General features: G+C 47.3%; 2 protein-coding genes across 2 annotated transcripts; both read left to right on the top strand.

Moving 5' to 3' along the window:
* Window positions 1-3,723: 3,723 nt before the first annotated feature.
* LOC311100445 (fatty acid desaturase 6-like) lies at window positions 3,724-11,300 on the top strand (the record flags this gene model as incomplete). Its single annotated transcript, XM_084141367.1, has 6 exons — window positions 3,724-4,066; window positions 5,685-5,851; window positions 5,935-6,115; window positions 9,413-9,600; window positions 10,555-10,734; window positions 11,151-11,300. The coding sequence occupies 6 exons, from the start codon at window positions 3,724-3,726 to the stop codon at window positions 11,298-11,300; spliced, it is 1,209 nt and encodes a 402-aa protein (XP_083997493.1).
* An 8,655-nt stretch (window positions 11,301-19,955) lies between these two features.
* LOC311101076 (tripartite motif-containing protein 16-like) lies at window positions 19,956-43,047 on the top strand. Its single transcript, XM_084142123.1, has 7 exons — window positions 19,956-20,878; window positions 35,074-35,169; window positions 36,080-36,160; window positions 36,371-36,523; window positions 37,413-37,584; window positions 41,650-41,745; window positions 41,981-43,047. The coding sequence occupies exons 1-7, from the start codon at window positions 20,084-20,086 to the stop codon at window positions 42,619-42,621; spliced, it is 2,034 nt and encodes a 677-aa protein (XP_083998249.1). The 5' UTR covers window positions 19,956-20,083; the 3' UTR covers window positions 42,622-43,047.
* Window positions 43,048-52,591: the final 9,544 nt, after the last annotated feature.

The raw sequence follows: 52,591 nt of genomic DNA, 5'->3' as shown, positions 1-52,591 counted from the left end.
AGAACACAGCATCTAGGAGGAGGAGAGAGAGAGAACACAGCATCTAGGAGGAGGAGAGAGAGAGAGAACACAGCATCTAGGAGGAGGAGAGAGAGAGAGAACACAGCATCTAGGAGGAGGAGGAGGAGCGAGAGAGAGAACACAGCATCTAGGAGGAGGAGAGAGAGAGAACACAGCATCTAGGAGGAGGAGAGAGAGAGAACACAGCATCTAGGAGGAGGAGAGAGAGAGAGAACACAGCATCTAGGAGGAGGAGAGAGAGAGAACACAGCATCTAGGAGGAGGAGAGAGAGAGAACACAGCATCTAGGAGGAGGAGAGAGAGAGAGAACACAGCATCTAGGAGGAGGAGAGAGAGAGAACACAGCATCTAGGAGGAGGAGAGAGAGAGAACACAGCATCTAGAGGGAGGAGGAGAGAGAGAGAGAACACAGCATCTAGGAGGAGGGAGAGAGAGAGAACACAGCATCTAGGAGGAGGAGAGAGAGAGAACACAGCATCTAGGAGGAGGAGAGAGAGAGAACACAGCATCTAGGAGGAGGAGAGAGAGAGAACACAGCATCTAGGAGGAGGGAGAGAGAGAGAACACAGCATCTAGGAGGAGGAGAGAGAGAGAACACAGCATCTAGGAGGAGGAGAGAGAGAGAACACAGCATCTAGGAGGAGGAGAGAGAGAGAGAACACAGCATCTAGGAGGAGGAGAGAGAGAGAACACAGCATCTAGGAGGAGGAGAGAGAGAGAACACAGCATCTAGGAGGAGGAGAGAGAGAGAACACAGCATCTAGGAGGAGGAGAGAGAGAGAACACAGCATCTAGGAGGAGGAGAGAGAGAGAACACAGCATCTAGGAGGAGGAGAGAGAGAGAACACAGCATCTAGGAGGAGGAGAGAGAGAGAACACAGCATCTAGGAGGAGGAGAGAGAGAGAGAACACAGCATCTAGGAGGAGGAGAGAGAGAGAACACAGCATCTAGGAGGAGGAGAGAGAGAGAACACAGCATCTAGGAGGAGGAGAGAGAGAGAACACAGCATCTAGGAGGAGGAGAGAGAGAGAACACAGCATCTAGGAGGAGGAGAGAGAGAGAACACAGCATCTAGGAGGAGGAGAGAGAGAGAGAACACAGCATCTAGGAGGAGGAGAGAGAGAGAACACAGCATCTAGGAGGAGGAGAGAGAGAGAACACAGCATCTAGGAGGAGGAGAGAGAGAGAACACAGCATCTAGGAGGAGGAGAGAGAGAGAACACAGCATCTAGGAGGAGGAGAGAGAGAGAGAACACAGCATCTAGGAGGAGGAGAGAGAGAGAACACAGCATCTAGGAGGAGGAGAGAGAGAGAACACAGCATCTAGGAGGAGGAGAGAGAGAGAGAACACAGCATCTAGGAGGAGGAGAGAGAGAGAACACAGCATCTAGGAGGAGGAGAGAGAGAGAACACAGCATCTAGGAGGAGGAGAGAGAGAGAGAACACAGCATCTAGGAGGAGGAGAGAGAGAGAACACAGCATCTAGGAGGAGGAGAGAGAGAGAACACAGCATCTAGGAGGAGGAGAGAGAGAGAACACAGCATCTAGGAGGAGGAGAGAGAGAGAGAACACAGCATCTAGGAGGAGGAGAGAGAGAGAACACAGCATCTAGGAGGAGGAGAGAGAGAGAACACAGCATCTAGGAGGAGGAGAGAGAGAGAACACAGCATCTAGGAGGAGGAGAGAGAGAGAACACAGCATCTAGGAGGAGGAGAGAGAGAGAACACAGCATCTAGGAGGAGGAGAGAGAGAGAACACAGCATCTAGGAGGAGGAGAGAGAGAGAACACAGCATCTAGGAGGAGGAGAGAGAGAGAGAACACAGCATCTAGGAGGAGGAGAGAGAGAGAACACAGCATCTAGGAGGAGGAGGAGAGAGAGAACACAGCATCTAGGAGGAGAGAGAGAGAGAGAACACAGCATCTAGGAGGAGGAGAGAGAGAGAACACAGCATCTAGGAGGAGGAGGAGAGAGAACACAGCATCTAGGAGGAGGAGGAGAGAGAGAACACAGCATCTAGGAGGAGGAGAGAGAGAACACAGCATCTAGGAGGAGGAGAGAGAGAGAACACAGCATCTAGGAGGAGGAGAGAGAGAGAGAACACATCATCTAGGAGGAGGAGAGAGAGAGAACACAGCATCTAGGAGGAGGAGAGAGAGAGAACACAGTATCTAGGAGGAGGAGAGAGAGAACACAACATCTAGGAGGAGGAGAGAGAGAGAACACAGCATCTAGGAGGAGGAGAGAGAGAGAACACAGTATCTAGGAGGAGGAGAGAGAGAGAACACAGCATCTAGGAGGAGGAGGAGAGAGAACACAGCATCTAGGAGGAGGAGAGAGAGAGAACACAGCATCTAGGAGGAGGAGAGAGAGAGAACACAGCATCTAGGAGGAGGAGAGAGAGAGAACACAGCATCTAGGAGGAGGAGAGAGAGAGAACACAGCATCTAGGAGGAGGAGAGAGAGAGAACACAGCATCTAGGAGGAGGAGAGAGAGAGAACACAGCATCTAGGAGGAGGAGAGAGAGAGAACACAGCATCTAGGAGGAGGAGAGAGAGAGAACACAGCATCTAGGAGGAGGAGAGAGAGAGAACACAGCATCTAGGAGGAGGAGAGAGAGAGAACACAGCATCTAGGAGGAGGAGAGAGAGAGAACACAGCATCTAGGAGGAGGAGAGAGAGAGAGAACACAGCATCTAGGAGGAGGAGAGGGAGAGAACACAGCATCTAGGAGGAGGAGAGAGAGAGAACACAGCATCTAGGAGGAGGAGAGAGAGAGAACACAGCATCTAGGAGGAGGAGAGAGAGAGAGAACACAGCATCTAGGAGGAGGAGAGGGAGAGAACACAGCATCTAGGAGGAGGAGAGAGAGAGAACACAGCATCTAGGAGGAGGAGAGAGAGAGAACACAGCATCTAGGAGGAGGAGAGAGAGAGAACACAGCATCTAGGAGGAGGAGAGAGTGAGAGAACACAGCATCTAGGAGGAGGAGAGAGAGAGAGAACACAGCATCTAGGAGGAGGAGAGAGAGAGAACACAGCATCTAGGAGGAGGAGAGAGAGAGAACACAGTATCTAGGAGGAGGAGAGAGAGAGAACACAGCATCTAGGAGGAGGAGAGAGAGAGAGAACACAGCATCTAGGAGGAGGAGAGAGAGAGAGAACACAGCATCTAGGAGGAGGAGAGAGAGAGAACACAGCATCTAGGAGGAGGAGAGAGAGAGAACACAGCATCTAGGAGGAGGAGAGAGAGAGAGAACACAGCATCTAGGAGGAGGAGAGAGAGAGAACACAGCATCTAGGAGGAGGAGAGAGAGAGAACACAGCATCTAGGAGGAGGAGAGGGAGAGAGAGAGAGAGAGAACAGCGTGTTGGAGAAGAGGAGGGGAGGAGAAGGAGAGAGGAGAAGGGGAGTGCACACCACTGCTTGTAGGAGGAGAAAAGGAAGGTGAGAACTGTTGGAGTGGTTCTAAAGGGGTTGAACTTCTCAGAAGGGGCCTCCTGCCAAGTAAAACGTTGCACCCTGCCATGCTTACTTCAGTCCGGACCCTTTGTGTTCAGGGTACAATGTGCAGGCTGCTACTCTCCTCAGAGTCTGGCTGATGTCTATGAGTCCGTCCATACAGCCGCTGCACACACCGAGCACTGTCGCTTTTACTGTAGTTTGTTGTCGGTCAGGAGGGAGGCACAAAGGGAGCTGAAATGCAGAATGTACCGGAGGAGTGGAGGGAAGAACAGAGCGTTGGAGGAGGAGGAGAGAATTATGTTAAACCCTGGGAGGGGAGAGAGGCCTTATTCCTAACAAACACTGGTAACTCCAAACAGGACATGGACAAGCGGAAAGAGACCGGGGTTAATGAGAGGGGGAAGGAGAATGGAGAGATGATGAATGGAGGGGGGAAGGGGACGGAGGGGACGGGTAAAGAATCGCTGATGATGGAGCTGACCCGTCTGGTTCAGAAGACAGTGAAGGAGAGTAGCTGGTGGGAGAGGAGAGGCATCGACATCACTATCCTGGCCCTCGCCTTTCTCCTGCTACCACCAGGTAATCTATACACCTGTCTCACACACTCCATACACCCGTCTCACACACTTCATACACCCGTCTCACACACTTCATACACCTGTCTCACACACTTCATACACCTGTCTCACTCACTTCATACACCCGTCTCACTCACTTCATACACCCGTCTCACACACTTCATACACCTGTCTCACACACTTCATACACCTGTCTCACACACTTCATACACCTGTCTCACACGCTGCATACACCTGTCTCACACACTTCATACACCCGTCTCACACACTTCATACACCCGTCTCACACACTTCATACACCCGTCTCACACACTGCATACACCCGTCTCACTCACTTCATACACCTGTCTCACACGCTTCATACACCTGTCTCACACACTTCATACACCTGTCTCACACGCTGCATACACCTGTCTCACACACTTCATACACCTGTCTCACACACTTCATACACCTGTCTCACACACTTCATACACCTGTCTCACACACTTCATACACCTGTCTCACACACTTTATAGCCTTTGTTATTATACAGTATATTTATATAGTGTAGGTTTACCACATTTAGTTCCTCCTACCCCCAGGTAAGACATCTACCTGCACACTGCAATACATACACCTGTCTCACAGACTTTATAGTGGTCCTCTCTGCCTCAGTTGGTAGAGCATGGCGCTTGCAATGCCTGGATCGTGGGTTTGATTGCCGCTGGATCCACCCATACGTAAAAATGTATGCACACGTGACTGTAAGTCGCTTTGGATAAAAGTATCTGCTAAATGGCTTATTATATTATATCATTTTTTAAAGGTAAATATAAAGCAACGTTTTACCACGTTCAGTTCACCATACCCCCAGGTAAGACACCTGTCTTACAACGGCAAAACTGCTTGAAATGATGTATTTTCAAACAATTTTGCTCACTGGGTTTTAACCTGGTTTTAACCAGATTGAACGATGGGTTCATTAGTGAGAGTAACATTTAGTCTGTTCCAACCAGGCTAACACGTTATAGTCCTTATAAAGGTACAAATAGGTTTGTATTTACCACATCCTGTGTGACATGCAGATTTGTTGTAAATACACAGGAAGAAGGGAAGTGAGAAATCCACTGTACTAAAACATGGAGGATTATGGCTGTAACTTAATCCCAGATTTCAGTCACCTGGCCAAACAAGGTTCTCCACGGGGGAAGGGTCAGGACCAGAAACTCATAGCACGTGCTTGATAGCAGAATAGAATGTTCGGGGAAGCTGTTCTAGAATGTGTTTCAGATGGCAGGAGTAGAGTGGAGTGGAACTGTGTTGCAAAATTGTCTATTGAGATCTGTCAAACTATCTTATGCTTATTTATGTAGCCTGGTCCCAGATCTGTTTGGCATGACAATGACCATAGCAGTTGGCAAGACATCCAAAAAATGATCTGGGACCAGGCTAATGCTAATGGCTAGATGTTTACCCGTTCTACATTCCATAATGTGGAATATTTGCATCTAGAACAAACTGTGTAAACTTTCCACCCTTTGTTTGACCCCATTTTCTCCCCTCTCCTTCCCCATATCCCTCTCTCCTCATCTCTTTCTCTCCTCAACTACATCTCCCCTTCTCCATTTCTCCTCCAGCCTTTCTGCTGCTGGGCTCGTCCCAGGTCCTGGTGTTTGTCCTGGGCATGGTGCTTATGGGGGTGTCCCATGCTGTCATCACCATCAAGGGAACCCACCTGGCCAGCCACGGATCGCTGAGCGAGTCCCCTGCCTGGGCCGAGGTCTGGGCTGTGTTCTTCATAGAGGTAAGAGAGAGTGAGAGTGAGAGGGGTTGGGGGGGCATAACTGATGTAATTTCAGCTAGTAATTCAGCTGTCTGTCTGTCCAGGTGTGTGGGTCGTTCACAGCGAGGGCAGGTGTAACAGGCCACATTAAGATGCATCATGCCCACACCAACGTGATCGGCCTGGGTGACTCCAGCACATGGAAGATACCCTGTCTACCCCGGAGCGTCTACCTGTTCATTGCACCCCTGGCTGTACCCATCATCACTCCTCTGGTGGCACTAGGTGAGGCACAGACAGGGTCTGTGTGTGTGTGTGTGTGTGTGTGTGTGTGTGTGTGTGTGTGTGTGTGTGTGTGTGTGTGTGTGTGTGTGTGTGTGTGTGTGTGTGTGTGTGTGTGTGTGTGTGTGTGTGTGTGTGTGTGTGTGTGTGTGTGTGTGTGTGTGTGTGTGTGTGTGTGTGTGTGTGTGTGTGTTTCCAGGTGTAGCGTCTACCTGTGCACTATGTAAGATACATAATGCTTTGTCGCTGTTAGGTTGCTGTTGTGTTGAAACAGGAACATGTTGATACCTGTGTTAAGCTAATCCTGTTTGAAAGGCTGACAGAATAACATGTAATTGTTTAGGCCCCTTATTATTTACATTGATATCTTCACTCCAGGCTGTGATGGTGGAACTGTCTCTCTCTGGTCCCTGTCCCTGTCTCTCTCTGGTCCCTGTCTCTGTCTCTATCTGGTCCCTGTCCCTGTCTCTCTCTGGTCCCTGTCCCTGTCTCTCTCTGGTCCCTGTCTCTGTCTCTCTCTGGTCCCTGTCCCTGTCTCTCTCTGGTCCCTGTCCCTGTCTCTCTCTGGTCCCTGTCCCTGTCTCTCTCTGGTCCCTGTCTCTGTCCCTGTCTCTCTCTGGTCCCTGTCCCTGTCCCTGTCTCTCTCTGGTCCCTGTCCCTGTCCCTGTCTCTCTCTGGTCCCTGTCTCTGTCCCTGTCTCTCTCTGGTCCCTGTCTCTGTCTCTCTCTGGTCCCTGTCCCTGTCTCTCTCTGGTCCCTGTCTCTGTCTCTCTCTGGTCCCTGTCCCTGTCTCTCTCTGGTCCCTGTCTCTGTCTCTCTCTGGTCCCTGTCCCTGTCTCTCTCTGGTCCCTGTCCCTGTCTCTCTCTGGTCCCTGTCTCTGTCTCTCTCTGGTCCCTGTCCCTGTCTCTCTCTGGTCCCTGTCCCTGTCTCTCTCTGGTCCCTGTCTCTGTCCCTGTCTCTCTCTGGTCCCTGTCTCTGTCTCTCTCTGGTCCCTGTCCCTGTCTCTCTCTGGTCCCTGTCTCTGTCCCTGTCTCTCTCTGGTCCCTGTCCCTGTCTCTCTCTGGTCCCTGTCTCTGTCCCTGTCTCTCTCTGGTCCCTGTCCCTGTCTCTCTCTGGTCCCTGTCCCTGTCTCTCTCTGGTCCCTCTCCCTGTCCCTGTCCCTGTCTCTCTCTGGTCCCTGGTCCCTGTCCCTGTCTCTATCTGGTCCCTGTCCCTGTCTCTCTCTGGTCCCTGTCTCTGTCTCTGGTCCCTGTCCCTGTCTCTATCTGGTCCCTGTTCCTGTCTCTCTCTGGTCCCTGTCTCTGTCTCTGGTCCCTGTCCCTGTCTCTATCTGGTCCCTGTCCCTGTCTCTCTCTGGTCCCTGTCCCTGTCTCTCTCTGGTCCCTGTCTCTTTCCCTGTCTCTCTCTGGTCCCTGTCCCTGTCTCTCTCTGGTCCCTGGTCCTTGTCCCTGTCTCTATCTGGTCCCTGTCCCTGTCTCTCTCTGGTCCCTGTCCCTGTCTCTCTCTGGTCCCTGTCCCTGTCCCTGTCTCTCTCTGGTCCCTGGTCCCTGTCCCTGTCTCTATCTGGTCCCTGTCCCTGTCTCTCTCTGGTCCCTGTCTCTGTCTCTGGTCCCTGTCTCTCTCTGGTCCCTGTCCCTGTCTCTCTCTGGTCCCTGTCCCTGTCTCTCTCTGGTCCCTGTCCCTGTCTCTCTGGTCCCTGTCCCTGTCTCTGTCCCTGTCTCTCTCTGGTATCTGTCCCTGTCTCTCTCTGGTCCCTGTCCCTGTCTCTCTCTGGTCCCTGTCCCTGTCTCTCTCTGGTCCCTGTCTCTGTCCCTGTCTCTCTCTGGTCCCTGTCCCTGTCTCTCTCTGGTCCCTGTCTCTGTGTCTCTGCCCCTGTCCCTGCCTCTACCTGTCTCTGTCCCCTGACGCTGTCCCTGTCTCTGTGTCTCTGTCCCTGCCTCTTTACCTGTCTCTGTCTCTGTCTCTGTCCTTGTCTCTGTCTTTGTTCCTGTCCCTGTCTCTGTCCCCGTCCCTGTCTCTGTCTCTGTCCCTATCTCTGTCTCTGTCCCTGTCTCTGTCCTTATCTTTGTTCCTGTCCCTGTCTCTGTCCCCGTCCCTGTCTCTGTCCCTATCTCTGTCTCTGTCCCTGTCTCTGTCCTTATCTTTGTTCCTGTCCCTGTCTCTGTCCTTGTCCTCTCTGTACCTGTCTCTGTCCTTGTCTATGTCCCTGTCTTTGTTCCTGTCCCTGTCTCTGTGTCTCTGTACCTGTCTCTGTCCCTGTACCTGTCCCTGTCCCTGCCTCTTTACCTGTCTCTGTCTCTGTCCCTGTACCTGTCCCTGTCCCTGCCTCTTTACCTGTCTCTGTCTCTGTCCCTGTACCTGTCCCTGTCCCTGCCTCTTTACCTGTCTCTGTCCCTGCCTCTTTACCTGTCTCTGTACCTGTCTCTGTCTCTGTCTTTGTCCTTATCTCTGTCCCTGTCCCTGTCTCTGTTATGTGACTGTATCTAACTGTGTGTTGTAACTGATTGTGTGTATCCCTGACTATGACTGTATCTAACTGTGTTGTCCCCAGGCGCGTTCGAGTGGATCCCTTTTGTCAATTTACCATAATGCAACATACCTTTCAAAGTGTGTTACATTATGGGGAGAAAAACTCTCAGAGTTGCGCCTACATATCGACTGCATGAACTTTACAAAAATAATGTGATCAAAGGTCATGAAGTTTTGACTGCAAGTTTCTGCAGTTGCTTTTCTCCAACTTCATCCTGCAGCCATCGTCTGCATTGTGGGAGGTTCTATTGTCAACCAATCACTAGGCAGTTTTTTAAAATCCATACAAACTTGACCAAAGACATGACTGAAACAGGAACCGACTTTGCCGCGTCTCATGTATACAGTGGATATAAAAACAAATGCATGTGATATTTGAGGCTCTCTCTCACACCAATTGATTGTACAATGTACACGCATATAGTTTGTGAGTGTGTGATATGGGGGTTGGAGACATGTTTATTTTAGACATTATAAAGAAACACTCTTCTAAACAACACTGCCATGTTGCACTGAGCCTTGCAGTTGGAAAACCACAGTTGCAGTTGAGCTCCACAGTGGCGCAGCGGTCTAAGGCACTGCATCTCAGTGCTAGAGGCGTCACTACAGACCCCCTGGTTCGATTCCAGGCTGCCTAGTTAAATAAAGGTGAAATAAAATTACAAAAACAACTGTCGCAGATGCACCTCCCCCCCGACTACACTCCTTAACCTGTCTACGGTCGGTTGCTTTCGCCTTACCACTCAAAACACGTCCTGTCTGTGTGTGTAGGTCAGCTGAAGGACCACTCGGTGAGCCAGGCCCTGAGGACAGTCCTGATGGTGTTCCTGGGGTTTTACTCTCAGTACTGGCTACTGATCCATGTCTCTGGGTTCCAGGGTCCATACAGCAGCCTCCTCTGCATGCTGCTCTGCAGGGCCATGTTCTCCATACCCTACATACACGTTAATGTCTTCCAGGTGAGACACACACACACACACTTGACTAAATATAACATCAAAGTTAGTAATAAATGGGTAGTTGGTGATTTGGACATTATTTTGGGTTGAGTAGTATTTGGGTCAAAGTGTTAAATCAGTCTTTTCGTAGAGAAAGCTCACCCCCTCACGCTTCACAATGCAGCATTGTGTCCTCACAGCTTCTACCGGGAATTCTAACATTTCAGGCAGTTCAAGGGCTACAGAAGAATAAAAACTATTCATGCATGATTTTCCCAGACGGAGCCTTTCGTTTCCAGTCTATTGTTGTTAACGAGTACAAAAGGTTTTGAAGTGGGATTTAAAATGAAACAGCGGTTATTGATGTAGCTAAAACCCACGGGTAGAGGTGGGGAGGGAACTCTCGTGTCAAAAGGAGTGCACTATAATGGAAATACCGTGCAATTTGGGATGCTGCCCTTAAGTTCTTCAGGGTGGAGTAGTGAATGTGAAGGAGAAACCTTTTCCCCTATAGTATGTTGTTGTTCTGTTTGTGTTGTTGTTGTTGTTCTGTTTGTGTTGTTGTTTCCGTCCACGCCCGGTACTCCCAACTGTGGCTGTCCCTGCCTGGCCCTGTACTGTTGACACCATTGCAGAGGTATGGAACTCAATGGTGGGCCCATAGAGATGAATAATATAATGTCTATGGGTAGACCTCCAGCAGCCTGATCACGCTGGACTCTGCATCCCATCTTTCTACTATATTGTGAATGTGTCCAGGGCAGCAACAACATGGCAACAGTTTCTCTCTGGGTATCTTCCCCTTAACTGAATCAGCAGGGGTTCACACACACACACACACACACACACACACACACACACACACACACACACACACACACACACACACACACACACACACACACACACACACACACACACACACACACCCTGAGCACGTCTTTCCATTAAACCGTCCTCTCCTGTTCCATACAGCACATCGGCCTGTCTATGTTCTCCCCGACCCGACGGCCCAAGAGGATTTACCAGATGACCCACGGGGTTCTGAACCTGCCTCGGAACCCCCTGCTGGACTGGATCTTCGGACACTCCCTCATCAACTGTCACGTGGAACACCACCTGTTCCCCTTCCTCTCCGACCACATGTGTCTCAAGGTACAACGAGTGTGTCCCAAATGGCACCCTATTCCCATAGGGCTCTGGTCAAAAGTAGTGCACTATATAGGGAATAGGATACCATGGGACACAGACAGTGTGTCTGTCAAATAGGTGTGGGAAGGTCAGGGTTGGGGCCAATTCCATTTCACATTACTAATTGAAAAGCTATGAGGAATTGACTGAATTGAAATGGAATTGACCCCAACCTTGCTTACAGTGCAATAACAGGACATCTGTCAAATATAAGTTAATCAAAGAAGCTTCTTTCAAGAAAATTACATTCACTTTCACCTCTAAACTATGTGGAACTGCTGATTTGTGAAAATGGCTTGATAAAATAAATGTGATTGATTGACCGATCGATCGATCGATCGATACGAACCCTTTTCCTTTCCTCCCTCCTTTCCTCTCAGGTAAAGCCCATCGTGTCCCATTATCTAAAGGAGAAGGAGCTCCCATACCAGGAAGACAGATACCTCTCCCGTCTGCAGCTCTTCTTTCACAAGTACCAGGAGCTCATGGTGTTCGCCCCGCCCATCACCGAGCTGGTGGGGGTGCAATGATGGAGGGAGGAGGAGGGAGGAACTGATGGTGTTCCCCGCCTTCATCATAGAGCTGGTGGGGTGGGGGAGCAAAAATGGAGGGAGGGAGGGAGAGAGAGGGCGGAGGTGGAGGATGACATGTAGGTCAGGAAACAAGGACTATACCGACTAACTAACCCAGGGTTCTTCAATTCCGATCCTGGAGGGCCGAAACACTTCTGTTTTTTATTTCTACCTGGTAGTTAATTGCACTCACCTGGTGTCCCAGGTCTGAATTAGCCCCTGATTAGAAGGAGAGGATGAAAAACAGAGGTGTTTCGGCCCTCCAGGACCGGAATTGAAGAACCCTGAACTAAACCATGCTGCTGTGTGCTGTCACTGGATTAAGAGATCACTACCACTGTCCTACAGGGGCTTGCGAAAGTATTCACCCCCCTTGGCATGTTTCCTATCTTGTTGCCTTACAACCTAGAATTTCAATGGATTTTGGGGGGATTTGTATAATTGGATTTACACAACATGCCTACCACTTTGAAGATGCAAAATATGTTTAATTGTGAAACAAACAAGAAATAAGACAAAAAAACAGAAAACTTGAGCGTGCATAACTACTCACCCCCCCCAAAGTCAATACTTTGTAGAGCCACCTTTTGCAGCAATTACAGCTGCAAGTCTCTTGGGGTATGCCTTTATAAGTTTGGCACATCTAGCCACTGGGATTTTTGCCCATTCTTCAAGGCAAAACTGCTCCAGCTCCTTCTAATTGGATGGGTTCCGCTGGTATACAGCAATCTTTAAGTCATACCACAGATTCTCAATTGGATTGAGGTCTGGGCTTTGACTAGGCCATTCCAAGACATTTAAATGTTTCCCCTTAAACCACTCAAGTGTTGCTTTAGCAGTATGCTTAGGGTCATTGTCCTGCTGGAAGGTGAACCTCTGTCCCAGTCTCAAATCTCTGGAAGACTGAAACAGGTTTCCCTCAAGAATGTCCCTGTATTTAGCGCCATCCATCATTCCTTCAATTCTGACCAGTTTCCTAGTCCCTGTTGATGAAAAACATCCCCACAGCATGATGCTGCCACCACCATGCTTCACTGTGGGGATGGTGTTCTCTGGGTGATGAGAGGTGTTGGGTTTGCGCCAGATATAGCATTTTCCTTGATGGCCAAAAAGCTCAATTTTAGTCTCATCTGACCAGAGTACCTTCTTCCATATGTTTGGGGAGTTTCCCACATGCCTTTTGGTGAACACCAAACGTGTTTGCTTATTCTTTTCTTTAAGCAATGGCTTTTTTCTGGCCACTCTTCCGTAAAGCCCTGCTCTGTGGAGTGTACGGCTTAAAGTGGTCCTATGGACAGATACTCCAATCTCCGCTGTGGAGCTTTGCAGCTCCTTCAGGGTTATCTTTGGTTTCTTTGTTGCCTCTCTGATTAATGCCCTCCTTGCCTGGTCCGTGAGTTTTGGTGGGCAGCACTCTCTTGGCAGGTTTGTTGTGGTGCCATATTCTTTCCATTTTTTTTTATAATGGATTTAATGGTGCTCTGTGGGATGTTCAAAGTTTCTGATATTTTTTTATAACCCAACCCTGATCTGTACTTCTCCACAACTTTGTCCCTGACCTGTTTGGAGAGTTATTTGGTCTTCATGGTGCCGCTTGCTTGGTGGTGCCCCTTGCTTAGTGGGGTTGCAGACTCTGGGGCCTTTCAGAACAGGTGTATATATACTGAGATCATGTGACAGATCATGTGACACTTAGATTACACACAGGTGGACTTTATTTAACTAATTATGTGACTTCTGAAGGTAATTGGTTGTACCAGATCTTATTTAGGGGCTTCATAGCAAAGGGGGTGGATACATATGCACGCACCACTTTTTTAAATTTTTTAAATCTTTTTTTTCTTGAAACAAGTAATTTTTTTCATTTCACTTCACCAATTTTGACTATTTTGTGTATGTCCATTACATGAAATCCAAAGAAAAATCCATTTAAATTACAGGTCGTAAAGCAACAAAATAGGAAAAACACCAAGGGGGTTGAATACGTTTGCAAGACACTGTATCTATGAGGATCATTAAGAGCACACGCTCCAACTAACTGTCATTAACACAGCTGCAAATTAATCAATTATTCCTATGGGAAAACTATTAAATGACATTGTCCATTGTCCATTTGTCTTCACAATCTAAGACTATAACATGATAGCTACCAATGATCTCTACTCAAGACAATGTGTGTACTTAAGGCATGTTATGGTATATACACTACCGTTCAAAAGTTTGGGGTCACTTAGAAATGTCCTTGTTTTTGAAACGGCTGATTTTTAATGGAATATCTACATAGGCGTACTGAGGCCCATTATCAGCAAGCATCAGTCCTGTGTTCCAATGACACGTTGTGTTTGCTAATCCAAGTTTATCATTTTAAAAGGCTAATTGATCATTAGAAAACCCTTTTGCAATTATGTTAGCACAGCTGAAAAATTTTGTGTACTACTCCCTTCACAGAACAGCGCAAACTCGCTCTAACCAGAATTGAAAGAGGAGCAGGAGGCCCCGGTGCACAACTGAGCAAGAGGACAAATACATTAGAGTGTCTAGTTTGAGAAACAGACGCCTCACAGGTCCTCAGCTGGCAGCTTAATTAAATAGTACCCGCAAAACACCAGTCTCAACGTCAACAGTGAAGAGGCGACTCCGGGATGCTTACCTTCTAGGTAGAGTTGCAAAAAAAAGCCATATCTCAGACTGGCCAATAAAAAGGAGGAGTGCTTGATGCCATCTGTCAAGCATGGTGGAGGCAATGTGATGGTCTGGGGGTGCATTGGTGGTGGTAAAGTGGGAGATTTGTACAGGGTAAAAGGGATCTTGAAGAAGGAAGGCAATCACTCCATTTTGCAACGCCATGCCATACCCTGTGGACGGCGCTTGATTGGAGCCAATTTCCTCCTACAACAGGACAATGACCCAAAGCACAGCTACAAACTATGCAATAACTATTTAGGGAAGAAGCAGTCAGCTGGTATTCTGTCTATAATGGAGTGGCCAGCACAGTCACCGGATCTCAACCCTATTGAGCTGTTGTGGGAGCAGCTTGACCGTATGGTACGTAAGAAGTGCCCATCGGGCCAATCCAACTTGTGGGAGGTGCTTCAGGAAGCATGGGGTGAAATCTCTTCAGATTACCTCAACAAATTGACAACTAGAATGCCTACGGTCTGCAAGGCTGTAATTGCTGCAAATGGAGGATTATTTGACAAAAGCAAAGTTTGAAGGACACAATTATTAGTTTAATTAAAAATCATTATTTCTAACCTTGTCAATGACTACATTTCCTATGCATTTTGCTATGTTTCCTATTCAAACTCATTTCATGTATGTTTTCATGGAAAACAAGGACATTTCTAAGTGACACCAAACTTTTGAACGGTAGTGTACATATTTTCATAAACTGACCTGTATTGTTCTGTAATGTGATGTCGTGATGTGACTTTAACATTCATCTGAAGACTTATCTCTAATTAACATATTATAACTAACTACGTTTAATTTTTTCCCGATTAAATGAATCATGTAACAATTAACTCATTAGGATCTGGGGCACCACGAGAGCGGTTTTTTAAAGAGTTACCACCTCCAGAATTAAACTCCAAAAGGTCTTTACCCATCACATCTATAAACAGTCAACTTATTAATCATAACCTTGTATCATATCGTCATTCTGAGCAGTCGTAACCTCCTTGCATCTGCAAAAACCCGAGCCTTACTTATGATTCAGGACTACACAAATTGGTTTAATTATTTATTTACTAGCTAATTAAATGGGAACAGAGGATAAACATACACACTCTGCACCGGTTATTGACTGGAGAAAACAGGTCCCTAGCGGAATGACAACAACATGGCTGCTTGTTAAAAATAAGAAATAGAGAGGGAGAGAGAGAGAGGGACAGAGACATAATACCTTGATACATTAAGAAACTACGCTCACCTACAGTACCCATATACTTTGCACACGAACCGCCGCCCGCTTTGAGTAAGAAATCATGAATGTATTTATGTGAAATGCCTTGGTTCGCCAGGAATCTCTCGGTGAACCGGACCGCCTTGGAAGGGGGGTGGGTCTTTTCACGGCACGCTTGTAAGTCTCTTATTGTCTGAAATGGTTCCAACAGTCTTCTACTGTTGTGTTTCTTTGTAGTTGTCCGGTCTCCGATAACTTGTCATTTAGTCCTGAACAGAACTACAGAATTGATTTTCCTTCCATTCGCTCTTGAAGTTGCTTCTTTGAAGATAGGCTAGCCAGCCGTATCGATGGTTCCCCAGTGGGGTGATGAGAGTAGCGTAATACGACAGTTTGAGAAGAATAGCAGATGGTCCTACTTAAATTCACTTTCGAAGATACCTTACTTAGTTTATTTTCTTCACCTCGTGTTGAGATTTTCTGGTCTGATGTGTTTTTTCTTTAACCCATCATTAATACACTTTGGCCGAAAGGGGCGGTTCTGGCAGGCAGGCACGCATTCTGACCTCACTTTGGGCGGTGACTACTAACTGTGCAAAGTTATGAAAAACAATTATCTCTTATAACTTCTCAAATCACATCCCTCTTTTAACAAAAACACGTTCATCATTTTTCATATTACATGCACAACGCATAGTATGGCAATGTCAAATATGTAGTGGGTATACTTTCCAAGTTACAGTATTTCCTTTATGACATTTTTAATGACATCACAAAATAACAAAATGATATTAGTGTTCTATAGATCGCCTCCGACCATTCCCCACGTTCTACGTTTGAAATATTGTTCCAGTTTTCTCTGTTGAACGTGTTAAGAGTTTCAGCTGGAAAAAGTCTGTTGAAACAAAGACATTCCTTTGGTGAATCTTGAGGAGAGAGAGAGATCTTCTTCCCTTGAGAGGGGGTCTGATTGAAGTTATTCATCGCAAACCTGATCTGACCTATTTGGATTCTCGTGGACAGTCATGACAGTGATCTATCATAGGAATAAAAAATAAAAAATAAAAAACATTTAACAATGTTAAACAGCTAATATCAATGTGATGTCATTGAAAATCCTTTTGATACCGGCTACAGATGTCTTTTTACTTTCATGGCATTATAGACAGTTTGGGTTTGATGATTACTCTGTCCAGAGCTGTGACTTGAATGAAATGGCACCTCATTATTTATGTAGTGCACTACTTTTGACCAAGGCTCATAGGGCTCTCGTCAAAATTAGTGCACTATATGGAATAGGGTGCCATTTGGGACGCAACCTGAATGTGGCTTTAACTGACTGAGGAGATTAATCAGGGCAGGAGCGCATTTACCATAGACCGATGGTGTTGGTGTTGGTGTTTACCATAGACCGATGGTGTTGGTGTTGGTGTTTACCATAGACCGATGGTGTTGGTGTTTACCATAGGCCGATGGTGTTGGTGTTTACCATAGACCGATGGTGTTGGTGTTTACCATAGACCGATGGTGTTGGTGTTGGTGTTTACCATAGACCGATGGTGTTGGTGTTGGTGTTTACCATAGACCGATGGTGTTGGTGTTGGTGTTTACCATAGACCGATGGTGTTGGTGTTGGTGTTTACCATAGACCGATGGTGTTGGTGTTGGTGTTTACCATAGACCGATGGTGTTGGTGTTTACCATAGGCCGATGGTGTTGGTGTTTACCATAGACCGATGGTGTTGGTGTTTACCATAGACCGATGGTGTTGGTGTTGGTGTTTACCATAGACCGATGGTGTTGGTGTTTACCATAGACCGATGGTGTTGGTGTTGGTGTTTACCATAGACCGATGGTGTTGGTGTTTACCATAGACCGATGGTGTTGGTGTTTACCATAGACCGATGGTGTTGGTGTTTACCATAGACCGATGGTGTTGGTGTTTACCATAGACCGATGGTGTTGGTGTTTACCATAGACCGATGGTGTTGGTGTTGGTGTTTACCATAGACCGATGGTGTTGGTGTTTACCATATACCGATGGTGTTGGTGTTTACCATAGACCGATGGTGTTGGTGTTTACCATAGACCGATGGTGTTGGTGTTTACCATAGGCCGATGGTGTTGGTGTTTACCATAGACCGATGGTGTTGGTGTTTACCATAGGCCGATGGTGTTGGTGTTTACCATAGGCCGATGGTTTGGTGTTTACCATAGACCGATGGTGTTGGTGTTTACCATAGACCGATGGTGTTGGTGTTTACCATAGGCCGATGGTGTTGGTGTTTACCATAGACCGATGGTGTTGGTGTTTACCATAGACCGATGGTGTTGGTGTTTACCATAGACCGATGGTGTTGGTGTTGGTGTTTACCATAGACCGATGGTGTTGGTGTTGGTGTTTACCATAGGCCGATGGTGTTGGTGTTGGTGTTTACCATAGACCGATGGTGTTGGTGTTGGTGTTTACCATAGACCGATGGTGTTGGTGTTGGTGTTTACCATAGACCGATGGTGTTGGTGTTGGTGTTTACCATAGACCGATGGTGTTGGTGTTGGTGTTTACCATAGGCCGATGGTGTTGGTGTTTACCATAGACCGATGGTGTTGGTGTTTACCATAGGCCGATGGTGTTGGTGTTTACCATAGACCGATGGTGTTGGTGTTTACCATAGACCGATGGTGTTGGTGTTTACCATAGACCGATGATGTTGGTGTTGGTGTTTACCATAGACCGATGGTGTTGGTGTTGGTGTTTACCATAGGCCGATGGTGTTGGTGTTGGTGTTTACCATAGACCGATGGTGTTGGTGTTGGTGTTTACCATAGACCGATGGTGTTGGTGTTGGTGTTTACCATAGACCGATGGTGTTGGTGTTGGTGTTTACCATAGACCGATGGTGTTGGTGTTGGTGTTTACCATAGACCGATGGTGTTGGTGTTTACCATAGACCGATGGTGTTGGTGTTTACCATAGACCGATGGTGTTGGTGTTTACCATAGGCTGATGGTGTTGGTGTTGGTGTTTACCATAGACCGATGGTGTTGGTGTTTACCATAGACCGATGGTGTTGGTGTTTACCATAGACCGATGGTGTTGGTGTTGGTGTTTACCATAGACCGATGGTGTTGGTGTTGGTGTTTACCATAGACCGATGGTGTTGGTGTTTACCATAGACCGATGGTGTTGGTGTTTACCATAGACCGATGGTGTTGGTGTTTACCATAGACCGATGGTGTTGGTGTTTACCATAGACCGATGGTGTTGGTGTTTACCATAGGCCGATGGTGTTGGTGTTTACCATAGACCGATGGTGTTGGTGTTTACCATAGACCGATGGTGTTGGTGTTTACCATAGACTGATGGTGTTGGTGTTTACCATAGACCGATGGTGTTGGTGTTGGTGTTTACCATAGACCGATGGTGTTGGTGTTGGTGTTTACCATAGGCCGATGGTGTTGGTGTTGGTGTTTACCATAGACCGATGGTGTTGGTGTTTACCATAGACCGATGGTGTTGGTGTTTACCATAGACCGATGGTGTTGGTGTTGGTGTTTACCATAGACCGATGGTGTTGGTGTTTACCATAGACCGATGGTGTTGGTGTTTACCATAGACCGATGGTGTTGGTGTTTACCATAGACCGATGGTGTTGGTGTTTACCATAGACCGATGGTGTTGGTGTTGGTGTTTACCATAGACCGATGGTGTTGGTGTTTACCATAGACCGATGGTGTTGGTGTTTACCATAGACCGATGGTGTTGGTGTTTACCATAGACCGATGGTGTTGGTGTTTACCATAGACCGATGGTGTTGGTGTTTTTGAGGTATGTGTGCCTGCCGTTTCATTTTTAGTGTCTGCAATAGAAAATCACACATTTGTTTGCACTGAAATTACTGTCTATATGAAATAAATTATTTAATCATGTCCGTGCAAGTGTGCTATGTTTAATTCTAAGAGATTTCCCTTAAAAAGCGAGCTACCTCACCAGCTGAGATGTTGTAGTATGAGACCAGTTTTTATTGCCAGTAAATACCACGTGTTGTATTGTGTTGATCTGTATGCTGTTGAGTTCTGTCACTGGGTGGCAGTGTTCTATCAGTCTTTCCAATCAAAGCTCTGGCCTTGATCAACTCAGAGATTCAAATAATCAATATTTGCCTCTGCATTGTATTTCCCTGCACTTTGGAATTTGGAAATTGGCCAACCACTTAGAAATACAAACGACAAGCGTATTCCTCTTGTAGGATACCATAGTTTCTTATCAGAGAAGACATGGGGAATCAATTAATAATTCAATGCTTGATTGATCCCTTTGTATAATCATCTGATAGTATAGAAGTGTTATCCATCAATGACCAAGTTATCTAATCAATGATCAACTCATGATCATCAACTCCAGCAAAACATTACACAGAGACGAGAGCAACGCCACACCTCTCTGTGTCCAATCTGAGCTCCACCCATGTTGCTACTTTCACGCTGTCATCTGATACAAAATAACATAAAAGGGAGGGCAGTGTTTGCATGGAGGAGGGCACGTGGGTGTGTTTGTTTCGGGGCGGGTGTATGTGTGTGTGTGTGTGTGGAGGGTGTGTGTGGAGGGTGTGTGTGGAGTTAGCTGAAACTATGAGAGATGCAGCTGAAACGCTCACATAGTTGAGGTGTGGCTTGTTAGAGGCTCCAGGAACTAACTCGGGATAGCCAGAGGCAGACAGAGCAGAACAGAACAGGGTTCCAGGAAGGAACTAACAGGTTAGCCAGAGGCAGACAGAGCAGAACAGAACAGGGTTCCAGGAAGGAACTAACAGGTTAGCCAGAGGCAGAGGGAGCTATGGCAGACACAGAACTCAAACCACAGTCAGAACCAGACCAGAAACTCTGCTGCACCGTGTGTTCCGGTGCTCTCAACGGCGATAAGTCCGCTACCTGTGGCCACTCAGTCTGTGCCTCCTGCCTGGGGAAGAAAGGTAAGGCCTGCCTCCAGTGTCTACAATGCTCTGACAAGCCTAAACCGGCACCTGTGGAACAGAATGGAACGATGAATGGAATAGTGGCTGAGTCTCCACCGGTGATCAAAACCAAAGAAAATGAGAAAAAGGACATACAAACCCAGAATTCAAAGACAGCAGAGGAGGCAAAGATACAGGAAGACCTGAAGGAATCAGAGGACCCTAAGAAACCAGAGGAGGTAAAGATACAGGAAGATAAAGGGAGTGACCCTCCACAGCCTGCAGAGGAAGTGAAAGAGGATGTGGGGGTTGGGGTGAAAGAGAAATTAAAAGAGAAATCAAAGGAAGAGATGAAAGTAGAGCCATTGGGGTCCGATGATGTTGTGTGTGACTCATGTATGGAGACGAGCCCGTGCAGCGCCCTCAAGTCTTGCCTCACATGCCTCGTGTCCTACTGCGAGGACCACCTTAGACCTCACCTGGAGAACTCCAAGTTCCAGAACCACAGGCTGGTGGAGCCGCTGAGGGACATCGAGAGACGGACCTGTGAGACCCACAAGTGGCCCCTGGACCTGTTCTGCTGTGCCGACGCTGTGTGTGTCTGTCAGGACTGTGTGACAGAGGACCACAGGGGACACAACACTGTCGCTGTGGTAGAGGCACGCAAAACCATTGAGGTATTGCACTTTCTCTCTTCTGCGTGCATGCTTTCCCCCTCTCTCTTACTCTCTCCCTTTCTCTCTCCCTTTCTCTCTCCCTTTCTCTCTCTCAGTTTCTCTGTCTCTCACTCTCACATTCTTTGATACACGAGCAAACAAACATTTGCATAGATTTGATATCTAAAGAAAACACCTTGTGCATAGGTCCACAACATTCTCAAATTACAGAACACCATATCAATTGTGTGGCGTTGTTATACATGAAAATTGGCCACCTCATGTTTGTAAGTAAAGAGTCACCTCTAGTCACCTCTAGCACTCCAGCCGGTGTGGAAGTGACCAGTCTGAAACATCCCACTATATTTAATTAGCCCATACATTTACCACAGGCTATAGCCTACATAGATTTTATTTTGTAAAATGTTTTATTTTATTTTTTTACCCCCTTTTCTCCACAATTTCATGATATCTGTAGGGTAGCACCATTGTGTAGCCAGAGGACAGCTAGTTTGAACAGTTTTAAACAAATTAATTTCTTCAAAAATGAAGGAAACGCAAGAGCGAGAGAGAGTTAGCTATATTTCGTTATTTTTTTTCACGTTCACTTTCACTTAGCTAGCGAACGCAGCTAGCTGGTTTAATCTACATAAACCCCTGGCTCAAACATAGAGGGATGCTATGTTAGCTAGCTGGCTATGGCTATCCAACACCGGAACTCTTCCAAGTCAAGGTAAGCTTTTGGTTTTATTAATTAATTGCCACCGGGGCCTGCCAGTGTAACTGCTAAACTGCTTGCTGACTCTACACTGCATGAATGTAACGGGTTTATTAACGCGTTAGTTCTAGTAGCTATGTTGACTAGAATGACGTTAGCTAATATGATGACAACAATGTAGGCTGTGTGTAGCGGTTAGCGGTTATGATATGAAGGTTTGAGTATCATGTACAGTAGTAGCCTAAACCTATCGATTTTACATTGAGCTGGATTAATGGAATATGAATGCCAGTTATCCAATATACTATAATAGAAATAAGGCCATGCTCATAAAAAAAAAAAATGGTCCTCCCTCATCTTAAACGTCACCGACCACCACTGGTTCACATTTACGCCGGCACATACAGTACATACACTTTCACTCTCCTGCTTATTTGAAATAAACAAAACAGTGCTTCAGACGGAGTTTCACCAAAGGTCCTTCACTCCAGTTCATAAAAGGAACAGAACAATTCATCGGATGGGGCTTCACCAAATTCCTTCACCCCCAACTCATATAGAATGAGACAAAATCTTTCAGACACTTTCACTATCCTGCTTATATGAAGTTATATGAAATAAATGCGTGTTCAAGATAGCATGCAAAGGTCATTGCAGGTCTCTGGAGATCTTCACAATTGCTGTAATAATCTGTGCAGAATCTCGAACAGCATTGATCACCATGTACTTTTAATGTAATCTCAACTCAAATCCAGGCCATTTCGTTCTGCTATTAGATGAAGCACAGTATTAACACATTAATCTAAACCAAAAATCAGACATTGTTTTTCCATTGGAATTTGGTTGCGCTTTTAGATGGTTGAAGGCATAGTGATAACACATTGGAAATTCAACCTACTTTTGGCTGTCTTTTTGAGTGAGTGAATATAGGTTGTAATCTCATTGTTCAACATCTCAACTAAATATTACCCAATTATCCACGTTGAAAAGACGTGTTGTGCAGTGACATAGAAAACCCATGACCCTCAGGTTCAATCATTAACTCAAACAGAGATCCAGGTTTTAGCTCACATCTGTTATTTGCAAATGAGCTGTTGTTGCAAAACTTTAAAATTATGACTCCCATAGCTAAACCAAGGAATGTTTGAAAAACCCATACGGTATTGACAATAGTCATGCAACAACTCAATTACTATCAGCTGAATCCTTGGTAATTCACATGTAGATACAATAAGCTCACGTGCTGAACTAAACTCAAGGTATGACTGAGGAGGGAAGGCTACTCTTCACCTAGAGTTCTTCTTGTGTGTTCACAAGCAAATACCTCTTTTGAGGAACTACATAACTTGAACAGGCGGCTTGTCTGTGTTGATCCAGGATAATCTACAACACTACAGGATATGCCATTTCTCCAGACTTATCCAAACCTCTTTGTTACTGTTTAATGCTGGCTCAGGGAACATCAAAACAAGATCATTCTGTTGACATTCAGTTTACACACACGATTTGGGTCTCAGTTTCCCTTCAAGGGTTCTCACTGTTGTCTCACTGAGCATAACGGCATTTACATTTACAAGACACAACATATGAATAGTTATAAGTAATGTTTTGTGATGTGAGATATTTGTCTCTGTGCCAAATTATGAATACAGGATAATAAGTATCATTAACATTCACGCGTCATCTACAAATTGTTTAAGCCCAAACAGGTCGAACGGCTTTGTTGTTCCGCTCTGTAGAAGAAGATATTTGTCTTTTCAGAGCAATGAGAGCGTGCTCAGACCAGAACAGGAAGTGAGGGAAGGACACAAGCTGTTGAGTGAGTAGCCTGGTCCCAGATCTGTTTGTGTTGTTTTGCTAACTCTGTCATTGATAATGACCATAGGGAATAAGGAGTTGGCAAGACAGCACAAACAGATCTGGGATCAGGCTAGCTCTTAAATGGCTGAGGAATATGGAAATGCTACAGTGGCTTGCGAAAGTATTCACCTCCCTTGGCATTTTTCCTATTTCGTTGCCTTACAACCTGGAATTAAAATTGATTTTTTTTCGGGGGGTTTGCCATTTCATTTACACAACATGCCTACCACTTTGAAGATGCAAAATAAGAAATAAGACAAAAAAAACAGAAAACTTGAGCGTGCATTACTATTCACCTCCCCAAAGTCAATACTTTGTAGAGCCACCTTTTGTAGCAATTACAGCTGCAAGTCTCTTGGTGTATGTCTCTATAAGCTTGGCACATTCTTCAAGGCAAAACTGCTCCAGCTCCTTCAAGTTGGATGGGTTCCACTGGTGTACAGCAATCTTTAAGTCATACCACAGATTCTCAATTGGCTTGAGTTCTGGGCTTTGACTAGGACATTCCAAGACATTTAAATGTTTCCCCTTAAACCACTCAAGTGTTGCTTTAGCAGTATGCTTAGGGTCATTGTCCTGCTGGAAGGTGAACCTCCGCCCCAGTCTCAAATCTCTGGAAGACTGAAACAGGTTTCCCTCAAGAATGTCCCTGTCATGAGCCTCTCACTCCACCGGGTTACCACCTTAATTTTCTTCCACTCTGCTCACCACTCTCTCTACTCAGCCTAACTAGCTCCACCTGTCCCTGCTCTGCTCTGCTCTAATTACTCTGCCAGCTGCGCTGCATTACCCACTACCTCTCCCAGTATTTATAGCCCTGTCTTTCAGCTCTCCTTTGTCAGATCGTCTGCAAAGCTCACACCCGGAACCTGTTTGCTCGCGCTTCTGGCTCACCCTGGTTTTGTGTTCCCGGACCTGCCTGATGTTTGGATACTCTTCTGCCCCAGGAGATCCAGACCTGCTTTTTGCCATAACGACTCCTGACTACTCTTCGATCCCGGTAACTCTGACCAGCCTTCTGCCTTGCTACTACGTATTTGGATTTCCCTTGAACTGTACTGCTGCCTTGTTTCATCCGCCCTGTTGTGTCTGTGTCTCCCCCCCCCCAGGACTTCTGGACCACCCACCACCGGCTTCATAGGACGCATCGCTGCCACTGGGGGGGGCACAGACCCAGCACATTGGACGGGATCCCTGTTACCCCTGGAGCCTTCACTCACTCCCTACTTCCCTTTTCCCTTAAGTTTTAATAAACTTTCTGGTGTGACGCAATTGTGGTCCTCTGGTCGTCTGTCTGAACCGTGACAGTACGATCTGACCATTATGGACTCAGCGCACACTTCCCCCGACATGGAAACCGACGAGCATGAGCAGCAGTTCCAGCAGCAGCAACAACAACTCGCCATGATCATTCAACTCCTCACCAACCTTACCCCAGCCAGTCTGCCCACCAGCCCTGCCCCCGAGTTACCTGCCCCGGTCATTGCAGCCGCTGCTCCGGAACCCAAGATTGGAAACCCCGAGCGGTTCAACGGCGATTCAACCCAGGTCCGGCCATTCCTGACTAGCTGCCGACTTCAGTTCTCCTTGCAGCCAAGGACCTTCGCCACGGAGGGGGCTAAAGTTGGGTATGCCATCACTCACCTGACGGGCCGAGCTCGACTCTGGGGAACAGCAGAGTTCGAACGTCAAACCCCCGCATGTGCAACCTTCGACCTGTTTGCTGAGGAGATGCTGAAGGTGTTTGACCTGGATTCACCAACCGCAGAGGCGTCTCGTGAACTGTTCAGTATTCGACAAGGCAGACGTACAGTCGCAGACCATTCCATCGACTTCCGAACCCTGGCTAGACGAAGTTCTTGGAACACACCATCGTTGGTGGACGCGTTCTTCCATAGTTTGGCTGACTATATCAAGGACGAGTTGGTCTCCCATGAACTGCCTTCCACTCTTGATGAAGCCATCGCACTGACTGTCAGGATCGACAGAAGGATACAGACCCGTCGTCGTGAGAGGGGGCGCCAAGGTCCACCTACTACCGGCATTCGGAGAGATCCGACTGGGCTCCTGTCATCTACTGCCACTCACCCAGGTCAGCTTGATCAGTCTGAGCCTATGGAGATTGGGCGAGCCTCTCTCACTCCTGCAGAGCGTCAGCGCCGCTTCACCTCAAACCTCTGCCTCTATTGTGGAGGTGATGGACATCGTGTGGTAACCTGCCCTTTAAAAGGCCGAAGCTCACCGGGCATAGGGGGAGTCCGGTTGAGTTCAATGACCATCCAGTCCTCCGACCGCAAACCCCTGCTGCAAGTTCACCTCCGCCTCTCTGACTCAACTCACACCCTGGCTGCTCTGGTGGATTCTGGCGCCGAGGCCAACATAATGGACATCAAGCTGGCACGCCAACTGGGACTGGAGAACCTCCGTTTGACACCTCCTATTCCTGCCCGGGCACTGGACGGACACTTACTCGGATCGGTCACTCATGTCACGGCCCCGGTCTCGATGGGTCTGTCCGGAAACCATCAAGAAACTATCCAGTTTCACCTGCTCCCCTCTCCAGGCCAACCCCTCATCCTGGGTTACCCATGGCTCCGCCGGCACAACCCTCAGCTCGACTGGGTGACCGGGGTGATCAGGGAGTGGGGAGAGGACTGCCACCGTACCTGCCTGCTTGCTGCCGCACTACCCCCTCGGCCAGTACCTACTAACTCCGCTCCTGACCTCTCCAATGTCCCAGAATGCTACCATGGTCTCAGAGAAGTGTTTAACAAAGCAAGAGCCACATCTCTGCCCCCTCACCGACCGTACGACTGTGCCATCGACCTCCTCCCTGGAACAGCCCCTCCAAAGGGCCGTCTTTATTCGTTGTCTGCTCCTGAAAGAAAGTCCATGGAGGACTACATCAATGGCTCTCTGTCCGCAGGATTAATCCGTTCATCTTCATCTCCTGCTGGTGCTGGCTTCTTCTTTGTGGGGAAGAAGGACGGATCTCTTCGCCCCTGCATCGACTACAGGGGACTCAACGACATCACAGTGAAAAACCGTTACCCTCTGCCTCTGCTCACCTCTGCTTTTGAGTTGCTCCAGGGAGCCACTGTTTTTACCAAGTTGGATCTCAGAAACGCTTACCACCTAGTGCGGATCCGGGAGGGAGATGAATGGAAAACCGCATTCAATACACCAACAGGCCACTACGAGTATCTGGTTATGCCTTTTGGCCTCACCAATGCTCCTGCTGTGTTCCAGGCTCTAGTGAATGATGTACTGCGGGACATGTTAAACAAGTTTGTCTTCGTTTACCTGGATGACATCTTAATCTACTCCAGAAACCTGTCTGAACACACCCGCCATGTCCAGCAAGTCCTTCATCGTCTTCTGGAGAATTCCCTCTACGCCAAGGCAGAGAAATGTGAGTTTCACGTCAAGACAGTGGCCTTCCTGGGGTACATAGTGGCAGAGGGAAGTATCCAAATGGATCCTGCCAAAGTATCAGCAGTCACTTCATGGCCAGTTCCGGAGAACAGAAAGAAGCTGCAACAGTTTCTGGGGTTTGCTAACTTCTATAGAAAGTTTATCCGGAACTACAGTACCGTTGCTGCCCCTCTCACTGCTCTAACCAGCACCAAGCAACCCTTCACCTGGACCCCAGCAGCCGACAAAGCCTTCAGTACCCTCAAGGTGAGGTTCACCTCCGCTCCCATCCTCCAGATGCCTGATGTGGACCGGCAATTCATTGTGGAGGTGGACGCCTCGGATGTGGGAGTTGGTGCTGTGATTTCTCAGTGGGCTGCGGAGGATAGGAAGCTCCATCCCTGTGCCTTTTTCTCACGTCGGTTGTCCCCCTCTGAGTGCAATTACGACATAGGGAACCGTGAGCTGCTGGCTGTGAAGCTTGCCTTGGAGGAGTGGCGTCACTGGCTGGAGGGGTCCACCATTCCATTTCTCGTTTGGACCGATCATAAGAACTTGGAGTACATCCGCACGGCCAAACGGTTGAACTCCAGGCAGTCCCGCTGGGCCCTGTTCTTCACCAGGTTTAATTTCACTCTGTCATACCGGCCTGGATCACGCAACACCAAGCCAGACGCCCTCTCCCGTCAATTCCAGAAGGATGACACCCCCTCCAAGGACCCTGTGTCGATTCTGCCAAGTCCCTGCATCGTAGCAGCTCTGACCTGGGCTGTTGAGGAACAGGTGCTGGAAGCTCTCCGTAACCAGCCAGGTCCCAGCACTTGCCCAGCTGACCGCCTTTTTGTCCCCGAAAACCTGAGGTCCCAGGTCGTTCAGTGGGGACATGACTCCCGCCTAGCTTGTCACCCTGGCTCCACCCGCACTTACAACCTGCTCGCCCAGAGGTTCTGGTGGCCCTCTCTGAGAAAGGATGTACGGGAATTCGTCCAAGCCTGCCCCATCTGCAACCAACACAAGTCGTCCTGCCAGCCCCCAGCCGGATTGCTGCAGCCCCTGCCTGTGCCCAGACGTCCCTGGTCTCACATCGCCCTTGACTTTGTCACGGGGCTGCCCCCTTCAAGTGGCATGACCGTCATTCTCACCATAGTTGACCGATTCAGCAAGATGGCACACTTCATTCCCCTCCCCAAGCTCCCAACCGCCAAGGAGACCGCCCAGGTGGTCCTGGAACACGTCTTCCGGATCCACGGACTGCCAAAGGATGTAGTTTCTGACCGTGGTCCACAATTCTCCTCCGCTTTTTGGAAGGAGTTCTGTCACCTGCTGGGAGCCACAGTCAGTCTGACTTCCGGATTCCATCCCCAATCCAATGGGCAGTCAGAGCGGGCAAATCAGGAGCTCGAGAAGGCACTGCGATGCATGACTTCACGCAACCCCCACTCCTGGTCGCAGCAATTGACATGGGTGGAGTACGCGCACAATTCTCTGACCTGCTCTGCCATCGGTATGTCCCCTTTCCAATGTGTTTATGGATACCAGCCTCCTCTATTTGCCAGCCAGGAAGAGGAGGTTACTTGCCCATCTGCACTTGCTTTTGCCCGTCGATGTCGCCGCACCTGGTCACAAGCCCGAGCCACACTCCTCAGATCCGTTGCCAGCTACACTACCGGGGCCAACCGTCGGAGAATTCCTGCTCCCACCTACCATGTTGGTCAAAGGGTGTGGTTGTCATCGAAGAATCTGCCACTCAGGGTGGAGTCGCAGAAGCTGGCACCTCGGTTCATTGGCCCATTCCCTATCATAAGAGTGATTAGCCCAACTGCTGTCCGGCTCCAACTGCCTAATTCCCTGAGGGTGCACCCCACTTTCCATGTGTCTAAGATTAAGCCCATTCATGAGAGTCCGCTGGTCCCTGCTGCGCCTTGTCCTCCTCCTCCACGGCTCGTCGATGGTGGTCTGGTTTACACCGTCCGCCGCCTGCTTCGGTCCAGACGGAGGGGTAGGGGTCTCCAGTACCTCATTGACTGGGAGGGCTATGGACCTGAGGAAAGGACCTGGGTGCCAGCTAGTCGGATTGTGGATAGGACTCTCATCACCGCCTTCCACCAACGGCATCCTGATCAACCTGCAATCCGTAGGGGCCGCCCCAGAGGGGTCCCTAACCGTCCTGCCCGCTCGGCTTCCTGTCCTGTGCCTGATCCTGTCTCGGGACCTGTCCCATCTTCCGACCACGGCCCTCCGGCTTCCTCCGAGGATGAGGACGTTCACTCGGACCGTTCGGAGGAGTTCTAGCCCTCCTCCGGCTCCCCTCCTCCCGCCCGGCGTGGTGTTGCTCTTGGGACTTCTGGGGCCGTCCCTTGGGGGGGGGGTTCTGTCATGAGCCTCTCACTCCACCGGGTTACCACCTTAATTTTCTTCCACTCTGCTCACCACTCTCTCTACTCAGCCTAACTAGCTCCACCTGTCCCTGCTCTGCTCTGCTCTAATTACTCTGCCAGCTGCGCTGCATTACCCACTACCTCTCCCAGTATTTATAGCCCTGTCTTTCAGCTCTCCTTTGTCAGATCGTCTGCAAAGCTCACACCCGGAACCTGTTTGCTCGCGCTTCTGGCTCACCCTGGTTTTGTGTTCCCGGACCTGCCTGATGTTTGGATACTCTTCTGCCCCAGGAGATCCAGACCTGCTTTTTGCCATAACGACTCCTGACTACTCTTCGATCCCGGTAACTCTGACCAGCCTTCTGCCTTGCTACTACGTATTTGGATTTCCCTTGAACTGTACTGCTGCCTTGTTTCATCCGCCCTGTTGTGTCTGTGTCTCCCCCCCCCCAGGACTTCTGGACCACCCACCACCGGCTTCATAGGACGCATCGCTGCCACTGGGGGGGGCACAGACCCAGCACATTGGACGGGATCCCTGTTACCCCTGGAGCCTTCACTCACTCCCTACTTCCCTTTTCCCTTAAGTTTTAATAAACTTTCTGGTGTGACGCAATTGTGGTCCTCTGGTCGTCTGTCTGAACCGTGACAGTCCCTGTATTTAGCGCCATCCATCATTCCTTCAATTCTGACCAGTTTCTCAGTCCCTGCCGATGAAAAGCATCCCCACAGCATGATGCTGCCACCACCATGCTTCACTGTGGGGATGGTGTTCTCGGGGTGATGAGAGGTGTTGGCCTAGTCAAAGCTCAGAGCTCAATCAAATTGAGAATCTGTGGTATGACTTACATATTGCTGTACACCAGCGGAACCCATCCAACTTGAAGGAGCTGGAGCAGATTTGCCTTGAAGAATGGGCAAAAATCCCAGTGGCTAGATGTGCCAAGCTTATAGAGACATACCCCAGGAGACTTGCAGCTGTAATTGCTGCAAAAGGTGTTGTTTTGTCTTATTTCTTGTTTGTTTCACAAGAAAAAATATTTTGCATCTTCAAAGTGGTAGGCATGTTGTGTAAATCAAATGATACAAACCCCCAAAAAATCCATTTTAATTCCAGGTTGTAAGACAACAACATAGGAAAAATGCCAAGGGGGGTGAATACTAACGCAAGCCACTGTATGCATTGTTACTTGTATCATTATTGTTGTAGTCCTTCAACCAATTATTTTATGCTACGGGCTTAACCCAGAAGCCAGCCACACCAATGTGTCTGTCACGGTCGTCACTACCCGCTTCCGTAGCCTCCTCCAACTGACCACCCTCCAACTTAACCCCACCGGATTAAGGGGCAGCACCGGACTGAATGGCAGATCCTGGCTGGCTGGCTCTGGCGGATCCTGGCTGGCTGGCGGACCCCGGCTGGACGGCTCTGGCGGATCCTGGCTGGACGGCTCATGGCTGGCTGACGGATCTGGCTGCTCATGGCTGGCTGACGGATCTGGCTGCTCATGGCTGGCTGACGGATCTGGCTGCTCATGGCTGGCTGACGGATCTGGCTGCTCATGGCAGGCTGACGGATCTGGCTGCTCATGGCTGGCTGACGGATCTGGCTGATCCTGTCTGGCGGAAGGCTCTGGCTGATCCTGTCTGGCGGAAGGCTCTGGCTGATCCTGTCTGGCGGAAGGCTCTGGCTGATCCTGTCTGGCGGAAGGCTCTGGCTGATCCTGTCTGGCGGAAGGCTCTGGCTGATCCTGTCTGGCGGAAGGCTCTGTACAGACGGGCAGTTCATGCAGCGCTTGGCAGACGGACAGTTCAGACGGCGTTGGGCAGACAGGCAGTTCAGGCGCCGTTGGGCAGACGGGCAGTTCAAGCGCCGTTGGGCAGACGGGCAGTTCAGGCGCCGTTGGGCAGACGGGCAGTTCAGGCGCCGTTGGGCAGACGGCAGACTCTGGCCGGCCGAGACGCACTATAGGCCTGGTGCGTGGTGCCGGAACTGGTGGTCCCGGGCTGAGGACACGCATCTCAGGGCTAGTGCGGGGAGCAGCAACAGGACGCACAGGACTCTGGGGACACACAGGAGGCTTGGTGCGTGGTGTAGGCACTGGTGGTACTGGGCTGGAGCGGGGAGGTGGCGCCGGAAATACCGGACCGTGCAGGCTTACTGGCTCCCTTGAGCACTGAGCCTGCCCAACCTTACCTGGTTGTATGCTCCCCGTCGCCCGACCAGTACGGGAAGGAGGAATAACCCGCACCGGGCTATGTAGGCGAACCGGGGACACCATGCGTAAGGCTGGTGCCATGTAAGCCGGCCCGAGGAGACGCACTGGTGGCCTGATGCGTTGGGCCGGCTTCATGACATCCGGCTCAACGCTCAATCTAGCCCGGCCGATACGTGGAGCTGGAATGTACCGAACCGGGCTATGCACGCGTACAGGAGACACCATGCGCTCTACTGCGTAACACGGTGTCTGCCCGTACTCTCGCTCTCCACGGTAAGTACAGGGAGTAGGCGCAGGTCTCCTACCTGACTTCGCCACACTCCCTTTAAGGCCCCCCCCAAGAAATTTTTTGGCTAGTGCTCACGGGCTTCCAGCCTTGCCTCTGTGCTGCCTCCTCATATTGCCTCCTCTCGGCTTTAGCTGCCTCCAGCTCTTCACGAGGGCGGCGATATTCTCCCGGTTGTGCCCAAGGACCCCTTCCATCCAGTATCTCCTCCCATGTCCATGAATCCTGTGTAGGTGGATCCTGTTGCCGCTTGACACGCCGCTTGGTCCTAGAATGGTGGGTTTTTCTGTCACGGTCGTCTAGGAGCGAAGGAGACCAAGGCGCAGCGTGTGCAAGAAACATGACTTTATTAATTAAAGTTTCGAACTACAAACAAAAGACGACTCATGAAGTCCACGGTACACCGACCGAAACGGAACAAAAACCCACCACACCCAAATGAACACACCCTATTCCCAACCTAACCAAAACAAACCCCAACAACACGAATACACCCTGGCTCAAATACAAGTCCCGGAGCCAGAGTGTGACAGTGTCGGAGGAAACACTGTTCAATTGACGACCGAAGTCAGCCTGCAGGCGCCCCGGCCCGACACAAGAAGTCACTAGAGCGCGATGAGCCAAGTAAAGCCCCACCTAACCCAGACGACGCTGGGCCAATTGCGCCGCCCTATGGGACTCCCGGTCACGGCCGGTTATGACACAGCCTTAGACCGCTGCGCCACTTGGGAGGCCCCTGCAACCAATTCTAACAGTAAACCAATAGCATATATAACCCATTGGAGATATACCCTTCAGTCTCTCCAGGATTTAGGACTTTCTTTTCTGAACTTAATCCGCGGACAGGGTTTAGCAGCTTTCAGAGGTATCTGAGGTTAGGAAACATAGAAATTAGACCAAGACTTGCTTCATTATTTTCAAGTGATATAACATTTAATATTTCATTGCAATTGTGTTTTTGTATTGTCACTGTTCTCTCTTTATGACTGGACATCTGTTCATTAGCTAGCTAGCTTAGCTACTAGCAAGGTATCTAACATACATTTTAGTTGTTTTTAGCAGATCAAGCTAATGTTTGTGTCATTAAAAAAACGAATATCCTATTTACAGTGGGGAAAAAAAGTATTTAGTCAGCCACCAATTGTGCAAGTTCTCCCACTTAAAAAGATGAGAGAGGCCTGTAATTTTCATCATAGGTACACGTCAACTATGACAGACAAAATGAGAAAAAAAATTCCAGAAAATCACATTGTAGGATTTTTAATGAATTTATTTGCAAATTATGGTGGAAAATAAGTATTTGGTCAATAACAAAAGTTTCTCAATACTTTGTTATATACCCTTTGTTGGCAATGACACAGGTCAAACGTTTTCTGTAAGTCTTCACAAGGTTGTCACACACTGTTGCTGGTATTTTGGCCCATTCCTCCATGCAGATATCCTCTAGAGCAGTGATGTTTTGGGGCTGTCGCTGGGCAACACAGACTTTCAACTCCCTCCAAAGATTTTCTATGGGGTTGAGATCTGGAGACTGGCTAGGCCACTCCAGGACCTTGAAATGCTTCTTACGAAGCCACTCCTTCGTTGCCCGGGCGGTGTGTTTGGGATCATTGTCATGCTGAAAGACCCAGCCACGTTTCATCTTCAATGTCCTTGCTGATGGAAGGAGGTTTTCACTCAAAATCTCACGATACATGGCCCCATTCATTCTTTCCTTTACACGGATCAGTCGTCCTGGTCCCTTTGCAGAAAAACAGCCCCAAAGCATGATGTTTCCACCCCCATGCTTCACAGTAGGTATGGTGTTCTTTGGATGCAACTCAGCATTCTTTGTCCTCCAAACACGACGAGTTGAGTTTTTACCAAAAAGTTATATTTTGGTTTCATCTGACCATATGACATTCTCCCAATCCTCTTCTGGATCATCCAAATGTACTCTAGCAAACTTCAGACGGGCCTGGACATGTACTGGCTTAAGCAGGGGGACACGTCTTGCACTGCAGGATTTGAGTCCCTGGCGGCGTTGTGTGTTACTGATGGTAGGCTTTGTTACTTTGGTCCCAGCTCTCTGCAGGTCATTCACTAGGTCCCCCTGTGTGGTTCTGGGATTTTTGCTCACCGTTCTTGTGATCATTTTGACCCCACGGGGTGTGATCTTGCGTGGAGCCCCAGATCGAGGGAGATTATCAGTGGTCTTATATGTCTTCCATTTCCTAATAATTGCTCCCACAGTTGATTTCTTCAAACCAAGCTGCTTACCTATTGCAGATTCAGTCTTCCCAGCCTGGTGCAGGTCTACAATTTTGTTTCTGGTGTCCTTTGACAGCTCTTTGGTCTTGGCCATAGTGGAGTTTGGAGTGTGACTGTTTGAGGTTGTGGACAGGTGTCTTTTATACTGATAACAAGTTCAAACAGGTGCCATTAATACAGGTAACGAGTGGAGGACACAGGAGCCTCTTAAAGAAGAAGTTACAGGTCTGTGAGAGCCAGAAATCTTGCTTGTTTGTAGGTGACCAAATACTAATTTTCCACCATAATTTGCAAATAAATTCATTAAAAATCCTACAATGTGATTTTCTGGATTTTTTTCTCTCAATTTGTCTGTCATAGTTGACGTGTACCTATGATGAAAATTACAGGCCTCTCTCATCTTTTTAAGTGGGAGAACTCGCACAATTGGTGGCTGACTAAATACTTTTTTCCCCCACTGTATATGTAGCTAGCTAGCTGACGTTACCTAGAATAGATGGTTCACTTGATAAACAACTTACCCGTGTGCTACACATCATCCTGGCACCGCCCACCTCCTGCTCCTAGCGTTACAATCCATGCTGGCAATGCAGCCCGCTGCAATGGAACGGCAACAAACATGTGGTTTCCATTTGTTTGATGTGTTTGATACCGTTCCATTTATTCCATTCCAGCCACTACAATGAGCCCATCCTCCCATAGCTCTTCCCACCAGCCTCCTCTGGTACAGATATCAATTCTAGCATGAGTAGCAGTTGCAACTCAAGAGTCACTCGGACCTTCCTAAGGAATTCAGGCCCTAGCTATACTGAAACACAATGAATCAAACTGTAGTGAATCAGATCCCTTCCCTGAAAACCACAATAGAATAACATAGAAATCAGATCATATCTGACAATAGAGAAACAGACAGGAAAACGCACTGTTCCTGTGACTAAGCTGTATTGTAAACGTTTAGATAAATTGGTCAAATAAATGAGTTGAACAGAATTGTTCAAATAAGGCATAGCTTCAGGCATGACAACAATTTGACTATAATGTGTGCAGTCATTGAATTTTCCTCTCCTTCTTCCTGTCTTTCTTCCTGACAGAGGGAACTACAAGATAAGCAAACGGAGATGGAGAAGACAGTGACAGCAGCAGAGAAAGCCATCAACAAACTCCAAGTCAACACTGTCTCCATTGAGGTACAGTAGGCTGCAGTGCCCTTCTTGTTACATGTTTAAAGGATGACGTCAAAGGCTGATAGCTTTGTGACTGTTGAAGTGCTGAGTAGCATCGCTTCAGCCGAGTGACAAAACAGAGGCATGTCACAACGTTTTACAAGCAGTAAAAAAAATACTGATGAAAGAGCTAGAACCGCCCACCCCAACCTGACAGGTTTACCCAGGTGTGGTAAAAGGAATTCATTTGTTTGGGGTTTGGCGCCATGCCGTGTAGCATTCCTTGTCCCCAGAGATTGATTGTGTAAGCAGACAGTCAATACCTGAAGCACAGACACCTTTATGGGACGATGCGGACTCTGAGGAAACACACATGCCAGCACTCTACACACACGTATGCATGGTGGTGTTATAAATGTTGTATTGTAGATATGTAGTGGTGTAATAATATTATATGTACTGTTTTATTTTATTTTAGCCTTAATTAGTTTGGACCCCAGGAAAATATAATTACAAGAACGGACAAAGCCACTTCAATCAGACCACTGTCTGTCTGTCTGTCTGTCTGTCTGTCTGTCTGTCTGTCTGTCTGTCTGTCTGTCTGTCTGTCTGTCTGTCTGTCTGTCTGTCTGTCTGTCTGTCTGTCTGTCTGTCTGTCTGTCTGTCTGTCTGTCTGTCTGTCTGTCTGTCTGTCTGTCTGTCTGTCTGTCTGTCTGTCTGTCTGTCTGTCTGTCTGTCTGTCACCTCAGCCCCTATATCTGAATATACTGTACCTAGTGTGTACACAGTTATGAAACTGCCCTGAAAACATCTCTGGCATCTCCCATATCTCCCCCATCCCCATATCTCCCCCATCTCCCCCATCCCCATATCTCCCCCATCCCCATATCCCCATATCTCCCCCATTCCCCTATGCCCATATCTCCCTATGCAGAATTCAGTGACAGAGGTCCGTGAGGTGATCGAGAACCAGTTTACGAAGCTCCAGGCTGCGGTGGAGCGGGCCAAGAGAGAGGTAATCCTATTTATTGATGAAGTGAAATGCCTAGCTGTTGTATATTTAGGCTGATCTATTCTTTTTACCTGCTTTAAAAAAAAAATACATATTGTATGATATCACATTTGATGTATGTTTTATGCACTGTATGTTTTTTGTTATGTTTATTTCTGCACAACCTGCATATAAACCAAGATTTTCAAATAAACTTTAAACCTGGACCTAAAGGTGACGGAGATCCTGGAGGGAGAGGAGAAGCAGGCTTTGAGACAGGCCGAGGGGATCAAGGTACACCTGGAGCAGAGGTGCACTGAGCTGAAGAAGACACAGTCTCAGGTGGAGAAGCTCTACAAGAAAAAGAATGACGTGGACTTCTTACAGGTAAGTTCTTACTTGGTCTGGTGGTTTTATGATGGATTGAGACTGAGATGGAGGCGGTGTCAAGTCAGTCGTTTTATTCACTGACCTAAGGTGGTTCTCATGGTGGTTGGTTTTGAAGTAGTTTCGGCACATACAGTAGCCTAACTTAACAGGTACAACATCTATTTGGTGGTTAACCATGGACTCTGATAAAGGTTGTTGTGCCACTCATTAGGGTTATTCACTGACCTAAGGTGGTTCTCATCAACCTTGACACAAGCCACAGTGCTGCTATCATACGTATTCACTTTAATCATGAAACATGACTGAGGTGGACTCTCCTATAGGTAAGATGGTTTTCTCTGGTCTGGTGGATTCGGTGTTGGTTGTGTTGTGGTGTCGGACATTGCCAAGTGACTCAATAGTGTTATTAACAAACCTGAGCTGCGTATGTGCTGCTCTCTTCACTGAAACATGATTAAAGTAGAAACCAGTGGAGGCTGGTGGGAGGAGCTATAGGAAGATGGGCTCCTTGTAATGGTAACAAACACATCAAACATATGGAAACCACATTTGACTCCATTCCTTTTATTCCATTCCAGCCATTACAGAGAGCCTGTCCTCCTATAGCTCCTCCCACCAGCCTCCACAGGTAGAAACTAACCTAATGTTTTACCCGAGCCATGTTTTATCATTAGTATTCACTCAGGTTGCCATTAACAATAAGTAAGTAAGCCTTGTCCGAGCCAGAACAGCCCATAGGGGCAGGCACCTATCACCTGTTTCTGTAGTGTGAGGCAGCTTGATGTACAAGTACACCCCCTGGACAGGACGCCATTAACGATACTTCATCAGTCATTTCCAACTGGGTAGAAAATAGTGAACGGGGGATGTGTTGTGTGTTTTACAGGAGTACTCCGAGTGGAAGAAGGACAGCTCCGACTTCACCCTACCTGGGGTCTACATCGGCCTCATGGACCAGCTCAACTCCTTCAGCAGAGAGATTGTTACCTCCACACAGGAGCTGTGTGAGATGCTGCTGTCCAACTACATAGAGACACTCAAAGCGACCTGCAAAAATGGTGAGTGCAGTCACCATCTGGTTGGCAGAGGCAAACTGCCATAGTGGCTGGCGGCAAGCCTCTGCCAGTCTCACACGATTGTGGTAAAAAGACAGATTACATTTTAGTCATTTAGCAGACGCTCTTATCCAGAGCGACTTACAGTTAGTGAGTGCATACATAATTTTTTATACTGGCCCCCCATGGGAATCGAACCCACAACCCTGGTGTTGCAAACGCCATGCTCTACCAACTGAGCTACATCCCTGCCGGCCATTCCCTCCCCTACCCTGGACGACGCTGGGCCAATTGTGCGCCGTCCCATGGGTCTCCCGGTCGCGGCCGGCTACGACAGAGCCTGGATTCGAACCAGGATCTCTAGTGGCACAGCTAGCACTGCGATGCAGTGACTTAGACCACTGCGCCACTCGGGAGGCTATGCTTGCGGTTGCGGTTCAGGCATCCCTCACGCTGGTCACAGAGAAACATAGAAAGTAGAGAGGAAGTGATGGTGTGTTAGGAGGAAGAACAACACCTGAGCTTTGTTCCCCAGATACAAAGAGAATCTATGGACTCCCTACCTGGGTGTGTTTAAACTTGTCTACAGACCTGAGGTATCCTTCAGACAGTTTTCATATGTGTAGAGCCCTTGTTACAACTGGTAGACTGAAGTAGACTGGTAGACTGGAGTAGACTGGTAGACTGGAGTAGACTGGTAGACTGGTAGACTAGAGTAGACTGGTAGACTGGTAGACTGGAGTAGACTGGCATACTGGAGTAGACTGGTAGACTGGAGTAGACTGGTAGACTGGAGTAGACTGGCATACTGGAGTAGACTGGTAGACTGGAGTAGACTGGTAGACTGGAGTAGACTGGTAGACTGGTAGACTGGAGTAGACTGGTAGACTGGAGTAGACTGGTAGACTGGTAGACTGGAGTAGACTGGAGTAGACTGGTAGACTGGAGTAGACTGGTAGACTGGTAGACTGGAGTAGACTGGAGTAGACTGGTAGACTGGAGTAGACTGGTAGACTGGAGTAGACTGGTAGACTGGAGTAGACTGGTAGACTGGTAGACTGGAGTAGACTGGTAGACTGGAGTAGACTGGTAGACTGGTAGACTGGAGTAGACTGGTAGACTGGAGTAGACTGGTAGACTGGAGTAGACTGGTAGACTGGAGTAGACTGGTAGACTGGTAGACTGGAGTAGACTGGTAGACTGGAGTAGACTGGTAGACTGGAGTAGACTGGAGTAGACTGGTAGACTGGTAGACTGGAGTAGACTGGAGTAGACTGGTAGACTGGTAGACTGGAGTAGACTGGAGTAGACTGGTAGACTGGAGTAGACTGGTAGACTGGAGTAGACTGGTAGACTGGAGTAGACTGGTAGACTGGTAGACTGGAGTAGACTGGTAGACTGGAGTAGACTGGTAGACTGGTAGACTGGAGTAGACTGGTAGACTGGAGTAGACTGGTAGACTGGTAGACTGGAGTAGACTGGTAGACTGGAGTAGACTGGTAGACTGGTAGACTGGAGTAGACTGGTAGACTGGAGTAGACTGGTAGACTGGTAGACTGGAGTAGACTGGTAGACTGGTAGACTGGAATAGACTGGTAGACTGGAGTAGACTGGTAGACTGGTAGACTGGAGTAGACTGGTAGACTGGAGTAGACTGGTAGACTGGAGTAGACTGGAGTAGACTGGTAGACTGGAGTAGACTGGTAGACTGGAGTAGACTGGAGTAGACTGGAGTAGACTGGTAGACTGGAGTAGACTGGAGTAGACTGGAGTAGACTGGTAGACTGGAGTAGACTGGTAGACTGGAGTAGACTGGTAGACTGGAGTAGACTGGTAGACTGGAGTAGACTGGTAGACTGGAGTAGACTGGTAGACTCAGAGAGATAAAAATAGTTAAGAGCCTCTAATCTAGGGCTGTCCTTCGCTAGAGGGAAACCCAGCTGTGAGCAGGGTGAGTCACCAGTTTGAGTGTCATGGGGGATGTCGTCATTGTAATACTATGTAGCAATGTGTTCTTTCTTTCTTCAAAAAATAAATGGCTACAATCAAATTAAAACTTCATGCTTGTGAGTTAAAAAAGTGAAGTAGGCTAATGTGATTATTTATGACCATAAAACATGTTATATTTCTCTCTCTCTACTCTTCAGTAGAGTTATATTAGATAGAGAGAGAAACATAGAAAGTAGAGAGGAAGTGATGGTGTGTTAGGAGGAAGAACAACACCTGAGCTTTGTTCCCCAGATACAAAGAGAATCTATGGACTCCCTACCTGGGTGTGTTTAAACTTGTCTACAGACCTGAGGTATCCTTCAGACAGTTTTCATATGTGTAGAGCCCTTGTTACAACTGGTAGACTGAAGTAGACTGGTAGACTGGAGTAGACTGGTAGACTGGAGTAGACTGGTAGACTGGAGTAGACTGGTAGACTGGAGTAGACTGGTAGACTGGAGTAGACTGGTAGACTGGTAGACTGGAGTAGACTGGTAGACTGGTAGACTGGAGTAGACTGGTAGACTGGAGTAGACTGGTAGACTGGTAGACTGGAGTAGACTGGTAGACTGGAGTAGACTGGTAGACTGGTAGACTGGAGTAGACTGGTAGACTGAAGTAGACTGGTAGACTGGAGTAGACTGGTAGACTGGAGTAGACTGGTAGACTGGTAGACTGGAGTAGACTGGTAGACTGAAGTAGACTGGTAGACTGGAGTAGACTGGTAGACTGGAGTAGACTGGTAGACTGGTAGACTGGAGTAGACTGGTAGACTGGAGTAGACTGGTAGACTGGTAGACTGGAGTAGACTGGTAGACTGGAGTAGACTGGTAGACTGGAGTAGACTGGAGTAGACTGGTAGACTGGTAGACTGGAGTAGACTGGTAGACTGAAGTAGACTGGTAGACTGGAGTAGACTGGTAGACTGGAGTAGACTGGTAGACTGGAGTAGACTGGTAGACTGGAGTAGACTGGTAGACTGGTAGACTGGAGTAGACTGGTAGACTGGAGTAGACTGGTAGACTGGTAGACTGGAGTAGACTGGTAGACTGGAGTAGACTGGTAGACTGGAGTAGACTGGTAGACTGGTAGACTGGAGTAGACTGGTAGACTGGAGTAGACTGGTAGACTGGAGTAGACTGGTAGACTGAAGTAGACTGGTAGACTGGAGTAGACTGGTAGACTGGAGTAGACTGGTAGACTGGTAGACTGGAGTAGACTGGTAGACTGGAGTAGACTGGTAGACTGGTAGACTGGAGTAGACTGGTAGACTGGAGTAGACTGGTAGACTGGAGTAGACTGGTAGACTGGAGTAGACTGGTAGACTGGTAGACTGGAGTAGACTGGTAGACTGAAGTAGACTGGTAGACTGGAGTAGACTGGTAGACTGAAGTAGACTGGTAGACTGGAGTAGACTGGTAGACTGGAGTAGACTGGTAGACTGGAGTAGACTGGTAGACTGGTAGACTGGAGTAGACTGGTAGACTGGAGTAGACTGGTAGACTGGAGTAGACTGGTAGACTGGAGTAGACTGGTAGACTGGAGTAGACTGGTAGACTGGTGTAGACTGGAGTAGACTGGAGTAGACTGGAGTAGACTGCAGTAGACTGGAGTCAGAGAGATAAAAATAGTTAAGAGCCTCTAATTTTTTACATTTTTACATTTTTAGTCATTTAGCAGACGCTCTTATCCAGAGCGACTTACAGGAGCAATTAGGGTTAAGTGCCTTGCTCAAGGGCACATCGACAGATTTTTCACCTAGTCGGCTCGGGGATTAGAACCAGCGACCTTTCGGTTACTGGCACAACGCTCTTACCCACTAAGCTACCTGCCGCCCTAGGGCTGTCCTTCGCTAGAGGGAAACCCAGCTGTGAGCAGTGTGAGTCACCAGTTTGAGTGTCATGGGGGATGTTGTCATTGTAATACTATGTAGCAATGTGTTCTTTCTTTCTTCAAAAAATAAATGGCTACAATCAAATTAAAACTTCATGCTTGTGAGTTAAAAAAGTGAAGTAGGCTAATGTGATTATTTATGACCATAAAACATGTTCCATTTCTCTCTCTCTCTCTACTCTTCAGACATGATGGGGATTAAAACGACAGTCCATGAAATAATTGCAGCCAAACAGAACATGGATGTTCCAGACCCAAAGACGCGGAAAGACTTTCTAAAATGTGAGTGTCTTCTATCGTATTGAGGTCATCCATACAGAAACAAAACAATGCTTCAAATCACTTGAATATATCACGGTAGTACTTCAAGGTTATCATAATATTCTGTAGAAAATATCAAAATCCTTGTATAGCGTAATTGTTGTTTTTGAATCTGTAAAGTTGGCCTTGCCTAAGCTGTTGATTCTGCTCTGCTTTTCTCATGTTCTGTTATGTTGTTCTCTCTCACGCTGTGCAGATGCCAATCCCATGAGTTTTGACGCAGACACGGCCCATAAGTTCCTGCGTCTGACTGAAGAAAACAGGAAGGTGACCAACACCACACCCTGGCAACACCCGTACCCCGATGTCCCTGAACGCTTTGAGAACTGGCGCCAGGTACTGGCCACAGAGAGCTTCTATGTCGGCCGACACTACTTCGAGGTGGACGTGAGCGGTGAGGGCACGCATGTTGGACTCACCTACAAGAGCATCGACCGCAAGGGTTCGGAAAGTAACAGCTGCATCACCGGCAATGACTTCTCATGGTGCCTCCAATGGAACGGACGTACCTTCTCTGCCTGGCACGGTGATGTGGAGACACCTCTGGGACTGGACAAGTTCACACGTATTGGGGTCTACGTGGACTATAGCCGTGGCTTACTGGCTTTCTATGGGGTGGATGACGCCGTCGGCATGACCCTCATCCACAAATACAAGGCTGCGTTTCTGGAGCCCCTCTACCCAGCCTTCTGGCTGTCGAAGAAGGAGAATGTGGTACTGCTTGTTGGACCTGGAGAGCCGTTGCCACTGAAAATCTCCTCTCCCTCTAAAACACCTCCAAACGCTGATGTAGCACCCCTCAGCCGTTTCACAGTAACTCCTGTTGTTGAACAGTGATCAATTTGTCGGTGGTCAGTTTTCTCTGTCAAGCCTGAGAAGATTTAGAATGCAAGAAGCAATGGAAAAATAAACATAAATCCTCATAAGGTGACAAGAAACCTCACTAGATCTGGAAATTACTTTTCTAAATGAAAGTTGAATATTTGTTATATATTTCCAGAGAGTATATTAGTTGTTCTTACTCTTGTTGTATGAATAATCTTGGCACAATGTCAATGGTTAGGTTACCTCTAATGTGATGGCTCACTTTCTATTTATATTATTGTTAAAATCTGACGCAAAATAGTTTTGACACTGTGACTAATCGAATGGTGGACTTCTTTGGTAAACTTTGCGACTGCTGCACTGTGACTTTGAAATGTAATGTATTTGAGAGATAACACTATAAATAAAATAAAATACAGTTGTATTTGTCGCATGCTTGGTATTTGTCACATGCGTCGTAAAATGGTATTTGTCACATGCTCTGCAGACTAACAGTGACGTGCGGGGAGCGGGAACGGGCCGGGCCGGGCCAGACAAGAGTCCCATAAGTCAGGGCGTGACACTTACTTACAGGTTCTTTTCCAACAATGTAGAGTTTAAAAAAAAGATATACCAAATTTAAATAGTGAATAATGAATAAGAATAACGAGTAAAAATAACATGGATGTATACAGGAAGTACCAGTTCTGAGTCGATGTGCAGGGGTATGAGGTAATTGAGGCAGCTATGTATTTGGTTTCTCCCATTCTTCTCTGCAGATCCTCTCAAGCTCTGTCAGGTTGGATGGGGAGCGTCGCTGCACAGCTATTTACAGGTCTCTCCAGAGATGTTAGATCGGGTTCAAGTCCGGGCTCTGGCTGGGCCACTCAAGGATCTCTCTGTACTTTGCTCCGTTCATCTTTCCCTCGATCCTGACTAGTCTCCCAGTCCCTGCTGCTGAAAAACATCCCCACAGCATGATACTGCCACCACCATGCTTCACCATAGGGATGGTGCCAGGTTTCCTCCATACGTGATGCTTGGAATTCAGGCCAAAGAGTTTAATCTTGGTTTTCATCAGACCAGAGAATCTTGTTTCTCATGGTCTGAGAGTCCTTTAGGTGCCTTTTGGCAAACTCCAAGCGGGCTGTCATGTACCTTTTACTGAGGAGTGGCTTCTGTCTGGCCACTCTACCATAAAGGCCTGATTGGTGGAGTGCTGCAGAGATGGTTGTCCTTCTGGAAGGTTCTCCCATCTCCACAGAGGAACTCTAGAGCTCTGTCAGAGTGACCATCGGGTTCTTGGTCACCGTCCTGACCAAGGCCCTTCTCCCCCGATTGCTCAGTTTGGCCGGGTGGCCAGCTCTAGGAAGAGTCTTGGTGTTTCCAAACTTCTTCCATTTAAGAATGATGGAGGCCACTGTGTTCTTGGGGACCTTCAATGCTGCAGACATTGGTACCCTTCCCCAGATCTGTGCCTCGACACAATCCTGTCTCGGAGCTCTACGGACAATTCCTTCGACATTATGGCTTAGTTTTTGCTCTGACATGCACTGTCAACTGTGGGACCTTATATGAACAGGTGTGCCTTTCCAAATGATGTCCAATCAATTGAATTTACCACAGGTGGACACCAATCAAGTTGAAGAAACATCGTAAAGATGATCAATGAGCTCAATTTCGAGTCTCATAGCAAAGGGTCTGAATACTTACATCATTTTTTTCTTCTAAAAACCAGTTTTCACTTTGTCATTATGGGGTATTGTGTGTAGATTGATGAGGAATATTTTTTATTTAATCAATTTTAGAATAAGGCTGTAACGTAACAAAATGTGGAAAAAGTCAAGGGGTCTGAATACTTTCCGAAGGCACTGTAGGTAGGGGTAAAGTGTCTAGGCAACATTATAGATAATAGACAGTAGCAGCAGTGTATGTGGCGAGTGTGAAAGTGTGTGTGTGAGTGTGTGTGTGTGTGTGTGTGTTAGTGTTTCTGTTGTTAGAATGCATGCGTGCGCATGTTATGTGTGTGTGGCGTATATGTGTGTTTGGGTTTCAGTGGAAGTATGTGTGAGTCCAGTGTGTTTGCATAGAGTCAGTGCAAGAGAGTTAGTGCAAAAAAGGGTGAATGCAGGTAGCCATTTGATTAACTATTTAGCCGTCTTGTTTAGCAGTCTTATGGTTTGGGGGGGTAGAAGCTGATCCTGTTGGTTCCAGACTTGGTGCATCATTACCGCTTGCCATGCGGTAGCAGAGAGAACAGTCTATGGCTTGGGTGGCTGGAGTCTTTGACAACTTTTGGGGGTTTCGTCTGACACCGCCTGGTATAGAGGTCCTGGATAGCAGGGAGCTCGGTCCCAGTGATGTACTGGGCCGGTACTTATCACCCTCTGTAGCGCCTTGCGGTTGGGGGCCTTGCAGTTGCCGTACCAAGTGGTGATGCGGCCAGTCAAGATGCTCTCAATGGTTCAGCTGTATAACTTTTTGAGGATCTGAGGATGCCAAATCCACTATTACATACCACCAACTAACATCTATATACCACTATTACAAACCACCAATTAACATCTATATACCACTATTACATACCACCAACTAACATCTATATACCACTATTACAAACCACCAATTAACATACAGTGGGGAGAACAAGTATTTGATACACTGCCGATTTTGCAGGTTTTCCTACTTACAAAGCATGTAGAGGTCTGTATGATTTTTAAGTAATTAATTTGCATTTTATTGCATGACATAAATATTTGATCACCTACCAACCAGTAAGAATTCCGGCTCTCACAGACCTGTTAGTTTTTCTTTAAGAAGCCCTCCTGTTCTCCACTCGTTACCTGTATAAAAGACACCTGTCCACACACTCAATCAAACAGACTCCAACCTCTCCACAATGGCCAAGACCAGAGAGCTGTGTAAGGACATCAGGGATAAAATTGTAGACCTGCACAAGGCTGGGATGGGCTACAGGACAATAGGCAAGCAGCTTGGTGAGAAGGCAACAACTGTTGGCGCAATTATTAGAAAATGGAAGAAGTTCAAGATGACGGTCAATCACCCTCGGTCTGGGGCTCCATGCAAGATCTCACCTCGTGGGGCATCAATGATCATGAGGAAGGTGAGGGATCAACCCAGAACTACACGGCAGGACCTGGTCAATGACCTGAAGAGAGCTGGGACCACAGTCTCAAAGAAAACCATTAGTAACACACTACGCCGTCATGGATTAAAATCCTGCAGCGCACGCAAGGTCCCCCTGCTCAAGCCAGCGCATGTCCAGGCCCGTCTGAAGTTTGCCAATGACCATCTGGATGATCCAGAGGAGGAATGGGAGAAGGTCATGTGGTCTGATGAGACATAAATAGAGCTTTTTGGTCTAAACTCCACTCGCCGTGTTTGGAGGAAGAAGAAGGATGAGTACAACCCCAAGAACCCCATCCCAACCGTGAAGCATGGAGGTGGAAACATCATTCTTTGGGGATGCTTTTCTGCAAAGGGGACAGGACGACTGCACCGTATTGAGGGGAGGATGGATGGGGCCATGTATCGCGAGATCTTGGCCAACAACCTCCTTCCCTCAGTAAGAGCATTGAAGATGGGTCGTGGCTGGGTCTTCCAGCATGACAACGACCCGAAACACACAGCCAGGGCAACTAAGGAGTGGCTCCGTAAGAAGCATCTCAAGGTCCTGGAGTGGCCTAGCCAGTCTCCAGACCTGAACCCAATAGGAAATCTTTGGAGGGAGCTGAAAGTCCGTATTGCCCAGCGACAGCCCCGAAACCTGAAGGATCTGGAGAAGGTCTGTATGGAGGAGTGGGCCAAAATCCCTGCTGCAGTGTGTGCAAACCTGGTCAAGACCTACAGGAAACGTATGATCTCTGTAATTGCAAACAAAGGTTTCTGTACCAAATATTAAGTTCTGCTTTTCTGATGTATCAAATACTTATGTCATGCAATAAAATGCAAATTATTTACTTAAAAATCATACAATGTGATTTTCTGGATTTTTGTTTTAGATTCCGTCTCTCACAGTTGAAGTGTACCTATGATAAAAATTACAGACCTCTACATGCTTTGTAAGTAGGAAAACCTGCAAAATCGGCAGTGTATCAAATACTTGTTCTCCCCACTGTATATATACCACTATTACATACCACCAATTAACATCTATATACCACTATTACATACCACCAACTAACATCTATATACCACTATTGTGGTCCTCTGTAGCTCAGCTGGTAGAGCACAGCGCTTTTAACGCCAGGGTAGTGGGTTCGATCCCCGGGACCACCCATACACAAAAATGTATGCACGCATGACTGTAAGTCGCTTTGGATAAAAGCGTCTGCTAAATGGCACATTATTATTATTTATTATTACTATTACATATGACCAACTAACATCTATATACCACTATTACATACCACCAATTAACATATATATACCACTATTACATACCACCAACTAACATCTATATACCACTATTACATACCACCAACTAACATCTATATACCACTATTACATACCACCAACTAACCCTCCACCTATATACCCCTATTTACCACCAACTAACCCTACACCTATATACCACTATTTCATAAAAAATTTAAATCCCCACCACATTCCAACGGCCTGGGAGTACGGGACTCTCGTTCAACACACCTTGGAACTTTTCTTCAGTAAAACCTCGTACATCTAAGTACTTCTCTGCAGCTGCCACCACAACATCTATTCTCTGTGATTTAGGTTCCATTTCTTCTGTACAGCTGATAACCATGGCAATGAATGTTAAGAACCCAACCTTACTGAAGCACAAATTTGTATCACTCTGTATTGGCCAAGGCCTACTACTCACGCTTGACCCATCATCCAAGATCTGGTGGCGAGGGTAGTGAAACTGAGAAGACACTGTCGGTCTTTTTGAGTCTTTACCAGGTAAAATCATGTCCCGAACCCATTACGGTGTTTTAGGTGTCAAGCTTATGGTCATGTAGCAGCAGTGTGTAAGAGGGAGATTCCTAGATGTGAGAAGTGTGCAGGAGGACATGAGACAAAGGAATGTGTAGTATCAGTGTAAAAAGTTGTGTGTGTAAACTGTAGGGGTGCCCATGTTGCTGGGGATCAGAGGTGTCCGATGAGATAAAGGCAGGTCAAGGTTGCCATGATCAGAGTAGTGCAGAAGGTGGTGTATGCTGAGGCAGTGGAGAGAGTAGTAGAGGAAGATGGGTCCAGGGCGAGGGATCCTAAGAGGCTTCCTGTGAGTCGGCCGGGCCAATAGAGAGTGATAGGAATAACATGTGCTACAGTAAGGTTGTTTTTTTGGCGTTCGTTGCCATGGTTGTCAACTGTACTGCAGAAATGGAATGTAAATCACAGAGGATAGATGTTGTGGCGGCAGCTGCAGAGAAGTACTTGGGAGGACGAGATTTTACTGCAGAAGAGTTACAAGGTGTTTTGAACGAGAGTGTTCTCGTCCTCCCAGGCTGCCGGCCAGGTGTAGGATCAGATAGGGGCCAAGTAGTGGAATAGTGATGAGGTTTTAATGGGTGTAGTGTTAGTTGGTAGGGCAATTATTTCACAAAGTGTAATGAATTCATACCACAGAATAGTAGGCTGATACACAGCCAATACAGATGTTTTATGGCTTTTCAACCTCGTGGCTTCAGAGCTGTCTATCTAATAGAACTCAGAGGGTTTTCTTTAATGGAAGCTTTTCTAATGTCGAGCATGTAGGGTGTGGTGTACCGCAGGGCAGCTCTCTAGGCCCTCTGCTCTTTTCTATTTTTTTACCAATGACCTGCCACTGGCATTAAACAAAGCCTGTGTGTCCATGTATGCTGATGATTCAACCATATATGTGTCAGCAACCACAGCTAATGAAGTCACTGAACCCCTTAACAAGGTGTTGCAGTCAGTTTTGGAATGGGTGGTCAGTAATAAACTTGTCATGGACATCTCTAAAACTAAGAGCATTGTATTTGGTCCAAATCATTCCCTAAGCGCTAAGACCTCAGCTGAATCTGGTAATGAATTGTGTGACTGTTGAACAAGTTGAAGAGACTAAATGACTTGGTGTTACCTTAGATTGTAAATTGTCATGGTCAAAACATACAGAGTCAAAAGTTGTAAAGATGGGGAGAGGTCTGACCATAATAAAGAGATGCTCTGCTTTTTTGACACCCCACAAAAAGTCTTGCAGGCTCTAGTTTTGTCTTATCTTGATTATTTTCCAGTCATGTGGTCAAGTGCTGCAAAGAAAGACCTAGTTAAGCTGCAGCTGGCCCAGAACAGAGCGGCACGTCTTACTCTTCATTGTAATCAGAAGGCTAATATAAATACTATGCATGCCAGTCTCTCTTGACTAAGAGTTGAGGAGAGATTGACTGTATCACTTCTTATTTTTAAAGAAACATTAATGGTCAACTTAGACACAAATAGCCAACTTACACACAGCTCTGACACACACACTTACCCCACCAGACATGCCACCAGGGGTCTTTTCACAGTCCCCAAATCCAGAACAAATTCAAGGAAGCGTACAGTATTATATAGAGCCATTACTGCATGGAACTTCCTTCCATCTCATATTGCTGAAATGAACAGCAAACCTGTTTTTAAAAAACTGATGAAGCAACACCTCACGGCACAACGCCTCTCCCCTATTTCACCTAGATATTTTACGTGTATGTATTGATATGTAGGCTACGTGTGCCTTTTTAAAATTGATGTAGTTCTGTCCTTCATTTCTATTAATGTTCTGTATTATGTCATGTTTCATGTTTTGTGTGGACCCCAGGAAGAGTAGGTGCTGCTTTCGCAACAGCTAATGGGGATCCTAATAAAATTCCAAAATACCTAATTTGTTTGCGGACTGCCATAATACCAAAGAAGAAGATGAAGTGGTGTATGGAAGCGGCTCAAAGTGTTTTGTTGATGTTGCAAGCCACACACAGCTGTTAAAAGCGGGAGACTTCTAGTTAAGGTAAACTGCTTCAAACCTTTATTATTTAATTCATATGAACTTTTACATTTTTACACGTTTACAAGTGTGAGAGAATAATTTTCATAGCCAACCGTCACTTCTTTAGACTCAAAATGCGGTCGTGCATTCCTGTTACCACAGAGTTTCTAAACCCAGAAGTGCAACATTGTGAGACTTCCTGGAAAGCTTGCGAATCAGACCAAACAGACCAGGCCGGGGTTTGGGGTTTGAGAGGTCAATGAGAGAAGTGAAATATTATTCCTTAGTTGTTAATTTTCTCAAAATCTAAAGGCACAACCTAGATTTGAGCCAATGCCTTAAGTAGTTGAACATGTTATTACTCCAACCTCGTGAAAGTGACAAACTGACACATTTTCATTTTTGTCAAAAACAACTTTATATCAAAGGAGTGCCTTTGATTTTACGGCCTGCACATGCGCAGTTCGGCCCGAGACGACCATTAGACCCGATGACATGTTTCTACACATGAGCTTTGCTAGCCAACGTTGCCATGACTTGGCCTACAAGTGTGATGAGGGATTTCTATTGGCGAAGCAGTTTTAGCCCATCTTCATACTGTACTGTCTTTGCTGTTACTGCTAGCTAGCTAGTAATAATAATAATAATATGCCATTTAGCAGACGCTTTTATCCAAAGCGACTTACAGTCATGTGTGCATACATTTTTACGTATGGGTGGTCCCGGGGATCGAACCCCATTCCTAGATGGTATATTCATATTAGCTAGCTACCGGTATTTACCTGTTACTTTAGCCAGGACTAGCCTTTATTTAATCTGACTAGAGATTATAATGTGTGTGACCGAGATGCTTTTGTTTACCAGCTCCTTCTTCTAGCTAGAGAGAAGTAACTACATGAGTTACTCTATTAGACTCTATTATTACAAAGTGAGTTACTCTATTATGAGATGCACCCTCTCCTTTCCTCTCTCCCCACTCCTTCCACTAATGTTCTGTCTCATCCCATCATGCCCATCTTCTCTGATCCCTCCTCTCTTCCCTCTCCCCATCTCTCCCAATCCATCTCTTCCCACCCGTTCTTCTACCTCTCTTCTCAACCCCCATGCACTTTTCACCCTCTCACCATTTTTCCTCTATTTATTCAGAGTTGTTCAGGGAGATGAAGATGGTCGTTACCGATCGTTACAGCGACACACTGACCAGCCTCGCCGCGGCAGCACGTGAGGGGGATGTCAGCCGTGTGTTGTCTATGGTCCAGATGGGCCGAAGTGTGGACAGCTGGTGTGACCGTGGCTGGAACACCCTCCATGAGGCTGCAGCCGCCGGCAACACTGAATGTGTACGTGAGCTAATCATTGCTGCTGGTTTGAGATAAGAGAGGGCAGGGAACTTCCTGTCTTTGTCTTTGTATCTGCACCTGGCACCTACAAGTGCATCTCAGTAGTCTAAAGTGGTTGCTCTTTCCATTGGCTCTTTGCAGCAAGCTCCTCCCTCGGTTGCCTTGCCTACGTGAACTCTCGGACAGATGCGGGTCAGTCGGCGCTGTACCTGGCCGCGCAGCATGGACACTTAGACACACACACACACACACACACACACACACACACACACACACACACACTGTTATGCCATTTAAATCTATATTTAAATGGCTAAAGAATTTAACAGTGCACCAGAAGTACTTGCTACTGTGATTCCTGAAATGCAGAGCCTTTTGGAGTCTTTTTCGAATCCGAAATTATAATGTATGTTACATTGTTTGCTAGTTCAGCTGGTTGGCTAGCTGTGTCTAATTGACCACAAACCGTTGCTAACGCTAGCTAGCTAGCCAGCCACTTAATATAACTTAATACACTTAACATGTATGTTGGCTGGCTAAGTTAGTGATGTTATGAATACAACTCCCATCTGCTGTCGACATCAGGATGTGATTTGAGAGCACTAGTTAGCTCCAAAAGTAGTTATAGCTTTGACTGCATGCTGACAGTGAATTCAGAGCCATTCAGTGGCTAAATACGCTACAAACATCATTTTTCCAGGTTCCTGTGAAGCAATTGTAATGACAGTCCACCACAATATACCCAAGAGCTTCCTGATTAGCAATTGATAGTATGTGTTTAATTTCATGGTGCATTAGAAACACCGTTTGAAATCATTGTGAGGGGATTTCGCCAGTGGTTGAATGGGGAATTGGAGCTTCCCGGGAAAATGTTGTCAGAGGATGCAACAGTAACCAAGGGGGGCGGGGCTTAGCAAAGGGTCAATTGTCACTCAGAGGAGCTGCAGCACGTCCCAAAGGGGCCAGGGTTCCGGTCTAGAAGCATGGTTTCGACTGCTCCTACAGTTTTGCTTCAGTACTGCAGTTTAACAGAAAGACCATTTCCATAAATGGCCACATAGAGAAGTGAGATTTGAAAATTCCTAATAAGACACTTTAGTCATCAACTTTGTGCACAAAACATCCATTTAATTATTCAAATAATTGTCGCTGAGGCTGATTTTTTTTTCATTACTCATTTTATATGAATCCAATGTCTGCCATGTTTTTGAGTGACGTGATGACGTCATCACTGCTCGCGCAGCTCCCTGTGAACACTGAGTGCTACTGATGTTGATCCGGATATAGGCGGTCCGTAAATCGGTGTATGCGAACGTGAGTAGATTACCTTGAAAACAACAGTCGGACATTTGGAAGCAGTCTCCAGTTCTTATTATATCTTAGTGCTACATCTTCCAACACAAGGGCATACCCAGACCAGAGCAGTTGAACAGGAGCATCTCCAGGCCAGAGCAGCAGAGCAAGAGAACGCTAACTCGAGAGGAGTTGTGTGGACTGTTGTGTGAGGTGCTCAGTGTGGTGAACTGCGCCTCCTACTGGCTACCCCCGCTACTACAGGCAGGACTGGAGCCCTCCCTACTGCTGAATCCCACATCTATATGATCCGCCATAATACCAAAGAAGAAGAAGACAAATATTTGTAATTTGTGTAACGTGTCATTCCAGACTTCAATACTGTAGTTTGACGGCGGAATGA

The sequence above is a fragment of the Coregonus lavaretus genome, assembly GCF_964263955.1.
Source record: "Coregonus lavaretus genome assembly, chromosome: 25".
Classification (NCBI taxonomy): domain Eukaryota; kingdom Metazoa; phylum Chordata; class Actinopteri; order Salmoniformes; family Salmonidae; genus Coregonus; species Coregonus lavaretus.
The sequence above is the reverse complement of the archived record's forward strand: the minus strand, read 5'-3'. Positions and strand labels throughout refer to the sequence as shown.

What these genes read in the sequence shown, in the direction of transcription:
- LOC311101076 (XM_084142123.1), top strand. Translation starts at nt 20,084, where the DNA reads ATGGCAGACACAGAACTCAAACCACAGTCAGAACCAGACCAGAAACTC. An exon ending in ATGACGTGGACTTCTTACAG is followed by an intron (nt 36,524 to 37,412) that starts GTAAGTTCTTAC and finishes TGTGTTTTACAG; the next exon opens with GAGTACTCCGAGTGGAAGAA. An exon ending in GCGGAAAGACTTTCTAAAAT is followed by an intron (nt 41,746 to 41,980) that starts GTGAGTGTCTTC and finishes CACGCTGTGCAG; the next exon opens with ATGCCAATCCCATGAGTTTT.